General features: G+C 31.8%; 4 protein-coding genes and 1 long non-coding RNA gene across 6 annotated transcripts; 3 read left to right on the forward strand and 2 right to left on the reverse strand.

Moving 5' to 3' along the window:
- Positions 1 to 15,443: 15,443 nt before the first annotated feature.
- LOC102623232 (aspartyl protease family protein At5g10770) lies at positions 15,444 to 18,601 on the forward strand. The gene is made up of 2 exons (XM_006493395.4): positions 15,444 to 15,843; positions 17,088 to 18,601. Exons 1-2 carry the CDS (start codon positions 15,663 to 15,665, stop codon positions 18,359 to 18,361), a joined length of 1,455 nt encoding a protein of 484 aa, XP_006493458.2. The 5' UTR covers positions 15,444 to 15,662; the 3' UTR covers positions 18,362 to 18,601.
- An 8,697-nt stretch (positions 18,602 to 27,298) lies between these two features.
- On the forward strand, positions 27,299 to 30,845 carry LOC102622941 (AP2-like ethylene-responsive transcription factor At1g16060). 2 transcript variants are annotated; one of them, XM_006493394.3, is made up of 8 exons: positions 27,299 to 27,698; positions 27,842 to 27,924; positions 28,079 to 28,087; positions 28,331 to 28,419; positions 28,517 to 28,590; positions 28,725 to 28,775; positions 29,215 to 29,291; positions 29,981 to 30,845. In XM_006493394.3, the coding sequence occupies exons 1-8, from the start codon at positions 27,550 to 27,552 to the stop codon at positions 30,493 to 30,495; spliced, it is 1,047 nt and encodes a 348-aa protein (XP_006493457.2). In that variant the 5' UTR covers positions 27,299 to 27,549; the 3' UTR covers positions 30,496 to 30,845. The 2 variants fall into 2 exon arrangements, with proteins under 2 accessions (XP_006493457.2, XP_052287464.1); XM_052431504.1 differs by lacking the exon at positions 28,079 to 28,087.
- A 3,386-nt stretch (positions 30,846 to 34,231) lies between these two features.
- On the reverse strand, positions 34,232 to 35,617 carry LOC107174605 (uncharacterized). The gene has a single exon (XM_015525642.2). It carries the CDS (start codon positions 35,615 to 35,617, stop codon positions 34,232 to 34,234), a length of 1,386 nt encoding a protein of 461 aa, XP_015381128.2.
- Positions 35,618 to 39,331: 3,714 nt separating this feature from the next.
- Positions 39,332 to 42,345, forward strand: LOC107174600 (uncharacterized). Its single transcript, XR_003062754.2, has 3 exons — positions 39,332 to 39,688; positions 41,213 to 41,270; positions 41,866 to 42,345. It is a non-coding gene; the product is annotated as an uncharacterized LOC107174600 (long non-coding RNA).
- Positions 42,346 to 52,940: 10,595 nt separating this feature from the next.
- Positions 52,941 to 59,855, reverse strand: LOC102622646 (uncharacterized). Its single transcript, XM_052431327.1, has 7 exons — positions 59,783 to 59,855; positions 59,195 to 59,677; positions 58,253 to 58,402; positions 57,608 to 57,712; positions 57,256 to 57,309; positions 56,712 to 57,145; positions 52,941 to 53,188 (listed from the first exon to the last, which is right to left on the reverse strand). The coding sequence occupies exons 1-7, from the start codon at positions 59,853 to 59,855 to the stop codon at positions 53,144 to 53,146; spliced, it is 1,344 nt and encodes a 447-aa protein (XP_052287287.1). The 3' UTR covers positions 52,941 to 53,143.
- Positions 59,856 to 60,948: the final 1,093 nt, after the last annotated feature.

Consider the following 60,948-nt stretch of genomic DNA (forward strand, 5'->3'; position numbering starts at 1 on the left):
AAACAATTGGCCATTTTGTAACCAATCATTACTTTATTCAATTGACTCAATCATATGGTACTAAATCACAAGTATTGAAAATTAAAAACAACAAAAACTTGTGTCAAATCAAATTGCTGAATAAGAAAATCATAAAGTCAAGAAATTTATAATGCTTGCAGCAATCAAATGGCCTCACAATTCTACACAAACTCTCCATCCATCGCTAATCCCCTTGCTTCTTGAACAATTATTAATGAAAAAATAAATTTATCCACCCACTATTTCCACTTCTAAGTAAATATAATGTCAATAGTCCAAAATCAAATTATCTCGTACAAGTTTCCTAAATAACATCTTTCAGTCGTTGAAAATAAAAAAGGAGATATATGTAATGCAGGTTTTTTTAAAATTAAAATTGTAACCCATATCTCCACATAAGCACAACTCCAATACTTTAGCTTTTGTATCAAATTTCCAAGTCACTCAAGATAGATTCTAATGTTACTAACAAATCACACAAATTAGCAAAGCATATATTCGATAAAATCATACTCAACAAGGTGTAACAGTCAAGTTTTGCGGGGTAAATCACCTTTCATTCGCCCAATTTCAATTCAAGGCAGCAAATTTATGGGTTGGAACAAACGGCAACAGAGGCGTGAAGTAACAACAGCAAAGCGTCATTGGTGTTAGCCTCATTTAATAGCGCATCAGAGGGACTGCAATCGAGCCTGGCAAACAGCTCTTCACTCTTTTTTGCTTGCTTATTGGATTCAATCTTGAGGAAGGTTTGAATTAGGTAAAAATGGGTGTTGTGTACGCTAGTCGTGAGAGAGAATTGGGGGTTGTGTTTTACGACTGGTTGTGAGTAATTTGGATGATTTAGGTTTTTAATTAAGGCAATTTCGTAACTGCACATTAGAAAAAGCATATATAAGGAATTTTAGAGTATGAGGGTGTTTTTAGATAAATACCCTATTTTTGGGGTATGCCACGGACAAATCCCTATATCACATGTCTTCTTGAGAGCTTTTTGGTTTTCAATCTATTATGCATTAGCAACTAAATAAAGCAAAGGACACTTTAGGATCCTTTCCATTGCCAAATAAAACTCCAAAGGGAATTATTCTCACTTGGCATAGGTTTATAAAGGGATAGAGAAGCCGATTTCATAGTAAAAGATCAAGAGACCTTGACAGGACCTAATAACGGTAGTCATCATCACCACGAACACAAGGAGGTACGGTTCCTACAGCTTTGAGAATAATATAATGGGGTAACAAAGAAGCAAATGGTCTTATTTCCAAACACCATTGTTATCAACAAAACTAGCCACAAACTCATTTAACATGATGTCAGAGATCGGGCCAAAGGAATAATTTTGAAAGCAGCAGCCCTCCTCCATCCAACAATTTTTCTAGAATCCAACCATTCTCCCATTACTGAGAGCCCATTGAGTCACTTAGAAAACCTCATTCCATATGTTTCCACTCCGGTCTATAATAGAGAACCATACCGAGTTGGAAGTGTGAGAGGAAGATTATCTTTGTCAACACCTTATTTAGTCATCAACATTTTGATCTAAAAACTGTTTGGTGATTCAAGAAGACTCCAACCAATTTTAATAAGCAAAGTTTTATTCATGAGATAAAGATCTTTAAGACCAAGGCCCCACAGAATTTGGGGAGTTGCAGCGTATCCTACGTAATAGTTTATGTGATGATTCTCTTCATCCTACTCTAAATAAAGTGCTTGCAAATCTGATCATTTTTATTTTAAATACTCGTGGAGAGCATGATAGTTTGCATGGAATAGATTGAGAGCGCATGAATGACCGATTGCATTAGAGTGATCCGACCTGTAAGGGAAAGATGCTTTGCTGTCCAACCTGAGAGTCTCAGTTGAACATGACCAATAATGTTTTTGTAAGTTTGGTTGGTTATCCACTTATGAAGCAGAGGCATGCCTAAGTAAATACGAAAATTTTTTATAGCGGTGATTCGAGCTTGTCTCCAATCTTTTTTAACATCAACAGCATGCACATTTTGGGAAAAGAATGTCAGTGTCTTTGTTATTGCAACTTTTTCCAAAACTCATGCAAAAGGTATTAAGCACATTCTTGATCAATTGGACTTGAGTGATAGAAGCTTTTGTCAGCAACAAAAGATCGCTGGTAAAGAAAATATGAGAGATAGGGATACCTTAAGAAGAAAGCTTGATTGGTTTCCATCTTCCTTCCCGAATAGCTTGATTAATATCATGACTTAACCTCTTGATGCAAAGGACAAAGATATATGGTGAAATGGGATCTCCTTGCCAGATTCCTTTACAAGAGATGAAAGATTCTGTGTGTTTCCCATTCCAAAGAAACTACAAAGTAGCAGAAAAGATATGTTCCATGATGAACGAGTGAGATCCTGAGGCACCCCAATTAGACATAAGGTCTCATAGATAAAATCCCAGCTCAAATCTGTCATAGGCCTTTTCAAGATCTATCTTTATCATCATTTGACAATCTTACCCTTCTTTTTCCTCATAGAAAAAGTCACCTCCTGGGCAATAACAATAATTTTAGTTATATGCCTCCCTGAAATAAAGCTTGTCTGATTTGGACCGATAAGATTTTGCAACGCCTAGTTAAGTATTAGTCAGGATCTTGATGACTATCGTATAGAAAATATGATACAAACTAATAGACCAAAACATTTTAAGGCTTGTAAGGTTGTTTTTTTTTTTTTAATTTTGGGTATGAGCATAATTAAAGTCTTGTTGAGTTCAGCAAGAATATTTTTACCGCCAAAGACTTCCTTTCCAACTTTGCACACAGAGGGACCTACCACCTACCACTGAGATTGATAAAAAAATAGCATGTAAACCACGAGATTGATAAAAAATAGCATGTAAACCATCCACTCTAGGTGCCTTCATAGGGTGCATGATAAAAATAATTTGCCTAAATTCCTCGTCATTCATGAGTTACAATAGGCGACACATTGTATTGTTATTCATGCTTGGAAAATTATTTGGAGCAAGATACTCAAAATGTTCCCCCTTTTCCTAGAAAAAAGATTGGAGAAGAAGGAGATAACATTTGCCCAAATATCATTTCGATCGAAAAGCCAACCACTAGAATCATCCTAAATAATTACCAATTTGTTCGCTCTTCTTTGTTGGATAGTTTTTTGATGGAAAAAGCTAGTGTTTCGGTCCCACACTTTATCAATTCCTTTCTAGACTTATGATACCAGATGATTTCTTCCTGATCAAAACCTTTTCTAGATCCTTCTTCACAATAACTTCTAATTGGATAAGATTATTAGTCTGATGAAACTCCAAGGCCTTTTGAATACCACTAGCTCTCGCTGAAAGCCTCCTTTTTCATTTAAAAATGTTTCCAAAAATCTCGTTGTTCCACATATTAAGTTAAGAAGTAAACTATTCAGCCATCTCCATATAATTTTTATTAACATCCCAATTACTTGTCACAAAGCCGAAAAACCTAAGTGAAACTGTCTTTACCCTTTATGAAACTCAACAACATGACAGTCATGAGCCAAGAAGATCAGCAGATTGGATCTTAGGGAGATGATAAACAACTATCTCATGAGCCACCCGAAGCCAATCCTTATTGCACAACTAACCATCTAACTGTTTATGAAGCATCCCCCAAGACTAAGTAAAAATGGTTGGAATCGAAGGTCACACATCTGGTTCCTGTGAAAACCACTCTCTGAATAAATTATGCACGCCAGTCGTATTCCCAACACTCATTTAGGCACCATTTACTGTCTTAGCAAAATTATCTGGAATAGACCAAAGTTGCTTTCTCACTCAACAGGACTGGCATAGATCGCCGTTACCCAAGAAGAAAAGAGCCCAAGTCTAGAAATGCGGCAGTGAATAAATTGCATGTTATTCACAATCACATCCACTTGAATATCTTCATTCTACAAAAGCAAAATACCACCTGCGAAACCAACTGATTCAACTATATGGGATCTCATAAAGCCACATTTCCTAATGAAATTATCTGCCCTTTCGCCACCGATCCTAGGCTCAAAAAAAGGCTACCAAGTTCAGCATATAACAATTTACAAACATTTCAAATGTTTTAGGGAAGCCATTTGAAGCTGCCCCTTAAGAGTTCCAAAACATATGCGTGCACATCATTAAAATTAAAAAAGGCAAAGATATGGATCCTTACATATTAGGTGTATCCACTATCTGATCAAAGTCCGTGCCGTCTTCGATTGCAAGAAACCAACAAAATTTGATTCCTTTTCTTATTCTTCACTATCTCCCAAATCATCGCTATCATCAAAGTCATCTTCAGACTTTTCCATGTTTATTTCTCTCCGATCAGAGGGATCGCTGGAGTGTGTCCTAACTTGCAAGAGATCTTCGTCAATCCTGGTAATAGTGGAATTCTTCAATTGAGTGCTAGGATAATGAGAGTTCTCAACTTTCGAGGTCGTAAGGTAATAACGGTGTGTTTTTGTGGATTCAGACTCGTGGCTGTGGGAATAAGAAAGAGAGGGGACATGCCTGTGTGTTTAGGGTTAGCTAGTTTGTTTATGTGCTAAGGGTTTCTACATGGGCTCACGGTTATCTTTTACATGAGCATGCAAAGGAGAGTTTTGGGTCCTGATAGTAGGGCCATTTGGTGGTGGGATACTTTTATTATTAGAGTGATGCTATTAGCATCCTTTTAATATCCTAATGAAACCTCTTTTTTGAATTTATAATTTTATCCGTATATAGAAGTACATAAATCTCCCACACAATTTCATCTTATCTTGTGCAAACATTTTACACCTGCAACTGCAGATTTTATAATACGAACTCTTGGCAACCCACATGTAGAATATCTTTTTTTTTTTTTAATTTTTCAGTTCAATTCAAAATAGTGGAAGAAGTACAAAGAACTTATTATTGCATATGGATCCTGAATTTTATTTTTATTTATTTTAATATTCATAATTTTGTTGTTATTTTTGTGAAGAACTATTACCCATTATTGTCTTGCTCCTTCAAATACAATTCTCATGGTTCTCAAAATTCACTAGTTTATTGTTGATGCATCATTTGTGCCATTGTGATAAATGCAATAACGTGGTGTTTTTTTTTCTTTCAAGCATTCGTCTTCTTTTTAAACTCATCAACTTTCTCCATTATTTCTCTTCGATCTGCAAGTGAAATCGTCTTGCTTTGATGATAGCTTAGAGTTTTCTCTCCTTTCTCTATTATTAGCCTTCTTGCTTGTGAATCCAATCTCTGTTTTTTTTTTAAAAGCAAATTCAAGGAAATAATTACAAAACTCAGCTGCTTTTCTGCAATTAATCATCATCTTGTCAACTTCTAACCAAGGTTATTTACGGAATAAGGGAGGTGTCATTAGAAAAAATTATATTCATTTTAATATCTTGATGGGTACAAAAAGAAAAGGGGTGTTGACAGTACTTTTAAGGAGTGCCAATAGCTCCACTCTTATTATTATTTTGGGATAGATTCGTAAAGTTCCTTATATTTGGGGCCTTATTGTTCTTTCTTTTAGGTGAAAAATTACTGGGTTTTGGAAAAATCAGACGGTTGACTCCTTGAATCAAGCATAGTTGTTTCATTGGTGGAAATAAATCTCTCATCATTATCATCAGCATTCATAAGAGGGCTAAATCTTGACCTTATGCTAGTCACTCCTATCTCAGCATGGTCCTATCCAAAATTGTTGGCACTTTCCTTTCAAGTTCTATTATTGCTTTTTTTGGCCACCACCATCCAAGGTTCGAATCTAAGGTTTACTGGTTGCATCATTGCTTCAACTTCTACTGTTCGATCAAGAGAAGTGCCTGGGCTTGTTTCTGTCTCCCCATTCACTATTTTCTCTAGGCAAGATGAATTGAGATGTCCATAGGTACCATAATCAAAGCATATGGTTGGTAAGCTTTCATATTCTACTTTTTGAATCCTACCATCAAGAAGGAACTGAGAGCATAATGGCTTATCTAGAGCAAATTCAACAGCGATTTGAGCAATTTTATCCCTAGTAGCTAATTCTGTATTATAATCAATGCAAATATCATTCCCAATTACCTGTCCCAGTAATCTTAGCACTTTCATGTGGTAATAATGAAAGGGCATCCCAAGAAGTCAGATCCAGGCCATAATTAAAGATATCTTCTCGTTAGCGTTGTCAAAGTGAGTTGAACACGACTGAATCATTAAAGCAGTGTTTACTTTCTGGAGTGGGAGTGTGGAGTGTGGATTCCTCCCACTCCAGTGTTTACTTAGCTTAAAAAAGGAGGGAGTGGGAGTGGGAATCCATGGGTCCCACTCAATTTTGGAGTGGAGAGTGGGATTCCCACTCCCATGGGGGGAGGTGGGAGTGGGAATCCACTCCCCCTCTTCCCATTTTATCCTTATAAAAATAAATAAATAAATAATATCATATTTATTAAAAATAATAATTATATCATATTTATTTTATTAAATTTAATAAAATAAAAATAAATTAATATTATATTTAAATTAATAATATTAAACATTAATTTTAATAAATATTAATTAATTATTTAATTAATTATAATAAATATTTTATTCTAAAAAAATATTAATTTTGTACTATATTATCAATAATAATATTTCATTTGTGTTGCTATTATTAATAATTTTTATTCACATAATTTAAATTAAAATTAATAAAAAATTATGATTTACATAATTAAGAATATTAATAATTATTATTAATTTATAAATATAATAAAATATTTATTTTATTTTCCAAATATATTTTTTATTAATTTTTTAATTACAAATTATAATTCTGTACATAAGGATAAAATTATAATTTAAAACAATTTATTCTCAATCCAAGATAAAGTAAACAAATAATTAGGATTTTGATTAACAATCCATACTTTCATTTAGTCTAAGTAAACATCCTACTCACACTCCCACTCCACACTCCTAATCCAAAGATTCTCACTCCTCAGGATTCCCACTCCAATCCAAAAAGTAAACGCAGCATAAATAGTGGCCAAGCACAGTCCCTGGTCCTTGATAAGTGCATGTTGTGCATCTGAATCCCTTTTAAAACGGACTAGGAAGTAGTTATTCCCTTGATCTATCACAGAGAAACCGTGAGACATACACCGTAAGGCCTCCAAGCGACTAACAAAACCTTGTATCCAATAGTCCTTCCCAGTAACTTCACAGCCACCGTCAATTGCCATAGTTTCACTAGTTATGAATGAACTTTCCGGGAAAGAGATGGATGGTAAAATCCCTTCGCTTTCAACTACAATATCATCGAGATCAACCTCTAAATCTTCATCTTTACCCACTAGTTTTTCCTCCATAGCCATCTATTCCTCCATCAATTTGTTCCTTATATTAATTCCTCTAACAATATACTTTTCCCTATTGCTTTTATAATAACTAATAACTCCTCTAACAATATAATTTTATAATATTAATGTTATTTTCAAATACACTTTTATTCAAATTTATTATAAATTATAGAGTAATGATAGGCATCCCAAATAATGTACTATTTATTAGGTGGTTGATAGTTCTTTATAAAATCAAATTAAATTGATTGTATTATCTCACTATCTCACCAACCAATTGATGAATGCCACTTAATTTACAATAGTTTTTAGGATAAAAAATTTGTCATATATAGTATTATTCTAAATTAAATAATCATATAAATGAAAATTACAATAAAAATTTAAGTAACAAAAATAAGAAATATATATTTCAGTGTGAATTAAAAAATTAATAATACAATATTTTTCTGGTACATTTTATTATTTTTTAAACATTTTCTTATAATAAATATATATTTTATATTCCCAAGATAAATTAGCAATCAAATGACCCATTTATTCCTCATTTTCTTTGAATTTTTTGGCATTGGGTGATTTTTTACTATTACAAAAATAATAGAGAGATAAATGATATATATTAAATTTTAGTATAAAAGAAAAAGGGGGGTGGTTATTTGAAGTCACCAAAATCTTCGTTATGTCCTTAAAAAATAAAATAATAATTTAAAATTTTAAAATTACCCTTCACTAATCTCTTTCTCTCTCTATCTTGTAATTACATGCTCTCTATCTACTTTCATATTTTACAAACTAAATACTCAATTTCACTCTCTTTTGAACTCCTTTTTTAGCTTTTCTTAATATATTATGATTTATATTTCATTTTTTTGTATATAATTTTTTATATTCATTAACTTTTGTGTTTGGTAAAAATGAATTTATTGATATTCATTAATTTTCATGGCTAATAAGAATTTGTGAAATTGAAAAGAGAAAGAAAAGAAACCCTTAATTAAATATTTTTCAAAACTTATTTAGATCATAAAATTCTTAAATAAAAAGAGACTGTAAAGAAAAAATTGATGGGTTCAAATAGTTCCACAAATTAACTATCTCCTTTTTTTAAAAAATAAAAAATTCTCGATGAGTTTTAAAATTTTCTCAGTAATTAATCGACCGAGTTTGAGGAGTCACGGTCTAGACGGCAACTTTAATTGTTATTGTATTCAATTGATTAAATAAAGTCATGAATGCGAATAATAATAAAAAATATGGATCCACGTTGAAAGTCATCCATAGTCAATATAATTTTTTTGGAATCTAATATTTTATGTGGATAAAAAATATTATATAGCTAGTATTACTGACTGGTTCAACTTTGATTTCTGTCTTGGAATAATTTTCTCCCCAAAATTTCTATCCACACACCCACTCACGACAAATGGAAATGATGCCAAGAGTTCAATTTTTACTTTTAAAATGAAAAATTCTCAAAATTAAATGTGTACATCATAATACAATTAGTGCATATTTGAGATTGTGATGAATATTATTTGATAATCTGCTCTTTAATTATGTTCGAATTGATTTAATTTGTTCATTTAAACATATGAGTAATTATTAAAGTCAAACATAATTTGATGAGAGTTTACTTTAGACTGCATTTACAGTTAAATATAATTTTGTGCTTAATATTTACAAGAGGGTTTTGTTTATATTGAAAAATGAAAATGATGAATATTTTATGGCTAGCACTAAGTTAAACGTAACTTGCGCCTCTCACAGCAACAGTACCCAATCCCACCAGTGGTACTGTTGCTGTGAGAGGATCGTAAGTTACGTTCAACGTGAATAAAGTATAACTCAAAATACTGTAAGAAACAATAAAGTATAACTCAAAATACTGTAAGAAACAATAGAGGAAAGAATTCCTATAAACCAAATTAATGTGGACACTTTGTAAATATTGTCACCATCTCATGCAAGAAGTTTATGTGTTTCAATTTGACTTTTTTTTTTTTTTGAAGTTCTAGACCTTATGGTGAAATAACGCCATTTCATATGGTGAAACAACTCCGTTTCACATAAGTGAAATAACATAATTGTCTAGAAATGACATATTGTTTTTGCCGTTCTTTATAGGACGACATGTCATTTTTTCCGTTATTTATAGAATGACAAGTCGTTTTATATGGGATGACATGTCATTTTTTATGAGGACATGTCGTTTTTTTATGGGAGCTTCTCTATCTTAAAAGACCAAATTATCCTATGACGTCAGCACTTACAAACGGCAGCTAATAGATTAGTGGTCGGTACATAATTTTTGTCAACTTATGATGGATGATTGATACACCTTTAAAGTATTGTAATATTTTTGATAATAGAGCAAATTTAGGGTATACGAATGATAATTTTTCTTTTGTTTTGATGCACTCATTTTAAGCTTACTATTGTTTATGGAATTTAACTCATTTTAGACTTATTATTCTTTTGATATACTCATTTTCTGCATATTGTTGTTTTGATATTTTTTAATTGTCAAAATTTAAAAGCATTTGAAATTTACAAGGTTATGTTCTACTGCACCCACACTTGATATAGCTATTTTACTCTCATTTCTTTTTTCATGTAAACACGCTTTTAAGCCATAGGGTTTAATAGAGTCAAATATTAATAGTATTAAACGACACGTCTTTATAGTGCATTAGAAAGTAACTCTATTAAATTGTACGGCTTAACAATGTGTCCACAATTAAAAAAAATTAGGGCGCGCACACTTGAAAATGATTGTACACATACACACACTTATTCTGACATTTAAAAAAAAATCTATAAGTTTGTGAAAGTTTAGTATTGACATTAAATTATACTTAACCATTAATACTGATAGTTTAATATTTAAGGTAAAGAATAAATTTTTCCAAAAAAAACTACAATTTCTTTTCATTTAAATTTTATGTTAAACCAAATCATGAAATTTAATTTCACTATTCTCTTCCTCTCATTTCTTCTTCCTTCCCCACCATTTCACTCCTCTCCTCTCCTCTCTTCTCCTTTCTTCAAACTAAACATCACCTTAGAGTTTTCTATATAAGGTGAGAATATAGATCCACATTGAAAGTTATCTATAATCAAAAGAAAAATCTTTTTGGAATCTAATATTTTATGTGAATGCAAAATACTATATAGCCAGCTGGTTCAACTTTGATTTCTGTCTTGTACTAATTTTCTCCCAAGATTTGTGTCTATACACCCATTCAGGACAAATGGTGCCAAGAGTTACACTTAAAAAAAAAAAACTAAAAATCAAATGCGTATATCATGATAAAATTAGTGTGTGTCTGGGACATGATGAATATTACTTTGATAATCTGCTCCCCAATTATATTCGAGTTGATTTAATTTGTTCATTTAAAAATAACGAGTAATTATTGAAAACAAACATAATCCGACGAGATCTACTTTACACTTTATCTACATTTAAATAAAACGTTGTGTTTAATCTTTAGAAGAGGGTTTTGTTTGGATTGAAAATGATGCATATTTGAAATAACTTGCAAAATATTTTTGAAAGAGCATCCATCTAGCCCTCTTCGTACAATCAATGTCAATTTTTTAAAAATAATTTTTTTATATTTTTTTAAAAAAGGTAAAATTTAAGTTAAATTTTTAATTAAAATTTTTAAATATTTGAACTCAGGTATTCAGTTAAATAAAATTATTTAAAAATTCCTCGATCAAGCACTAAAAGAAAGTGAATGTCATGTTATATAGGCTGCGATAATTATTCACCCTTATCCTTCATTCATGAAATCAAATCCAATCTAATTCGGTAATTTAAAAAAAAAAGTATTTGTTGTTTTTATAAAGATAAATCTTTTTGAGATAAAATTATTTTTTTAAAATAAAATTATTCGCTCGAGCGGCTGAATACATTGGGGGAGCGTCGGGCTTCATTGATGTTTTCAAATGGACTCTAGGCCATTTATAGGCTTCTGTTGATTGTGGGCCTTTGTTTATCAAGCTATATGTCAGTCCATTTACTCCTCTGCTATCCAGTATTTTTAGTTTAATAAAAATAAATTCCAACTAACCATATCCTCACGAATTGCGGGGCTAATTTCCTTTCTTAATTATGAGCGAATGTATTTGATTCTATTTTGAAATATAAGTGGAGTAAACATCTTTTTAATTATAAGTGATGGCAATACTTTTTTCTTTCGAAATGTGAGTGGAGTAAACGTCTCCCCAATTACGAGTGAAGGCAATACTTATTCCTTTCGATATGTGAAATTCGAAATGTGAGTGAAGTAAACGTCTCTCGAATATTAGAGAAAGTAAAATTTGGGCAGTGTTATATAAGATTTAATAAAAAAATTATAATTTTAAATAAATGTTGGGATAACAAAATTTCTTTAATGCTGTACTTATAAAACACCATATAAGGAAGTAGAATTTATGATAATTTAAGAATGGCTTTTTAATCCATAAAATAGATTTCTAAATGATAGACTATATCAATCCTATTATATTATAATATTAAGAAAATAGCAAAATTTTCACTAATCCTAATCTTAAGAAAATTATTATTTTCAAATTGTTTAAATATTGTGTCTTTTATATTTAATCCTTCATGTGGTAAAAATCCACCCTTCATCAATAAAAAATTTTGAAGGTACATACAAATTTTAAGAATTAGAATTTTTCTAAAGGATATTGTCATTTTTTTTTTCTTATTGAAATCAATATATCACTTATCCTATGTATTACTTACTTCCCTAGTGCTTTTATAATAACCAATAACCCTCCGACAACATAATTTTATAATATTAATGTTATTTTCAAATATACTTTATTCATATTTATTATAAATTATAGAGTAATAATAGACATCCCAAATAATGTAGTATTCATTAGGTGGTTGATAGTTCTTTACAAAATCAAGGTAAATTAATTGTATTATCTCACCAACCAATTGATAAATGCCACATCATTTAGGAAAGTTTTTAGGATAAAAAAAGTTGTGATATGGGGCACTATTCTAAATTAAATAATCATATAAATGAAAATTACAATTAAAATTTAAGTAGCAAAAATAAGAAATATATATTTCAGTGTGAATTAAAAAATTAATAATAAGATTTTTTTGGTACATTTTATTATTTTTTAAACATTTTTCTTATAATAAATATATATTTTATACTTCCAAGATAAATTAGCAATCAAAAGACCCATTTATTCCTCATTTTCTTTGAATCTTTTGGTACTGGGTGGTTTTCGAATATTGCAAAAATAATAGAGAGATAAATTGTATATATTAAATTTTAGTGTAGAAGAAATGGTGGGGTTATTTGAAGTTACCAAATTCTTCCTTACGCCCTTAAAAAAAATTATTATTAAAAATTTTAATTTTAAGATTAGCCTTCGTGAATCTCTTTCTCTCTCTATCTTGTAATTGCATATTCTCTCTCTACTTTCACATTTTACAAACTAAATACTCAATTTAACTCTTTTTTTTAGCTTTTCTTGGTATATTATGATTTATATTTCATATTTTTTGTATATAGATTTTTTGTATAATCATTAGCTTTTGTGTTTGGTAAATGAATTTATTGATATTCGTTAATTTTCATAACTGATGAGAATTTGTGAAATTGAAAAGAAAAAGAAAGGAAACCGTATTAAATATTTTTAAAAAATTATTTAAATTATAAAATTCTTAAATAAAAAAATTATAAAAAAAAATTAATAGGTTCAAATAGTGCCACAAATTGACCATCTTCCTTTTTTTAACAATAGAAAATTCTCGATGAGTTGTAAAATTTTCTCAGTAATTAATCGACCGAGTTTGAGGAGTCACGGTCTAGACGGCAACTTTAATTGTTATTGTATTCAATTGATTAAATAAAATCATGAATGCGAACAAAAAAATATGGATCCATGTTGAAAGTTACCCATAGTCAAGAAAATCTTTTTGGAATCTAATATTTTATGTGAATAAAAAATATTATATAGCTACTATTGCTGACTGGTTCAACTTTGATTTCTGTCTTGGACTAATATTCTCCCCAAAATTTCTATCCACATACCGATTCAGGACAAATGGAAATGATGCCAAGAGTTCAAATTTTACTTTTAAAATGAAAAATTCTCAAAATTAAATGTGTACATCATAATACAATATTACAATTAGTGCATATTTTAGATTGTGATGAATATTATTCGATAATCTGTTCTCTAATTATGTTTGAATTGATTTGATTTGTTCTTTTAAACATATAAGTAATTGTTAAAGTCAAACATAATTTGACTAGAGTCTACTTTAGACTTTGTTTACATTTAAATATAATGTTGTGCTTAATATTTACAAGAGGGTTTTGTTTATATTGAAAGATGAAAATTATGAATATTTTATATCAATTTGCAAAAGATTTTTGAAAGAGCCATGTTGCCTTTTTCTTCATATAGTCAATGTCAAAATTCTTCATGGAAAAAGAATGTCTACACTCTTAAGGTTTGGATAAATGGTCATGAAAACCCCTAAGCTTTTAATAAGGGACACTAATACCTTTTTTTGACCATAATACTCTTTGACTCTATAAATCTAAAAAATTAACCCCAAAATTTTATAATAAATTGAAATAAATAAAATAAATTTAATAATATAATTTTAAGATAATTTTAATATTTAAAAATATATTTTAATATTTTACAATCTATTAGACCTATTTTCTGTTATTAAAGTAATTTTTAGTAATAAATAGAAACATGATATTAAAATAAATTAATTAAAATTAAAATTATTTTGATTATTATGTAAAAAGTAATTTTAATATTATTCATAGGGAGATATTTGTTAATTGTAAAATCTATTTAGCTCAAAGATTTATTCAAAATCTTTAAAATAAATATAATAATTTAAAATTTTATAAATAATTTAATACTATTGATCTACCAGATAGATTATATTATTTATATTAATTTTGTATTAATTACAAAACTTTAAAGTCAATTTCCTAATTACTAAATTAAAAATGTATTATGGTCTTAGTGTCCCTCTTTAAAAACATAGTGATTTTTGTGATAATTTCTCCAAATTTTGAGGGTGTAGGTGTCCTTTTTCCTTTTAATAGATTATTTATTTATTTAAATAGTTGGAAGGGTAGTACAGCTTAAATCAAATTTTTAATTCAATTTCTCCAAGATTTAAATTTGAGTATTTAGTTAGATAAAATTATTTGAAAACCTCTCGAGTAGGCCACTAAAGACACTCAATGTCATGTTATATAGGCTGTGATTAATAATATTCATCCTCAGCTTCCATTCATGTAATTAAACCCACTCTAATTGAGTAATTCATAAAAAAGAAAAAAAATTAACAAAAAAAGTGTTTATTGTTCTTAGAATTTTTTTTTTCAAATAAAATTATTCGCCAGGCAGCTGAAATAGGGGGAAGAGAGTAGTGGGCTAGCTAAATTTTATCGGGTTTCATTGATGTTTTCAAATGGATTCTAGGCCTTTTTACAGGCTTTTATTAATTGTGGGCCTTTGTATATCAAGCTATATGTCAGTCCATTTAGTTTAATAAAAATTAAACTCCCTTGCTAACCGGAGTTTAATGAAAAATAACAATTTTTACAAAATGTTGGGACAACAAATTTTCTTTAACACCGTACTTTTGAAACGCTATACAAGAAAGTAGAATTCCTGATAATTTAGGAGTGGTTTTTTTAACCATTACAATATATTTTTGCAATGAATGAACTCCTTATAATTCCTGATAAAAAATAACAATATTTTTTTTTTAACAATTACAATATATCAATCTTATTATATTTTAATATTTAAAAAAAAAATACAAGACCACTACATAAATATCTTTTTTTGTTTCTCTAGGTACTGAAAGTTGAATCCATGTAGGACATGGGAACGAATCCTTATCCGTGAAAGCTGAACAAAAACCAATGAAATTATTCAAAACAACAATCACAAGCTGAACATCACCGCTACCGCTTCCATCACCATCAAAATTTAATCAGCAAAACAAAAGACTTGCGTGTGTGTGTGTATATTTTTTTTTCTTTCTTTTTCTCAGCAGTATAATTGCACGTGAATCCCCAATAATTTCTCATGCAACAGTGGGGTCCTTGGCGCCAGCCCTGCATCTTTTGTTCTCTTGCCAGACTCCAAGTCTCTCAAGTCTGAAGAATCTCTTCTCCTCATCACCTCTTTCTCTTTCCATTTCTTTAATTCCTTTCGTCTTTCAAATATTTTTCATTTTCTTTGCTCCCCCATTTGTTCTCTTTCTTTCATTTTTTATTTCTTCATTATCCTCGAGAGCCATCAATAATGGTGACGAAAGTGAAACCGTTAACAATATTGTCTCTTTTATTGCCATTGATGGTCTCACTTTTTTTGCTTGCCAAAGGGGCTCATTGTTTTGAAGGGAAGAAGAAGCTACATCTGCATAAGCTTCAATGGCAGCAGAAGAGTGGTAGCTCATCAAGTTGTGTCTCTCATCAAAAATCAAGTGAGTTCTCAAGTTTTGGGTTTCGGGAAGCAAAAGGAAATGGTCATGGTTAAATTTATTCAAATGCTGGCCATGCTTTGATTTGATATCTTTTAACTTTAATTATTCTCCACTTTGAAAATTGCTTTTTGCTTTATATATGGAAACACCTATTATTAGCCTCTCTCTCTCTTCCACTCATCTTTAGAAATGAATTTGAAACTAAAGGTACGTATAAATTGATAAAGCCTATGTGATTATGTCGGCTTCGATTTTTGTTCATTGTTAAGTAGGATTAATTATGCATTCAGTTATTGGTTTATATGCTGTAAAGGTCACACTTGAATATTACTCAAAAAATTTGATTATTTTTGTCGGAAACTAACAGGCCATAATGTGACTTAGAAAATCATGTAGATATAATAATCTATATTTTTTTTCTATGTACTCTAAAAGGTCTCATTTCTATTTTAATTAATTAATATACTAGAAAACTTTCAAGTTCCTTGTACCGAAATTTACAAGACTTATTTTGCTTTCCCTTGCTTTCTCTTGAGTCATGCATGTATATCAAATCGATTACACACAAATATCAATATAGAAATTATTTCAATTATGTTATCAATATATAACTTCAAGTTATGTCCTTAATTTAACATTTTCTTTTTCAATATTATAATTATCAGAAAACAATATTATCATTTTACTCTCTAATTTTTTTCTAATGTATCACTTTGCTACATTGTTTTTTGATAATTATTTTTTCACACTTAAAGTTTTAGTCTTATCATTTTATCATTAAACAGTTATCTCTGTTAAGAAATAGTTGATATCATAGGCGTATTTCAAGAATTTCAATATATTAAGCTAAAACTATTGTAATATTTACAATTCTATCAATTGATTATTGTAGATCTTTAGGTCTAAAATAATGAAATGATAAGATCATTATCTCTTTGTATATAATTAATTTTGTATTTTTTTAATTTAAAGGACTAAATTGTACTTACAAAATTTAAGGGTAAAATAGGCTTTTATTATGAATTCTATAATTTTAACAATCTGGTAGTAAAATGATGAAAATTGAAATGGTAGTGGAAAAATAATTGTGAAAAAATTTTGGTGATACAATAATCTGTCAAAATAAGTTAGGTGGTAAAATAATAATATCCCAATTGTGGGTTTTTAATTAGCATAAGAACGCCCATCAAATAGCTTGGATTAAATATAATTTAGAGTTTAATAAATTTCCTCTGGATTTTCAGGAATTGAAATGGGAGCAATTACATTAGAATTGAAGCACAAAAATTACTGCTCTGGGAAAATCGTTGACTGGAACGAACAGCAACAAAACCGGTTAATTTTGGACAATTTACATGTCCAATATCTTCAATCCAGAATCAAAAACATGATTTCTGGCAACATCAAAGATGTTTCCAACACAGAAATCCCATTAACTTCCGGCATTAGACTTCAAACCCTAAACTACATTGCCACAATCGAGTTAGGCGGCCGAAATATGACAGTGATTGTTGACACAGGAAGTGACCTGACGTGGGTTCAATGTCAGCCTTGCAAATCCTGTTACAATCAACAGGATCCTGTATTCGATCCTTCAATATCCCCATCATACAAAAAAGTTTTATGCAACTCATCAACTTGCCACGCCCTGGAATTTGCCACAGGAAATTCCGGAGTCTGTAGCAGCAGCAGTCCACCAGACTGTAACTATTTTGTTAGCTATGGTGATGGGTCTTACACTCGCGGGGAGCTAGGCCGCGAGCATCTCGGCCTGGGAAAAGCTTCTGTGAATGATTTTATTTTCGGATGTGGCAGGAACAATAAGGGGCTTTTCGGAGGAGTTTCAGGACTCATGGGTCTCGGAAGAAGTGACTTGTCATTGGTTTCTCAAACTTCTGAGATTTTTGGAGGACTTTTTTCATATTGTTTGCCTTCAACACAAGATGCTGGAGCTTCAGGATCTTTAATTCTTGGTGGGAATTCTTCAGTTTTTAAAAATTCAACTCCTATCACATACACTAACATGATTCCAAATCCCCAGCTGGCCACTTTCTATATTCTGAATCTCACTGGAATCAGCATTGGTGGGAAGCAATTACAGGCCTCAGGTTTTGCTAAAGGAGGGATTTTAATTGATTCCGGGACAGTTATAACCCGGCTTCCACCATCGATTTACAGTGCATTGAAGGCAGAGTTTCTGAAGCAATTTTCAGGATTTCCTTCAGCTCCAGGTTTTTCAATCCTGGATACTTGCTTTAACCTCAGTGCTTATCAAGAAGTGAACATTCCTTTGGTAAAAATGGAATTTGAGGGAAATGCCGAGATGACTGTTGATGTAACTGGAATCGTTTATTTTGTTAAAAGTGATGCATCTCAGGTTTGCTTGGCTCTGGCAAGTCTCTCATATGAAGATGAAACTGGTATTATTGGGAATTATCAGCAGAAAAACCAGAGGGTGATATATGATACCAAGAATTCTCAGTTGGGATTTGCGGGAGAAGATTGCAGTTCAATGTGACGATCAAACAATGTTACAACATGAATTTTTTATGCTGCAAAGTAAATTAAAGCCAAGTGGTTTTGGCAAGAGTACGCGTTGATTATGTTAATATTATGTAAGTAATATCCCCCCCCCCCCCAAAAAAAAATGATTGGGGAAGGTAAAGAATATGTGAAAGGAAGTTATGATTTTCTAATTGTGTGTAATATTGCTACTTTCAAACTAAATGCATATAGAGTATAAAGATTTGATTCTATATGATGATTCTGTAAGATTTGTTTTAATATAAGAAAAAATTGTGAATTTGAGTGAAAAACAGTTCAATTTCTAGAAAATAATTCCTCAAAAATTTATGAGCAGGTACCTTCTTTTACTGAAGATTGTGGAACAATGAGCTCACTGGGATATATTGAACTAATTGGGTTGAGCTATAAATGAGTTTAAAAAAAAAATTATAATCTCTATGTCAATCTCCAAGAATTTTATAAATTCTCAGGATCCCATTCAAGTTAATTATGGAGTCCCCGGTATTGGTGCATATAATTGTGCTTTAGTGTGTATAATCTTCTGCATTTTGTATCTTCTTGTATTGCCTTATTCATTGCCTACACCGATTTGAACCTATCAACAAGTTTAATTAGATGAGGGGAAGTACGCACGCACCTTATTAAATATATTGGGAAGAAATATATTTAGTTTTTTTTTTAATTTTAAGCTTAAGTTGTTAGGCATAACGTGGCATTCATTGTATGTTCAATTTAGAGTGAAATATTTAATTTGTTTTATATTTAATTTCTTTTTTCTATTATCTTTTAAAAAGATTGTTGATTTAGTATTGAGTTGAGCATTTTCAAATATTTTTGATTTAGTAGTTATTGAATATAAAAATAATATGCAATTAGATTTTAACCGTACACTGTTATAAATTCATTCACCATAGTTCAGTTGAACACTGATGTAAATTCCTCCGAAACTGTATGGATTTCCTCAAATTCTTATCAACAGTCTCCATCGTCGGCGAGTGGGTCGAGATGGCGTGAATGAAAGAAAGAAAGTCCAACAAATTATAAAGCCCAGCCCATATTTGTTCTTCTGTGAATAAGTCGGGCACCTTTTGGGCCAGCTCCGTTACTTTGTCTTTTTATTCAGCCCCCACATACTAACTCATCGGAACCTCACATTATAAATTTTATTTATTTATCATTAATGTTTAAATTAAAGTGCCAACAACTACATGAAATGAACTCAAATTGTCCTTCAGATTTCAACATTATTTGTGACAAATTCTCTCTTCAAAGCACAGTTCTAAATCGGCACATAAAACCATAAAAAAGTGACAGATAAATAGAAAGAATTGATTGGGAGCTCTTGTCAAGGCTAATCATGATAAATTTGGATAATTTCGATGTTAATAGTGCTGAATATTTTAAAAAGACTAATGTTAGAATTTAAGGGCTCAAAAAGCATTACTCCTTAAAAACAAAATCAATACTTTAAAAACAAAATCTATTAATTAAATAATATTTTCAATATCTCACAATTGTTTTTAATTAAAATGTAAATCAATCATACATAAAATATTATTTTTCGGGCATATATGTACTATATTACCATAACATTGAGTCGTGTTACATATTTTAAATTTTTTATCCTAAATACCATCACAAATGATATGTCGTTCATCAATTAGTTGGTGAGAATAATATAATTAATTCACTTAAATCTTATAAAGAATTACCAACCAATCAATGAATAACATATTACTTGGGATGAAATTTGAGATATCTATTATTGCAAAAACTTATATGTTACAATCTCTTAATCAACTTTTAGAATCAATTACCTATCATTTTTTTAGTATACACTTTCCATGTAAAAGTGACCTTTAATGAACCAAATAATGTATTGCCATGTACGTGGAAATCGAATCCACAACATTTTTCATATATCTTCGATGTTAGCATATATAAAGTCATAATTTATAACATGTATGATTTTAATTAGGTTTTAATTGAAGTCATATCACAAGAGACATGACTTCAATTTTAAAACCACATCATAAGAATCTATTGCAACCGAAATTGACAAACATAAATTGGGAAAAAAAAAGGTTCATTTTTCATGTTAATTTTGGAGCATTTTATTAGTTATTTCCACTATATTGGGAGCCCCACTCTCACTTGCCAACACCCAACCTCGACCTAAAAAAAATTTGATTCATAATAGTACCACCGCTGCCCTACCAATTGTAAATTAATTTCATTAATTATCACATGAAAAGAAGTTAAATTGAGACTTTCAAAGACTATACACACGATGCTATTATGAATGAATGGGGGAGTTAGAAAAATATCGATGTCATTGAAATTCATGTGTCTGGTTGTCTTATTTTGAGGCTTTAAATGTGATTCGGTGGGAATTTAGAAGAAAATGGGCGTACCCAGCAAAGTGTGGCACACCATGACCAAAAGCACTTAAATTAAAGCGCTTTTAGCCTGGATGTGAAGAACACAGGCTGGACCAAGGACCACTTAGAATTAAACCCATGTTATTTTTATAAATTTAACAACGGATGTTTAATTTATTAGTAAAATTATTAATGTTAATTACCTATGTGACAATTATTTTTTTCTTATACCATTAAATATTACATGAGAAAAAAATTAATATGAACATTATAAATATCTTCCATATTGGGAAGAAAATGGAAATAGTGTTGGGGCATAAATAATTAGATAGAGGGGGGCATTTACTTTTTTAACTTTATTGATTTAATTTCAATTAGCTAAGTCATTAAGCCAAGTTCTTTTTTTAGTTTTTTTTTTAATTTTAAAAGTCTAAATGACATAATTAAAAGATATTTTTCAAAATATTCATATCTCAGTTAATTTATTTTCGTCATTATCTAAATAAAATTTACTAATTAGAATGATTATTTATCCCCATTACTTGTAATAATAGAGTAGTAGATTATTATTACTATCATCATTATCTTTTCATTTTCTTCAAATTAACATTATTTATTTTTATAATTTTTTATAAGTAGTTCTCATATAATACATCATAAACTAAAATAAAATACTATTTTTTATGCAATGTAAAGTACTTATTTTAGACTTTTTAAGTTAAAAAATAACTTAATATTTATTATTAGAGATTTAGACAAAAAAAAACATTCCATTCATATTTAAATGTTTAGCTCTATTTAAATTTAAACTAATTCAAATATCAGACCAATAAATAAATAAATAAATGTCACCTCCCTCTTCTGGATCATTTATTCTCTCTCCAATCTAATTTTCAGCTTTCAAGTTTGGCATTTTATGTATTCTTATTATCTTATTTGAATGATGGAAGGCTCAATTGGAATGAAGAAAAAGGGGGAAAAAGAAAAGGAGAAGTGGAAAAAAAAAAAAAAAAAGCTTCTTATATATAAAAAAATTGTGGTAAGTCGGCAACCATGTAACATCATTTTGAAAGATCAATTTCAAATTGGGAAGGCGAAAATTTGAAATTAATAAAGTGTAACTTCATTAATTCAAGAATGAACAACATTACATTACCATATAAGCGCAAATACAAGACCAAATCGGGTAAGTTCACTATATTGGATAATACCTAAAACTCAAGTCTAGTTAGGGAGACATCTAACCATAAAATAATTGTGCGTACTACACATTTTTACTAGCAAATGGAGATTAAAAGACTCTACACAACAAAATCTCATGAGATACTAAACAAATTTTATGGCATTAGTCTAATCTACCGACCTCAGCTGCTGTAGACGAAAACCATCACCCAATAATAATAATAATAATAAAGTATAGTGCCAGTGACAACATCACTAGTAGGAAAAGCATAAACACGAAAAAAAAAAACCCCAAAAAAATGCAGAAAAAAATGTTAAATCCACGAGTATAATAATTTTATTATTGCCTCCTATGGCATATTCTAGTAGATTTATGTATCTTTATTTGTTTAGCCACCTAAGTACGGCTCTTGAAATAGGTAACAGAATAAAATCTATATTTATACTCTACCACCGTTTACCTTTGTTTTTTCAAATTAAGAGTTCTTAAAATAACTAATCTTTTGTTTGTTATAATTAGGGACTGTATTTTTTTTTTTTTTGACGTAATGAGAATTTTCAATCAATAAGCTATAAGGCTAATTCTTTTTTTAAAAATTTTTTGCTTAATCTAAAAAGTCTGAATAATATCATTAAAAGATATTCTCTAAAACATTAATATCTCATTAATTAATCTTTATCATTACCTTAATAGAATTAATAATTAACATAATTACCCATCTCTATAACTTGTGGTAGACTATTATTACTTTTATCTTTTCATTTTCTTCAAATTATCATTATTTATCTTAATAATTTTTTATGATATAAAAACACCATAGACTATAATATAATTGATTAACATATACTAATTTAGAATATTAAAGGGCAATATTTAATTGAACATAATTTATGTTACAATAACATATTATCCTATTTTTGTTTTTTGAGATATTTATTATATGTTTAACATTTATAATTTTTAGGAGCACAAATGTAAAAATACTACTTTTTTATTTTTTTAAGTTAAAAAAAGCAATGGAATATTAATTTTTACCCATTCAAATTAAAAAATATATATAATTCAATTTCAGACATTCAGCTTTATTTAAAATTCCAATTAAGGGGTTATTTGATTTTTGTTTGTCTGAATCTTAATTATTTTCAGACATTTACAATTTTTGTTTTGTTTTTTTTCTCACTTTTGTCTAATTATAAGATTATTAGATTTGAATAGAAAAAAATTATATATTTTGACTTTTATCTGAATGATAAAATATCTCAATAGAACTTTAATATTCTCTCTCATTAATACCTTTATTAAATAAATTTATTTCCTATTATATAAATTATCTTTTTATTATTTTTTTATTTATCCCCCTTTTTCAGTTTTTTGGTTATATACATGTATTCAATTTTCTTTTTTTTGGCTAATGAAAATTTTAAACATAATAGAACTTTAGGCGAGTGCGTTTTATATCAGGTTCGTATAAAATTAATATCTAAATTTTGTACCTAATTGATTGTCTTGCCCACTTTCGTATGATGGGAAGATCTGTAATTACTATTAAAAGATTAATTGAGCACCTAAATTCGGATGGTCAATTAAAGAAGTATACTTCAAAATCATTCAGTTAAATTTTGAAAACACAACATGTGACACTTAAAACAAAAAAGATACATAATTATTCAGATAATCTGATCTACGTTTTAGGATGGGATAAAAAGAAGATTTGTGTTACAAATTTTAAATTTTTTTATTGTAAATAACTATCTTAAATAATGTGACATTTATTAATTGATTGGTGAGATAATATAGTTAATTCACCTAAATTTTATTAAAAAATATTATTTAATTAATAAATATCACATTATTTAAAATAATTATTTAGGATAAAAAAATTAAAATATTAATAATTACCCTAAAAAGAGTAACACAAAGTGACAGCACAAAATCTAATACAAGTAATGGGCCCAGCACTCGCCATCAATTAAATGCAATCCTTGTAGTGTGCCGTATTTGTAGAATTAGATTAATGGAAGTGCATGCAGGTTTTGATAAATTTATTAGGGAAATTATCAATGCACCACTTTTTTTTTATTTTATATTCATTTAACTATTAAAAAATTTTAACATGTTCTTTGTATTATATATTTTTTTTAAAATTTGTATCAACTAGCCACTTTTTAACTAACATTGTTAAATAATTTAAATGAAATGATAATTTTACCCCTAAATAAATTAAAAAATCATTTTATTTTACAAAAAATTTGAAAAATAAGAAAATTATAATTATAAAAATAATTGCAAAATTTTGGGATTTAATAAAAATCCCTAAATTATTAAAATTTTGGGATTTATTTTTTAATAAATAAATTCAGTCATTTTTATTAAAATTTTGTAAAATTGTAACTTTTAATAAAAATAATTATTAAAATTTTACAAAATCTAAATTAAATAAAAATTAGCTGAGCACCTTCGTTTGTGATTTATTTTTTATTAAATTTAGGGGTATTTTTATAATTATAATTTTCTTTTTTTAAGTTTTTGTAAAATAAAATGGTGTTTTAATTTATTTAGGGGTAAAATTATCATTTCATTTAAATTATTTAACGGTGTTAGTTAAAAAGTAGCTAGTTGATACAAATTAAAAAAAAAAAAAGTGGTGCAGAGAACATATTAAAATTATTTGATGGTTGGATGAAAATAAGACAAAAAAGAAGTGATGCAGTGATAGTTTCTCAATTTATTATCACCCAATTTTTCAACATTGAAACTTCCCCACCGCTACAAGTGTTGTATTAATAGATATTACTTCCACAATGCCCTCAAATTTACTATGTTGTACTACGTTGGACGATAAAATGTTGGAAGGATAATTGTACTATGTTGTGTCTTATGGTATTGTCCCTAAGGGGCCCGGGCCCCACCAAGACTCAAAGAATTATTTTAAATGCTAGTATAAAACATGATTATTATATATATTTTAGATCCTGAAATTATATTTATTTGTAATTGGCTATTGTTAGTTATGAACTTAGGTTACGTTTGGCACGTAAAATTGGACTGAACTAACTATTAAGATTAGACTGGATTAAGGGCTTGTTTGGGATTGCGGTTAAAATTTAATAAGCTACTTATTTCATAATTTTTGATAAAATAGTGTTTGGTAAATTTTGTAAAAACAGCTTATTTCATAATTTTCTCCATTTTGTCAACAGCTTTTAAAAGCAGGTAGGGGTTTGCTTTTCATAAGCAGCTTATTTAATAAGCTATCATACCTTTTTAAAATTCCTATTATAACCCTAGATTTTAATAAAAAGATAATTATGTCTTATTTATCCATAAACCTTAATATATAAATCATGCCTTTATCTTTATCATATTTTATGTAACAGATTATAAAGTTCTTTAGATTTTTTAAACTAAGTTTTTTAATGTAATTTTACATATTTAAGAAAAAAGATATCTCTAAACAATTTTATTAAACATACTCTAAAAATAAAAAGTAATAAAAACGTATGTCTACTTTGGTCATTATATAATAAAATAGCACTTTCGTAATAAAATTTACCAAACACATATACTCTACTTTTCAAACTCACATCAATTGCAACAACACAGTTTACCAAACGCCAAGCTATTTTTTTAATCAGCAGCTTATTTTATCCGTACAGCACAAGCAGCTTATTTCATCAGCTTCCGCAATCCCAAACTTGCCCTAAGTTGGATTGGATTAATCTTAATTATATTATATACTAGATTATGTTTGGAATAATATCTGATTGGACAATATTAAATCATATTTAAATACAAAAACAATTACGAATATTTAAGAGTAATAATTAAAATTAATTTAAAGGTAATTAAAAAGAGCATTGAATATGTAGTAAATTAGTTATTGGGTAGTCATAATTATAATAAACAAATATAAATTAATAAAATTATTTAATTAATTTTTGAAGATATTTTAGATATATTTTATTTTATAAAAAAGTTAGCAAATAATGTATATGTAAAATCAATTATTTACTTGTATTATTAATTTCCATGATTATTTTTAATATTACATTGGTGATTATTAAATTTAATACAATCAATTATTGTAACAAATTATTAAATAGTTAATTTTATAGGAGTAAAAGTACCAATTTAATTAGACTATAAAAATAAAATAAAAATAAATTCAAGTAAATCATGAATAAAATAATTAATTAATTAATTAAATTTTAGGTTACGAATAAAAAGTAGTGTTATATATGAAAGAAATATGAATAAATTTTTTTCTCTTATTCTAATCCCATCTAAACCCACTTATAAATTGGGATTGTTAATCCCATGATTTAAGGACTAAATTTAAATTTTGTCCTCCCTAATCCAATCCAAGTAAAGTAGCCAAATATGAGATAAAATGTTTAATCTCAAAATTAATCTAATCCCATACTTAATTTTAGCTCCCAAACATAACCTTAGGTTATAAACCCAAATAGCTTTTATGAACTTGGTTATAAAGTAAATTTCATTATATTTTAACCCAAAATAATTGTTATTCACAACAAAAAGGCACCCCAAACCGAAGATTCTAGTTTCCCCACTGTTTGACCCAGACTTACTAGTAGCTCCATCGTCATATAATTTCTTAAAAAGGACATTCTTATGTGAAACGCCAAAAAAAAAAAAAAAAAAAAAAAAAGAGGATTCTGCAACTTAATTTGATTTACAAAGTGATATTTATTTGCTAGCAAAATTAACATCTTATCTTTTTTTTTTTTTTTTTTGAAGAAAAACCAATTGTATCGCTCCTAGTCACATCTTAATTTTCATCTACGTATGGAGGATATACCAACCTGTCCGTCTTATTTTTGCGCTTAGCTCTATTGACGTTGATAAAATCTAACTCTATTGGCATTGCCAAGAGCTAGTCCAAAAGTTGCGATTCAAAAATATTAAATTGAGGTAACATAAGTTTTTTTATGCATGAAGAGTTAAACCAGAAGGAAAATGATTGAAGCGTGTTAAATGAAGAATTGATAAAAGTACTTTATTACTATCAATCAATATAATATTGATGGGCAAAGAGAGAAAAATAAGGATTTGGAGTTCAAAATCTTCAATAACTAACTACTCATTAATTCCACCTGGGATGGTATTAATTTCTTCCAAGAACTTCTTAGAAATAGACAGACGAGAAGGGGAAAAAAATAGAAAAATCAACATGGAGGGTAATTTATAAATTACAAACAAAAGAGCCTTCTAACATAATAAATTTTTTTTATTAATTTGTAAGGTTAAAAAGGAGAAAAATTCCAATAAATGCTACATAATAATAATTGGTACACATAGCACAAAGAAGCATATATAAGTTAAGTGGAATGGGACTTGACAAAGCCGTTGAAAGACGGCCATATATAACAAACAAATCAATTAAAACATTAAACTCTCTCTAGCCGGCTCTCTCCTCTTTTTCTCTCTATTCTTTTGCCAACCCATTAAAACAATTGAAACCCTCTTATATATTTTTTGTACTTCTTCCTTTTAAACCCATTTGGCTTGTGCCATTTCATTGGATGACCTCACATTAATTTTTTGTTCTCTCTTCTTTCTCTGGCTATAGCTATACTTCTTTTGATCATTTTAATGGCGAAAACCTCAAGGCAAAGCCAAAAGAACACTACTACAAACCCTAATAACAATAATACAGTCACGACCAAGACTAAGAGAACAAGAAAAAGCGTGCCCCGTGACTCGCCGCCGCAACGTAGCTCGATCTACCGAGGCGTTACCAGGTTTCTTTTGTTGATCAAAGTCGCATATCCATTTTCGTACAGTGAAATTTTATATTTTTCTTTTTGGTGTTTCAATATTTTCACGAGGTTTTATATTTTTGCCATACCCATATATTTGATAATTTAGTAATTGAATGGTTTAGGCATCGATGGACGGGACGATATGAAGCTCATTTGTGGGATAAAAATTGCTGGAATGAGTCTCAAAACAAGAAAGGGAGACAAGGTTTATTTCCTTTTAATATTTTTGTTTATTTTTATTCTTCTTTCTTTTTAAATTTTTGGAAATGGTGTTGTTGATAATTTTTCTTTTTTCAAATATTCTGATTCGGATATCAAAATTGATGATGGTGGTTGGATTGATTCAAATTGAAGCACAGTATATTTAGGTGAGTTTTGATTTCTCTTTAATATTTTTCTTTTATAACCTTTCGTTTTCCTGTCATTTAGAGAAGACAATAGTGCCATCACACAAAGCATTTTGTTTCACGTTACACTTTTTTCTCTCTTTCTTTCTTGCACTTTTGAAAAATTTGGTAACCAGAAAAACGTCATTAATTTAAATCATTTTCGAAATTACTTGATTTAAATTAATTGCTTAATTAATTTCGATATTGGGTTGGTTTCCTTAGGTGCTTATGATAATGAAGAAGCTGCAGCACGTGCCTATGATTTGGCAGCATTGAAATATTGGGGACATGATACTATTCTTAATTTCCCAGTAAGTTTAATTAATTAATTTTGCATTTTGATCACTTTTTATTTGTAGCAGGGTTTTGTTTTTCTTAATTTATTACTTCTTACCATGGTAATTATAGCTTTCGAATTATGAAGAAGAGCTCGTAGAAATGGAGGGTCAGTCAAAAGAGGAATATATTGGTTCTTTAAGGAGGTAATTAACTACTGCTAAATTTATATAATATTGAATAAATGATCATGTTTACACACACACACATATATATATTGTATTAATGATAATATATATTGATTAGACAATATTTTTGTTTTGTTCAATTAAAAATACAGAAAAAGTAGTGGATTTTCTCGAGGGGTCTCCAAATATAGAGGCGTAGCAAGGTAATAACTAACAATTCATTTGAATTTAGAACTTGCAGATAATTCTTTATTTGAAAAAAAAAAAAGCTATAGAGAATCCAATCCTGAAATTTAGCTGGTTTAAAAAAAAAAAAAGCTTTTATCTAGTCTTTTGCAAAATCAATGATATTTCAATCAAAATTTCCAAAATTTTATCCTAGTTTTAGGATGTTTTCCCAATTCATGCTACTTCTTTCCACTTTCCTCGAAAGGAAAGATACTTTAACGTACGTGCATGTCTTCTCACATCCACATGTTCTCATTGACAAACTTTAATGAATTGAGGAGCAGCTGTACCAATATTTGAAAGCCACATTTGTCTAAATAATGCGGCAATGGCCAGCAAAGTAATCATGTCTTGTATGCACTAATGTCAAAAAAAGTGTGGCAATAATTTGAAATTTGGCTTCTAAATTTGCAGACACCATCACAATGGCAGATGGGAAGCTCGAATTGGCAGAGTTTTTGGCAACAAATATCTCTATCTTGGAACTTATGGTATAAATTATTATTCTTTCTATATATAATAATACCGTCAATTTTCGACCTTTATTTATTTATTTATTTTGGTGCTCTCCGGCTCTGCATTAAAGAAAACAAAAATTCGCACTATGGCCATAGACTGCACTATATAATTTTCATAAAATATTCTATATGTACGGCTATAATTCAAATCTGCATGCGGGTCCGCACATGAGAAAACTGTCTTATTTATTATTGATAGTTATAACAAATTATCTAAATAAATGCTTGCTTCAAAATTGTATAATTGATAATTACTATATAACCTTAGTAGTATACAAAAGAGTCCCTCCAAAGTATTAAATCTAGTGCATGATCTTATGCTAGAATTAGCTTAGACAGTCCATTTTATGTGCCACGTGCCACTATAAATGGAATATAGATTTTTGTATAGCAATAGACTCCAAGTGAATAAAGCCTATATATGCTGATGGGAGTCATTTTCAAACAATTAATAAAACATTTAGTTGGTTGAGATATAGATCGCCAAACTTCACCTGCTTATCCAACTATTTAAGATTTTAAAATTCATTGGAATAAAATTTTCAACACTCAACCAAAATATGCATACGCAATTAAATTCTCCACTTTTTTAGATCTTCTTTTCTTTTCTTTTTTTTTTCCCCAAACTGTCCCTAACTCTTTTTTCAAAATTTTTTCTTAAGCTACTCAAGAAGAAGCAGCTCAAGCCTATGACAGGGCAGCAATAGAGTATCGTGGACTTAATGCTGTCACCAACTTTGATCTTAGCAAATACATTAAGTGGTTACGCCCAAATAATAATCAAAATAACCCTAAACCTAGCAACCCTCAACAAAACCCTAATAGTGATGACACAAGTCCAATTCCAAAACTAAATCAGGAAACCTCAAGCGGTAGTGACACGTCAGCACCTCCACCACGGTCTGGTGCTACCGCAGGAGGTAGCGGCTCGGCGTCATCGGCATTAGGGCTTTTGCTACAATCGTCAAAATATAAGGAAATGGTGGAGAAAACTTCAACAGATTGTTTATCTACGTCATCAGAACCTGGTTCTTCACACCGGATTTTTCCTGATGATATTCAGACGATGTTTTTCGATTGTCAGGACTCTAGCAGCTACACGGAGGGTGATGACGTTCTATTGGGTGACCTAAATCCATATATTTTCCCAACTTTTTATAGTGAACTTGATAATTAGAAGACGAAGCCTGAAGCTCACTGATGAAATAAGTCACATCTTTACAATTTACTAGAAAAATATCTTCTTCTTTTTTGGTTAATATTTTGAAGGCAAAGATGGTGAATCGGGAACAAAAGCGAAGACAGAGGTACAAGCAAAGGACTCAATTCAATTTTAATTTCTTTTAATTTTCTTTCTACTCACGATATTTTTTTTCCCCCTCTATCAAAACTAGGAAGAAGAGCATTTGCTGATTTGTATTAATTAGTTCATTTACATGTAGATACTGGTTGATGTCCACAATTGTTTATCCACTAATTATGTTTTAATAAGACTACTTGCGGCTTGTAAGGGCCTCACTTTATTTATTTGTTTCTAATATCCTCACTAATAATATTATTTGAGTCCCAGTTGATATGACATTCAACTATTGAATAATAGAATAAAGTAATAAAAAATTTTACATTAATCATTCAATAGACAAATGACATCTAATATTAAAACTCAAGTTGAGACTCAAATTTTGGATCCCTAACATTACTGATATTATTTTTTCTCTCTAATAGTGTTTTTACATTCATTCTTCAATGATTCCACACCATGTTTCCATATCTGATTATTCATGCGCAAGCAAGTCTATAGAGAAATTAATTAATGGATAGAAATTAATTAATTAATTTGACAGAATAAAGACTAATAGAATGAGGTTGAACAAGTAATCTTAAATAATCAACTAATTCAAATTCTTTGAAGTAATTAATTAATTGTTAAAAGGGTGATTCAATTTCTGGTATTTTTCGGTTTTGGACGCTATAGATAACTTACTGTTACAACTTACATGAGTGGTGATAATTAAGTTACTCTTATCAGAAATTCTGTTAAAGGCAGTTGAATGGCGCTTCTTTTCTATTGGTTCAAGGTATTGATAAATACATATTATATAATTGGTTGAGTTAACAAAATATAATGTATACTTTAATTATTGGTATTTTTTATTAACAAAACATATTATATCACATTAGGATAATTAATAGCTTGTGACTCTTACGATCAATTATTATATATAAAATGAGATCAGGATAGTTTGTCAAAGTACAAGGGTCCTAGTTGTTCTTTTATAAGGTGGAAGCTACCAAATTCTGTTCGTAACATCCAAGGACTTTCTTTCAAATAGTTTGTTTACATAAGATTATAACAATAAGTACAGATTTAATACTTTTCTTTATGATCGTACGGTTATCATAGTGGCTCCAATATGGAGCAACTCCAACATAACCGCCGCCCTTTCTTAAATATCAATTCTCATGGTGTTTTGTTTCTTATATATATGTATGTATGTATGTATATAATTATTTGTTGGGAGTACTGATATTTAAACCAAAAAAATAAAATAAAAAACACGACAAAAATTAATGAAATCTTAGGAAATTAGAGAATTTTTACTTTTCTTATTATAACTCTCTTTTTACGCATAGTTTCACGGGTGATGCAAAACAAAGGCAAAAGAAGAATGATTCTTTTCTGAGAGAATTTTATTATGAATCAACCAACCAAAATCAGTAGGGTTTAGCTTCCTTTTATGCTAAAACCATAAATAATGTGAATTTACCAAATTAGGTATTCAAATCATTGTAACATAATAAAATTCTAAAGAAAAAATGTTAGAAAAACTTAAAATTAAAAAAAAATAAAAACAAATAAAGAAAACTTTAAAACTGCCTAAGTAACCTGTCCTACATCAGAGGAGATTTATGGCTTTTGAGCTAGGGTTTTAGTGGAAACAGATTTGTCAGTTCCCTTTGCTCAATTTGTTTAATTGGAGGGAGATGGTTACGAGCTTCAAGAGGAGTTTTAGATGAACCTGCAAAGAATAGGGGCTGATAAGAAATACAGTCAATGTCGTGAATCAGAGGATTAATTCCTTCTTGCACTCAACAATAGACATTTCTTTAAGACAAGAGAATTACAATATCTAATGAACCCACAACAAATCTCAATCCAAAAGCCGGCATCGCTGAAGCTTTCAATTTAAATGGCCCGAGCTCCTCCTCAATCGCTAAAGTGCTTTGACATATATATTTTCTTATTATGACCCAAAAATTGGGGCTTAGATTGATGAGAGCATTAGGAAAAATTTATGTTTACCTTAATTAACTTATCCGGTCTCATTAGAATTCTTTTAAATTAAAAAAAATATGGCACCACTGACGGAAACAAAAATGAAAAGATGCATTAATTCACCACATTCGTATGGTCTTGTTTCTCATGCTATAATAATCCTTATGATGAGAAGTACCATGCATGTAATAAACAATGAATCGGTTAGAATAAAATTTGAGATGTATAATAAAAATCCCTTTATTATGGTGATAATGTGATAAGAAATAATTTCTATATAGTAATAAAATACTCTTTTGTAATTTCAGCCAATTATAGATAAAAATAAATTTTACATTGTAATAAGTTATAACTTTTCTGGATTCTCTCTTAAGAAACTTGCCCCCACATATTAGTAATTATCTGTATATTGCAAAATATATTTGTTTTGTTATATTAAAAGTTTAGGATGAAGTAAAATATTTTTCTAAGTTGTTTGGGATAATTTCTTTCTTTAAAAAAAAAAAACACCAAGATGGTGAAGGGTTAGACCGGACCCCTATCTCTAGCATAGATTAGAAAATGGGATACAAAAGAAGGGGATAATACCAAAACCTTCAACAGAAATGAAAAACCATAATATGACATAAAAAGGCCCAGAAAAAAGTCGAAAAAAAATCATCGCCTAATATGCATAATCTGGGAAGCATCCAAATGATGAACACCAGTTAAACCAATTGAAAGGTCATAATAAAAACACTGATGAGAACATGCCTAGTAGGCCATAATATTAGCAGCAAATGTAGCCTCTCAAAAAATACATGCCTAATAAGGAGTGAGAGGCTAGAAGACAAAGGACAAACACGACCAAGTAGATAAGCAAAATTCCACTGCATAGAGCCATAAGAAGTGATCCAAGAAAGAATTGCAGTCGAGTCAAACTCTACCTCTATATCGGAATAGCCAAGCTGAATAGATAAATCTATACCCTCACAAACTGCCACAAGCTTAGTTAAAACAATTGGCTGATGGTCATGCAAAACATTGCCAGCAGTAGACATACCAAGATTACCCTTAGATTACCTAAGGTCAGTGATTTATTCTTTATAGCTTTACCAAATCATTGTATAGTAATTATAGAATTTACGTTGAGAGAAGAATATTAAAGATAAATGCATATGTTCAAACATATAAGATGACTTGTATAATCTAAACTTTACATTCTTATATATGCTAGTGAAACTGCGCTTATCTTTTTTTTATCAATGTCTATTCATTAATTTGACATTAATTATTAATGCAGTGCATACTTTACATATATATTACTTGTACTAAAGATAATTAATTCAAAACAATAATTTTGTAATTATAGCTCTATTGCATTATAACCCCTTCATGGTAATAAAATTAGTTGGTTTTAACATTATCACTAAGGAGAGATTTTACTACTTAAATAAAATTACCGCACACGTGAAACATAACTACCTCTAGTTGTCGAACACATAATGCAAGAGAAAAGGAAACATAAATATCTATGAATTGATAAGTGATTCTTTAATTTCAAAGTTAAGAAAATATATTTATTTCAGCAATTTAAAAACGTCCTAAATATCGTTGCCCATGATGCTCTAAGAAAGCTAATTAGTACAATAATATCCTAATATTTGATTTCTTTTCTTATGCCAAGCTTCCTTCCGAACAGTAATGTTTTATGAATTGCATTGCTTGATCTTGGAGGACTTCCATGGCCGTCTCTAGGGCTTGGCACAGATTGATCAACGGTGTCTCCCTCGTCACGAATTGCATTGCTTGTTTCAAGAGGGCTTCCATGGCCTTCTCCTGGGCTTGGCGCAGATTGATCAACGGTGTATCCCTCGTCACGAATTGCATTGCTTGTTCCAGGAGGGCTTCGATGGCCTTCTCCTGGGCTTGGCGCAGATAGATCCACAGTGTATCCCTCGTCACGAATTGCATTGCTTGTTCCAGGAGGGCTTCCATGGCCTTCTCCAGGGCTTGGCGCAGATTGATCAACGGTGTATCCCTCGTCACGAATTGCATTGCTTGTTCCAGGAGGGCTTCCATGGCCTTCTCCAGGGCTTGGCGCAGATCGATCAACAGTGTATCCCTCGTCACGAATTGCATTGCTTGTTCCAGGAGGGCTTCCATGGCCTTCTCCAGGGCTTGGTGCAGATCGATCAACGGTGTATCCCTCGTCACGAATTGCATTGCTTGTTCCAGGAGGGCTTCCATGGCCTTCTCCAGGGCTTGGCGCAGATCGATCAACGGTGTATCCCTCGTCACGAATTGCATTGCTTGTTCCAGGAGGGCTTCCATGGCCTTCTCCAGGGCTTGGCGCAGATCGATCAACGGTGTATCCCTCGTCACGAATTGCATTGCTTGTTCCAGGAGGGCTTTCATGGCCTTCTCCTGGGCTTGGTACAGATTGATCAACGGTGTATCCCTCATCACGAATTGCATTGCTTGTTCCAGGAGGGCTTCCATGGCCTTCTCCTGGGTTTGGCACAGATTGATCAACGGTGTATCCCTCGTCACGAATTGCATTGCTTGTTCCAGGAGGGCTTCCATGGCCTTCTCCTGGGCTTGGCACAGATTGATCAACGGTGTATCCCTCGTCACGAATTGCATTGCTTGTTCCAGGAGGGCTTCCATGGCCTTCTCCTGGGCTTGGCACAGATTGATCAACGGTGTATCCCTCGTCACGAATTGCATTGCTTGTTCCAGGAGGGCTTCCATGGCCCTCTCTAGGGCTTGGCGTAGATCGATCAATAGTGTATCTCTCGTCACGAATTGCATTGCTTACTCCAGGAGTGTTTCCATGACCTTCTCCAGGGCTTGGCCCAGATTCGGCGTTAATGTCTTCAACTTTATGAATTATATTACTTGGTTTAGAAGTGTCTAGAAGGGTTGGTCTATATCGATTAATATTTTCATTTTTGTTGGGAATTGAACAGCTGGCAACAGTGAATGCAACAAATATTGCGAGAACGAAGAAGAAAGATGAGTTGAACGTGATTAAGGCCATAATGAAAAATGATAGTTGATGACTTGGGTGCATGCATACTTGGAGACTTTATAGCTTTTAGGGTATGTCGGGATTGAATTGGTTTCTCAAAATGTCATTGTTAGGTGGATTTCATAACAGCCAACTTTCCAAACAATTTTGTAATCTTAGATTATGAAAAATCTAGGTAAGATTTGACAATACACAAATTTCCAAATAATCTCATAACATACAGATGATGAAATAATCACTTCTCAGATAATTTATTTAAATTAATCCAAAAATTATGGTGCTTCTGTACAATGATTAGCATGTAGAAAATTTGTTTTTTATTTAATAAAATGAAATATAATCTGTAATTTTAATTAACATTTTTAATTAATTAATTAATTATTAAAAAATATAAATTAGTTTATCTTTGAATAAATAAAGTAATTCAACAATTAAATGTTTCTTTAAAATAATAAAAAATCATCAAATAATGTTTCATAGATTAGGAAATTTGTAATCCCTTGGTAAATGATAGTTGATGACTTGATGAGGACATGGAATGCATGCATAATTGGAGATTTCATGTACGTTTGATTGAATTGAATTCTAAAAGGACACTTTCAGGTTAGATTTCATGCCATGTTTAGTAAATTTAGATTATGAAGCAATCACTTTATAGAAAAATCTGTTAAATGTGTTTGGTAAAATTAATCCTAAATTATAGGAGTACCGATATTTGAACCAAAGGATTGAATACAATAGCGACAAAATAATTGCGAAATCATATGGTGTTACAGTATTAAGTAAAAATTTGCATTATTTTTTAATGGGTAATTTTTAAAAATCTCCCCTGAGGTTTGGACTTGTTGCAAGTAGATGGCGAGAATTTACTTATTTGTAAAACATCCCCTACCGTCAGTTAACTTTAACATTGACCGTTAGTTGACTACGCAAAGACAATATTACCCTTAACAACAGTTTGTAAACGGAAATAACTAAAAAAAAATTAAAATTATTGGCTATTTTATCCTTTTTAAATTATTGATATTTTCTTAAAGTTCCTACAAGAAAGATAAAATTGAAAAAATTGAAAAATCATCTTTAAATTATTGACATTTTCTTAAAGTTCCTACAAAAAAGATAAAATTAAGAACTTGAAAATGAAATAGTTATAATCTTTACCTATGATATTGTAAATCTTTAGAATTGACAAGGATAAAATTGTCAAAAAATAGGATTTGTGCTTTTCGCGCCAACAATTTTAATTTTTTTTTAGTTATTTCCGTCTATAAACTGTTGTTAAGGGTAATATTGTCTTTGCACAGTCAACTAACGGTCAATGTTAAAGTTAACTGACGGTAGGGGGTTTTTTACAAATAAATAAATTCTCGCCATCTACTTGCAACAAACCCAAACTTCAGGAGAGGTTTTTAAAAATTACCCATTTTTTAATTAATGATACAACACCGTACGGTTTGACCTTTGGCTTTTTTTTTAATCGTTGTTTTGTCATTATTAGGATTCTTTATCATTTTCTAAATTATAATTGGAATGTTTATAGGCAATGATTAAAATGTACAGATTTTTATTTTATACAAGGAATAAAATATGTAGTTTCAATTACAAATTTATAAAAGGAATAAAATCCGTAGTTTCAACTTTCAATTACAAATTCAAATATACTTATCGAAATTTGAATAAAACCAAAAAGCCCACAAGAAAATAAGCCCAAAAAAGAATGATCTAAGTAGCATTTATAATAAAATATACAACGGGCGTGTTTTCGAAAGAATGTCAAAGGCGTTATGATATAGAGAATGATATAAGTCTATTCTCAAACATTTTTAGGTAAAATGTCTAAAAAGTGAGTTTTTGATAAAGTATAAAAGGCATAATTTTACAAAGATTTAGGTTCATTCTCCAATATCTCTAAGTAAAAATTTAAGGGTGTGATTTTACAAAACAATGTGCCTAAAGCAATATTATGATTTCTTACGAGTAAGATTCCACGAAAATTGCCTTGCGAGCAAAATACATTACAAGAAAAATGACCTATAATAACATTTACTCGTATGACAATTTTTTATCAAAAGTCTTTATATCATATAAGTATGACATACATGTGATAGAAATTTTTTCTATCAAGAATTTATGAGAAAAATGTGATAGAATTTACTGTTGTCAAGTATTTATGACCTACTAGTGATATATATATATATATATTATCAAGAACTTATGATTAATTTCATTTTGACTTTAGGTCTGACTGAAATTATAAAAATTTTAAATGATAAAGATAAAAAATAAAATGGTTATTATCATTTCACTACTTTAAAAATTGAAAAATATCAAATGATTAAAAGAAGTATTGTTCCCTATCATTTTCTTACTATATCTTTACAAAAATATTATTTTACTACTTTTCCATTGGTTGATCAATTAGTTGACTAACAAAATACCAATTTTACCCTTCATAATTAAAAAAAACTTGAAACTTATTTACAAAATCAATTCTTCCACATTTATTTGATCATCCAAGTTTTATTTCCAACATTTAGGATATAAAAATGGAATCATTAATAAGATGAATTTGTAAGCCATATATCATAATTCCAACAAAAAGAATTATGTTAGTATTTTGTATCCATTTTTATAAATGAATTATAAATTTGTCTTATTAATGATTCCATTTTTATATCATAATGTTAGAAATGAAACTTGGATGATCGAGTAAATGTGGAAGAGTTGATTTTGTAAATAAGCTTCAAGTATTTTTTTTTTTAATCATGAAGGGTAAAATTGGTATTTTATTAGTCAACTAACTAGTCAACTAACGGTTGTAACGGAAAAGTAGTAAAATGATATTTTTGTAAAGATATAGTAGAAAAATAATAGGGGACAATATTTCTTATAATCATTTAATATTTTTTAATTTTTGAAGTAGTGAAATGATAATAACCCTAAATAAAACAACATTAAAACCCAAAAAAAAGGAAAATTATCAGTCATATACTTTTAAATGACACATGTATGAAACGTGCTACAACACTTTTCAAGTGTATCACTCGTATACCCTAAGTTGACAAAACACTTTTGTCGTTCACCAATCCGTTAACTTCGGTTAGAAAGTTAACAGAATTGTGGCAAATTCACTATTTCGTCCTTAAAACTCAAAATGAAGTAAAAAGATAAATTTACCTAAAAAATTAACGTAAATTTTCAATACTAAAAAAATATGAATTATTAATGGTACTTATTATTAACAATTATCCATAAAAAATATTCATATTATACCATAAAAAATTATTAACAATATTTTAATTTATAATTATGCATATTATACCATAAAAAATTTCAATTGGAGCTTGGAGGAGTAAATTTTTAAAAATTTAGGTTAAATTTTAGAGTAGATTCAGTTGTAAAGTAGTTTTTTTTAGCAATTATTAATAATTATCCAATAAATGGGATGACATATCATTTTTATCAATATATCATATGACATGTCATGTTTTACTAAGTAAATGGAATGATATGTCGTGTGTTTAAAAAGATTAGATTTTCCTTATGATGTCATCGCTTGCAAACGGTGGTTAACGGATTAGTGGATGGTAGAAATATTTTATTAATTTAAGATATACAAGTGATATATTTAAAAAATATTTACTGCATATTTAAAATATATGGCTGATAATTAAAAAAAAAAAAAAAAGGGAAACGACGTTGTTTGACACCCCTATTTGTCTTTCAACCTCTTTTTATCTCCGAGTGTTGGATACACTTCCACGCTACTCTAGACTTCTCTCTCGAACGTAGCTCGCTCCTCACCGGCAATGACAACCCTCACTGTCATTGGCTCGGCGCTGGCCCGTCGTCGTCTCTCTTTGCCACGGAGGAATCGAATTCAGTCCTAAATCGAAACCAAAACCTTACCAGTCGACGATAACCCAAACCCTAGCCGCCGAGAATCCCAAAAACCCACACTCATTCACAGGCAAGCTTTACCTATTTCTCACTGATTTCTAGCGAGTGATGGTTAACTTCGTTGTTATGTCAACTATTTTCGGCACGAGCTTCACGGTTCTCATCTCTTTGAAACCCTAAGTATGATTTTTTTGGGTTTCAAGTCTTTTTGCAGCATTATTGTTTTGTTTCATTGTTTGGTTTCAGGTCTTTTTGCAGTATTATTATTTTGTTTCATTGTTTCTCTTATTTGATTTGTGATTATAAATCTACATACAGTATAGGATGCTGTTCCAACTCTTGCATAATGATTTTTTTTTTTGGCCATTTGTTAGATCTGTGTTATGCATTCAATGTGTTTGTTAAAAGTTTTGTTACATTTATGGGTAATCTTGTGTTTTAGTATTACAGTAATTCATTAGTATTTTCTCATTTATCAAATTTTAGAAACATTTTTTGTGTTCTAAAACCTGCCCTATTATTAATCGGCTAAATTGAGCGAGAAGAGGATGAGTAGAACAGTATGGTCAGGACTGATAACTCTGTACAGATGAACTTTTCAGTTTTAGCATTGAAGAAAATTACAGATCTTGTTAATAGTGTTCCTAGGCTTCTAATGATAGGTTTAATTTTAGTCTATAATTCAGCCCTCTTCTGGATTGAAAAGTCTTGTAGAACTTGTGACAAATGGTTAAGTTGCCACTCAGTTAATAGCCTGCATTTGCATTGTAGCTGGTAATGCTTGATCCTTCAGTAGGAATGAAAAGAATATTGAAAAATTACCGCAAATTCTAATTAATATTATCTGCAAAAGTTTCTTGAATAATTTGTGGAGAGAATCTCTAAATTGTCATGAGTAATTTAGTTATCTGTAGACTTTGAAGTTACCAATTATTTAGTCATTGAATATAATTTTATCATAATCATTATAATTTGTTCTGTTTATTTTTATTCTGAAATGCGAGGGATTTTATTAACATGCTTTATTGCTTTCAATTCTGTCATGGTTTAGAAGTGTATTCTGTTTAATGAGAAAGAGAACTCAAGTTGTTGTGGTGAGCCCCTCCTTGTAATTGTAGCTCAAGCCTCAATGGTATTAGATTTAGAGCCCTACGGGGCTCTTTATAATTCAAATGTTTAGTATATCATGTTATTAAGTAATATAATTGATAAATAAAATATAAAATAGGTGTATAGGAATCATGTCGCATGATAAAAAGAAGTTAGTTTAGAAAATTAATGCGGGATAAGCATCTCCTACTCTTACTGGTATTTCAATATTACAAATTAATTTGTAATGAGTACGATAGTAGCAAATTATGTAAAACAATACAAGAGAGAGTTCAACAATTTGTGGTCATTTTTTAAAAACCTCAAAAGATACTTGCAAATTTCTCAATGATGATGGCAGCCAGTTGTGTGGTTTTTGTGTGCTTAGCTTTCTTTTAAAACTTGGAAAGCATGCTTATGGTACAAAAAGTAGTAGATGTAAGGGTAATTTGGTAATGACAGGGGTTTGTTTTTATAGTGATTTCTTTAAAATATTTTTGTCAGGTGGTTTGTTTTATCAATTCATCACCCTATGGAAAATAGAATGCAGCATTTCAATGAACAGTTCTCATTGAGTTTGCCTTTCACAACTAATTTTTTTTTTTTTAACCATAGCGTCATTCAATACACAAATGTAGATGCCAATCGGAGCTTTGAAGACTTAAAAGTGCAGGTTCTCAATTTAAACTTCTAGATTTAATTTTTTTTTTTTTTAAATTTGTATATGGTATAATTCACTATCTCTACAGATTTTATGGGTCATTAAATTTGAATCAAAGTGGGGCATTTTTATTAGATCCCAACTGTCTATATATACACACACAATGAGAGAATAGAGATTAAACTCTCTAATTCTAGATACCTTGGAAGGAGAAAGTGAAAATATTAAAGCAGGATCTGAAACTCTGATTCAGTTTGGATAGTTTGTTCAGCAGCCTTTTTATCTTCAAGCAAGGGATTGCTTATTTAGTTTTTCTTTAATCCCTGTTATTCTTTATAATCTCTTTTTTGGGTGTGCAAACATTAATTGATAAGTTTGCTTAGGCTGAGCAGGCAAGAGTTAGAATTTCAGCATTCATTCAAATTCTTGGAATATTCTAATCCAAAATAGTATTAAACTTTAATAATGCATGCGATGGTTACCAGTAAGAAGACATGCTAAAGAGAACAAAACTTAAAGAATAATGAACTTGAGTACATATACATCAGATTTGGCCTAAGCCTTACAGCTATAGTTATTGATTTTAATTTTATTTATTTATCATTAGCTTTGTTGGCTATAAAAGCACGGCTTGAAGACTTGGTACTACAGAATATTGGTATTCACGACGGGAAAATACAGAATGCAGAGATTGCTGTGGATGCTTTGTTTATATGGTAGGTGTTGTACACAACTGATGGTACTGTATAATTTTCATTTTTATTTGTTTTGTTCGTGTAAATTTCTTTAATCCTTTTTAATGTCACTTGAGAGAACAGAAAAAAAGGGTCTCGCCTTATTCTTCACCGAATATTTTCATATTCTACTATTTTCATGTGTAAATACTTATTTTTCACTGAATGCTTTCCATTGATGAAATGGGAATCATGTTACTTGATTCTGGGGCCTGGATTTTGCTGCTGGAAAATCTGCATCGATATTGGCTTGACTTTGGAATATTAATTAACTAGTGTAAAGTTTGAATTGTATGCTTTTGTACTTTTGGTTATTTTTATGGATAATAAAGTTCACTAATTTAGATTGGTTTTGGATTTGATTGCATTTAGTAATTTTTTTTCTTTCATACAAATTTAATAATTTAAATTTTAAATTGAGGAAGCTAAAATTGCGTAAATTTTTATTTTTTAAATTAATAAATTATCACTTCTCTTAAGCTGTGATAAAAAATACCGTTAATAACATATGACACAATTTTTATCCCAAAAAAATTACAATTTTAATTTCATAAAATTTAAAATTTTCTGCCAAAGTATAATAAAACCGTCATTAAAAGGACAACACTGATATGCTCACACCAATTAGGACCACAGTTTAAAAGAACTTACTGTAGCTTTAAAACACACACACACGCGTCTTGCTCAAACGCAAGTGCATACCACATACACACTTGTCTTTAGGGATGGCAATGGGCATCGCTCTCAGTGGATTTGTCATTACCAAACTCAAATCTGCACAAAATTTAAATTACCAAATCCACCCGCAGTGAATTTTAATTTTTTTAAAAAAATTCACCGGCAGTGGGTTTTAACAATTACCAAACCCGCAATGGTACCCGACGGATTTTTGGTGGGTTTCCGTATTTAAAATCACAAATGTTTACTATATAAATTTATAATAATAACCACAAATTTCATATAACATACTCAATTCTGTAGGTTACTCTCTCTCATATCCCCTCTCTAATTCTGCAATTTTTTTGTTCCATATACATGTTCAATTTGGTTGGCTTGAATTTTTTAATTCTCAACTGGGCAAATTTTGTTGGCATGATTTCTTGATTCTTGATTATTGTTTTAACTAGGCAAATTTGGTTTGTTTTAACTAGGGAAATTTGTTGGCGATTTGTTGCAAATTTAGTTGGCTTGAATTTTTCATTCGTGATGAAGCAAATTATTGGGCAAATTTGGTTGGCTTGATTTTTTGATTCTCAACTGGGTAAATTTTGTTGGCATGATTTCTTGATTGCTAATTATTTTTTTAACTAGGCAAATTTGGTTTGTTTTAACTGGGCAAATTTGGTTGGCGAATTGTTGAGTTTTGATGAGAGAAAGTAACCTACAGCTGCTGTGAATTTGGGGGGATGAGAGAGAGTAACCCATGGCTGCTGTGGATTTGAGGGGTGAAAGAGCGACCGACGGCCGTTGGATTTGGAGGGGAGATTGAGAGAAAATAACCCACGGTTGCTCGATCTGGAGGGGAGAGAAAAGGGAGTTTGTGTCGTTGGAGGGAGAGAACGAGAGAGCGCATGTGTGTTGCACGTGTCAAAATTATCAATTCACAGTGACTATTTATATTTATTTCAAAACGCACCGTTCGGTGCTATATGTGGTGCAAAGCGGGGGTTTTTAATTAAATAACCTTTAATAGTTTCAAAATTATTTAAATACCCCCTCCCTTTTTTGTTTTCATGGATACCCTAACAAATGTGAGTAAAGTTGGAAATACCCTTAATGAATGCATCAAATTCACTCAATGAATTGTCTTCATATTTCTTTCCTCATTTCTTTCACCCAACTCTATTTTTACTGCCGATTCTTTCAAAATCACTTAGAATCTCTCAAAATCTCTCATAACTTCTTACACAAATACAATTATGTATTTATTTCTTTAACATCCACTCTTTCTTTAAAGGTGCATTGCTTATTAAACAACCCAATAAAGTATGTTAATGTTGTTGGGTTTTGAATTTTTTAATTTTTAGGAAAATTTAGAAATTTTCCTCACATTACAATGTTTTATTTTCACCATTTTTTCTCATATGTAGAAATATATGCAATGTAGGTTGTTTAATTATTTTTTTCAGCAATATAACTTATTTATGGCGAAAATGTTTCGCGTCGTGCATTCTTTTGATATCGCGTACGTCATATAGTTAGTCATGTAGGTCGTGTAAGTAATATAGTCGTGTAAGTCGTGTAGGCCATGTAAGAAATATAGTCGTGTAAGTCGTGTAAGTATTATAGTCGTGTAGGTCGTGTACTTACTTGTATATGAAATTTGATATTATTGTTTTTATTGTGTCGTCATATGTGGTTTTGGTACGTGTGCCTATTTTCTTCAATGGTGAATGGATTGAGCAAAATGACGAGTATAAGTTCAAAGATTCCAAGACTAAAGGGATAATGATACCACAATCGACAACATATGCCGAATTGGTGGAGAAGATAACTGAAGTTATTGATATAGATACTTCGGAATTCGAAATCACAATGAAGTTCAAACTTAAGACATCTGATCCTGTGCCACCAGTTACAATTCAAACCAATGATGATGTGGAATTTTTCTTAGAGGAAGTAGCTAGTGGAATGGAGTTTAGAAACCTACTCTGCATTACTTTTGAACGTAGATCAAATCGCGTGTTCATAAATTACAGCAAAAAAATAAATTTGCATATTCAACAGTTTGAGAAATGATGAGATTAATTATTATAAATAAACAAAGTTATCAGTTTACAATGTCAATATTTGGATATGATACACTAATGGATATCGCAATTAAACATATTACAACCATTTAAAAAGTTTTTTTTTAATCTTCAAACTGCTTTCTTCCTCTGCCGAAGCATACATGCATACATGAGGAATGCTTACATATAATAAATCCATGAAATCAATTAGAAACAACTCTTAATCAAAGGCTGGTTGAAAACACAGTCGCAAGTGTGGCAATACTCGGGTTATCATCAAATGTTGTCAGAATCTGCACATCAGCAAATATTAATAACTTTACACAATTTGTACGTAGTTAAAAATAATAACAAAATGAACCTTCACATTATTCTTATTGGTTCTAACGATGACAAATTAGTAATTTTCACTTTCGGTTTGCCACGTTTCATTTTTTCTTGAATACTTTTTGTTGACATTTTTTGCATAGCAACAAATATAAATTCTTAGCAAAAATTAAGTCTTTAAACAACTAAGTTATTATAATGAATTAACAATAGTGAAAAAAGTTGTGTAATTTTGAGGTCGTGTAATACACAACCTTGAATCTTACATAACCTTACACGACCAAATCGTGTGTTACATAACAAAATTATAATCGGCACAATCCATCAATTTTTCACAATTTGCATGCAGCAAAACAACTAGAAATTTATTTTTGAACATGTAATGAGAGACCCGCAACTAATTAATCTATTTTTTCTATATAAACCCTAACTTTTTGTTTTTTTTTTCCCCTAAATATCAACAAGAAAACTATTTATAGAGAATTACTTACCTCAACTAGTTAAATTATGACAATTTTGCAGTAAAGGATCAACTCTTGCCGGCGATTATGTAGCGACGAATTAGGCTTCTCTTTCTCAGTTGTGGCAGCTTCCCCTTCTCAGGCTCAGTTTGCTCGCGTTGAAGTTCGATTTACCATGTATGGAGAATGAATGTTTGTTTCGGTAGAGGTGATGCCGGTGAGGGAATTGCAGTGTTTGTTTGTTTGAGTTTGATAATGGAAGGAATTGCAGCAGATGAGTGTTTGTTTGCTTCAGTAGAAGGTGGAGAGGTGCCGTTCGTTGAGTTGAAATGTTTTAAAATGAGGATAAATTAGTAATTTCCTATCAGTTTTTAAAGGGTATCGATGAAAATTTTGGCAAAAACAAATTTTAGGGTATTGAGATAATTTTTGAAGTATGGAGGTGTGCCGGGCGCAATTAACTCGTGCAAAGTGTGGTGTGAATCTCATGAATCTCATTTTCTTTAAAAGTAAGGTCATATTTTAATGACCGTTATATAATAAAACCGTCATTATAAATACTACACTTTTAATGATTGTTTTTATATAGAACTATCATAAAAAATAAAGCTACATTTTAACTTTACATTTAATAACTGTTATTTAATAAAATCGTCATTATAAATGTTAAATATTATGATCGTTCATGTAATAACCGTTATTAAATATTTTTAATGATGGTTGTTAAGAAAATCATCATAACATATAGGTCATTGTTTTACATTTTTCTAGTAGTGAATATTAGATTAAGTATGACCTTCTTCAAATTAAGATTGACTCAACTTAGGAAATCCAATCTAAAATCATGTATTATCTATATCTGTTCCACCAAGTCAGACTTTTTTTAAGTTCTTTCTTAGCTAGTATCTACTAAATGGGTGATCAACTAAAATAGAAATTTGTAATAAATAAAATCAAAATAAAATGCTACATCAGATTCTAAGCAGCACACATATATGAGTCCAATGATCATTAAGCTTGTTTAACACCTAACTATATCAAAGTTTAGTTCATGCTAGGCAATAAAACAGTAGCGATGCAGATTTAGCAATGCATGCATTTACAACCTATTGCCCATCATTGTCAAGAGTATCTCTGATGCCATAAGCTTTCACTACAAGCAGCCCCAGCGTGCATGCACCACCAGCGACAATAACTTTCTCCAGTGCTGCCTAGGAAAGGCTATATATTATTATTCTAAATGAGGACACAAGTCACACAACTTCAAATATGATGACAAATGGTAGAATACCTCTGTTGCATTTATAGCATTTCCCACCCTCGATTTCTTTCCCTTCAACTATGCTTCTCTTTGTGCTTCAATCTAGATATGAAAGTGCAACTCAATAGATATCCATTGAAAGTGTCAAATAAGGTGGCCATCTAGATGAAGCAGCCATCTAGATGGTCAGTATAATGTTGTTCAAAGAAGAAGAAAGTTGGTAGCAGCAGCAGCATTTCTTGAAGAAGGAAAGAGAAGAAACTTTGACATTCAATGGCGGTGAAAAAAAAAATTATTTTAATAGCCAATTTTGGCTATAAAAGGGGAGAGCTCCCATTTCGATTTGCGCATCCAAAAATTTGTGAAAGGCATTTTGAGAGAGAGTTTAGAGACCTTAAAATTATAAGCTCTTGTTATAGTGATTTGAGAGTTTGGGTGTATTGGGATTTTGGGTAATGAGTTAAAATACTACAATACTTGTAACTCCTTTTCACTAGTAAAATATTCCCTTCTGTCTTCGCCCGTGGACGTAGGCTAAAAGCCGAACCACGTAATTTCTGGTGTCCTCTTTTGTGCTTGTTCTTTATTTTCTTCCAATTTTACTTTAGCTGCGGTCCTGCTTCACCCACCAATTTCCTAACAGTGGTATCAGAGCTATTGGTTGTATTTTTTGGAGTCAGGAACTGTTCACGTAAGGGGTACCATTCACGTATACGACACTATACACGTATACGATACTATTCACGTATACGGTACTGTTCACGTATACGATTTTGCTCACATATACGGTATTGTTCACGTATACGGTACTGTTCACATATACGGTACTATTCACATGAAACGGTGGAAGCGATCCAAGAATTTGGCGGTGCAAAGCAGGGAATAGTGGTGTGAGTAAAGCAACTGTGGTTTTGTACATGTCTAGGAAAGTTCTGTGACAAAGGCGATAAAAGCTTAAGGAGTCTGGGTTTTAAGTGGGACCATTGTGACCCCTCCAGTTTTTCCTGGGATCTTTTCTGGTGTGCATTCTCACACATACTCACAACTATTGAAGGTGGTATACTAGCTTGTGTGCAGTATTTATCAACAAAATGGCGGCAAAGTATGAAATTGAGAAGTTTAACGAAAATAATTTTTCGTTATGGAAAATGAAGATGAAAGCTGTATTGAGGAAAAATAATTGTTTGGCAGCAATTAGAGAAAGGCCCATGGAGATAACTGATGATAAGTGGAACGAGGTAGACGGCAACGCCATTTCTGATCTACACTTGGCACTTGCGGATGGAGTATTATCCAGTGTGGCAGAGAAAAATACGGCGAAGAAAATATGGGATACTCTCACAAAATTGTATGAGGCCAAGTCACTACACAACAAAATCTTCTTGAAGAGGAAACTCTATACTCTTCGAATGGCGGAATCTACAATGGTGACCGACCACATCAACACCTTGAAGACTCTATTTTCACAACTTACAACGTTGGGTCATAATATAGAGGAGAATGAACGTGCAGAGCTTCTACTTCAAAGTCTACCAGATTCGTATGATCAACTCATCATCAACCTAACGAACAACAATCCAGTGGAGAGTCTAGTTTTCGACGATGTTGCAGCCTCCGTATTAAATGAGGAGAGCAGGCGGAAAAATAAGGAAAACAGACAAGCAAGTTCGCAGCAAGCAGAAGCACTATCGGTGACGAGAGGGAGATCAACGGAACGTGGCCCCAGTGGGAGTCAAAATCATGGTAGATCAAAATCCAGAAGTAAAAAGAATGTTAAATGCTACAACTGTGGCAAGAAAGGGCACGTCAAGAAAGAGTGTTGGAGTAACCAGAAGAGAAGAGAGGACAAAGAACCTGAGTCATCAAATGCTCAGGGGTGTGTAGCAAGTACCTCGGATGATGGCGAAATTCTCTACAGTGAGGCAACAACTGTTTCAGAAGGCAGAAAATGACTTTCTGATGTCTGGCTTATATACTCAGGAGCTACCTGGCACATGACCTCTAGGAGAGAATGGTTCCACACATATGAACCTATCTCAGGAGGATCTGTATATATGGGTAACGATCATGCCTTGGAGATCGCTGGTATTGGTACTATCAAAATAAAAATGTTTGATGGTACAATTCGCACAATTGGAGAGGTACGACATGTCAACGGTCTGAAGAAAAATCTATTGTCTTTGGGACAAATAGACAATCATGGGTGCAAAACTTATGTGGAGAATGGAATTATGAAGATCGTTAAAGGCGCGCTTGTATTGATGAAGGCAGAGAAGATCGGTGCTAATCTATTCATGCTTAAAGGAGAAACACTACAGGAGGCTGATGCGTGTGTCGCGTCAAATGGAGAAGAATCAACGATGATGTGGCATCTCAAACTCAGCCACATGTCAGAACAAGGCTTGAAGATTCTCTCTGAGCGAAAATTGCTTCCGGGGCTCAAATCGATAAGTTTACCATTTTGCGAGCATTGTGTTATAAGTAAGCAGCATAGATTAAAATTCAGTAGATCTATTGTTAGAAGTAAATGCATTCTAGACTTGATTCATTCTGATGTTTGGGAATCACCGGATATATCCATGGGAGGTGCAAAGTACATGGTGACTTTCATTGATGATTATTCCAGAAGATGTTGGGTGTATCCAATTAAGAAAAAGTCAGATGTATTTCCTGTGTTTAAAGAATACAAAGCGCGGGTGGAACTTGAATCTGGTAAAAAGATCAAGTGCTTGAGGACAGATAATGGTGGAGAATATACAGACGGCGAGTTTCTTGCTTTCTGTAAGCAAGAAGGTATTCAGAGGCAGTTCACGGTGGCATACACTCCTCAACAAAATGGAGTGGCAGAGCGGACGAACAGAACTCTTACAGAAAGAATAAGAGCTGTGTTGAGGACTGCTGGTCTACCCAATTCATTCTGGGCAGAAGCAGCCAAAACTGCCTGTTATATAGTAAATCGGTCGCCATCTATAGCTATTGGGTTGAAGACGGCGATGGAGATGTGGACTGGAAAGCCAGTTGATTATTCTTACCTACATGCATTTGGATGTCCTATGTACGTGATGTACAATGCCTAAGAAAGAACAAAGCTAGATGCAAAATCTAGAAGATGTATCTTCTTGGGGTATGCTGATGGAGTAAAGGGGTATCTTCTGTGGGACCCCACTGCCCACAAGATTGTCATCAGCAGAGATGTTATCTTTGTAGAAGATCAACTGCAAAGGAGAGATGAGGATGGTGGCACTACAAAAGAAAAGTCAGAGACTGTACCGGTATATGTCGAAAATAATCCAGAAGATTCAGATTCTTCGGAAGCAGCACCAGAGCACGAAGAACAAGAACTAGTCGAGTCTGAGGCTCCAAAAGTTCGTCGGTCAACTCGTGAGAGACGACCGCCGGCGTGGCACTCGGAGTATGTCACAGAGATCAACGTTGCATACTGTCTTCTAACAGAGGATAGAGAGCCTTCAACTTTCCATGTAGCTTTAGAAAGCTCAGATATTGCTTTGTGGATGACAGCAATGTAGGAAGAAATTGAAGCTCTACACAAGAACAAGACATGGAAACTTGTACCACTACCACGTAGAAGAAAAGCCATTGGAAACAAATGGGTCTACAAGGTCAAGCGTGATGGAAATGACCAAGTAGAGCGGTATCGTGCAAGATTGGTGGTGAAAGGATATGCTCAGAAAGAATGTATTGACTTCAACGAAATATTTTCTCTAATGGTTCGACTCACAACAGTCAGAATAGTCTTGGCGATGTGTGCTACATTTGACCTACATCTTGAGCAATTAGATGTGAAAACTGCATTTCTTCATGGAGAACTTGAAGAAGAAATATATATGCTCCAACCAGAAGGTTTTGCAGAAACAGGAAAGGAGAACTTGGTTTGCAGGTTGAACAAATCTCTTTACGGTCTCAAACAGGTGCCGATGTGTTGGTATAAGAGATTTGATTCATTCATAATGAGCCTTGGATACAACAGACTTAGTTCAGACCATTGTGCATATTACAAGAGGTTTGAAGATAATGATTTCATTATTTTGCTGTTGTATGTGGATGACATGTTGGTAGCAGGTCCCAACAAAGATCGAATCCAAGAATTGAAGGCACAGTTGGCTAGGGAGTTTGAAATGAAGGGCTTGAGACCAGCAAACAAGATTCTAGGGATGCAAATACACCGAGACAGAAATAACAGGAAGATTTGGCTTTCGCAGAAAAATTACTTGAAGAAAATCTTGCGACGCTTCAACATACAAGATTGTAAGTCAATTTCTACCCCACTTCCTGTTAATTTCTAATTATCCTCAAGTATGTGTCCTAGCAATGAAGTGGAGAGGAAGGAGATGTCTCGAGTACCGTATGCATCAGCAGTGGGAAGTTTAATGTTCGCTATGATATGTACAAGACCGGACATTGCACAAGCAGTGAGAGCAGTCAGTCGATACATGGCAAATCCTGGTGGAGAGCATTGGATAGTTGTGAAGAGGATTCTAAAATACATTAGAAGAACCTCAGATGTTGCATTATGTTATGGAGGATCAGAGTTTACTGTCAGGGGATATGTTTACACTTGCAGGAGCAGCTGTAAGCTGGGTTTCGAAACTGCAGACCGTTGTGGCTTTATCTACAACAGAAGCAGAGTACATGGTAGCTACACAAGCTTGCAAGGAAGCTATTTGGATACAAAGGTTATTGGAGGAGCTCGGGCACGGACAAGAGAAAATTCCTGTGTTTTGTGACAGTCAGAGTGCCTTGCACATTGCAAGGAATCCAGCCTTTCATTCCAGGACAAAGCACATAGGAGTCCAGTATCACTTCGTTCGAGAAGTAGTGGAAGATGGAAGTGTGGATTTACAGAAAATCCATACCAAAGAGAACCTAGCAGATGTTTTGACCAAGCCGATAAATACTGATAAGTTTATCTGGAGTAGATCCTCTTGTGGCCTAGCAGAAACGTAGGCAACATGATTATGGCGAAGCAGAAAGGATGGTGTGGAGATTGATTGATTCTCAATCTAATCTCCAAGTGGGAGAAATGTCAAATAAGGTGGCCATCTAGATGAAACAGCCATCTAGATGGTCAGTATAATGTTGTTCAAAGAAGAAGAAAGTTGGTAGCAGCAGCAGCATTTCTTGAAGAAGGAAAGAGAAGAAACTTTGACATTCAATGGCGGTGAAAAAAAAAAATTATTTTAATAGCCAATTTTGGCTATAAAAGGGGAGAGCTCCCATTTCGATTTGCGCATCCAAAAATTTGTGAAAGGCATTTTGAGAGAGAGTTTAGAGAGCTTAAAATTACAAGCTCTTGTTATAGTGATTTGAGAGTTTGGGTGTATTGGAGTTTTGGGTAATGAGTTAAAATATTACAATACTTGTAACTTCTTTTCACTAGTAAAATATTTCCCTCTGTCTTCGCCCGTGGACGTAGGCTAAAAGCCGAACCACGTAATTTCTGGTGTCCTCTTTTGTGCTTGTTCTTTATTTTCTTCCAATTTTACTTTAGCTGTGATCCTGCTTCACCCACCAATTTCCTAACAGAAAGCAATGGAAAAATGTAATTCTCTAGATTAGAACCTGTACTGCGCGAAACCACGCAAACAAGGAATTACTTCGATCACAGCAAAACTACCCACCATCTGAAAGTTGTGCAATTTTTTTAATTAGCTTCTATTTTCTCATAGTCCTGCTCTGCTGCCTCAGTTAATCGTATACATTGACTAAAGAAAGTTTTTAACTAAAATCTCATTAATTTACTGCATCGCCATCGCCCACACTGCTTGTTGTTTCCTTGGTGAGCACTACCTTGGCAGCCTGTCCCGGGACCTTTCCCTCAGCTTTCTCCAGGTGTATTTGAAATATAACATTTCCCAGCCACTGATGACCAATGATTCAACCTGTCACCCATATTTGAGACCACTTCGAACATTAAACTTGATTTTGGAGGCATAACTTACAATTATCATTCAATTGTCAGTTTCACACTGTCGGTTGTCTGAACTCTTTCCATGCCGAAGAATCATCAGTCACCACTCATATACTCACCATACCATATACCCTAATCAAATCTGTTTCCTGCACTCACTTAGCTCAAACACAATCAAATGTTTTGTTTTATTTTTTTTTTTGACTTATTAAAATCCTCCATGTACATTTCTGGAAATTGCAGCAAAACCCACTTATGTACAAGCTCTATATAAACCTACCCAAATTGGTGGAGCAGACCAATTTCCTTGACGATGCTACAGTGAAGAAGCTCAAGAGTGTCCTTGGTGGCACCGGCTAGGCTTATTAGTTACCACATTCTTCATTTATAGCTTTGAGTTCTCAATTTCATTTAGTTGCTAATGTTTTTGACTGTTGGAATTCATGAGTTTGTATTTTCTGTTCTCACGTCCCTTATCTTTTTCTCCTGAAAAAATAAAATTTCTCTCATTATCCATGTGTCACTCAGAAGGACTCAACAATAATTACCATCTTAACCAAGCGCAACCAAACAAAGAAATCGAACACAATTATAAACCTTAAGCATAAATAGGCTTATATATTGCTCAAGAAAGAAATTTGAAAAATAAATCCAGTACTGAGATTTCGTTGGCTTAATTATTTATTTATTGTTCCACAAATATTGATGCTAATATTGAATCTTATAATCAGGAAGACATACATCTTTGGTAGCTAGCGTTAATGGTATTGTAGAAACTAGAAAACAGATAAACCAATGCAGCAAGAGATAAGCAAGCTCGCTAGAATGCGTGGATGATGAAAGTCTTGTCCTTTGTGTGTGGTTAAGACCACTAAGCCACTCTCTTGCCTTCGTCCCCACATATTTTTATGGTATGGACAAAAACAGATTTCTGTTTCTCAATATCAATTTGATGAGATGGGATCAATTACATCTATGAAACTGAACTAATTGTTTCTTGTTGGAAACAAACATTAATAGCGCAGGAGGGTTCGAATTATGAACGATCAACAAGATTGAAATATCCACCCAGAGAACTAGAGGTTATGAATTATGACGACATGAAAAGGTCAGCAGCAAAGGAAAAATTAGAAAAATAAAAAGCTAACAGATAGGAATTTATTATTCCATAAATAAATAAAAAAAGGGTGCTATTAGTCATTAGAGTTTTATTTGAATTTCTTATTAGACGAGACCTCGCACTAGGTAGCGAGCTTCTTCTTAACATTAAAATAATTATAATAACAACACCAATTGTCTCGAATTGAAAGTTACATTCTTAAATAGTTTAGTGGCTTAAAAATACCGGGGCCGTAAGTGGAAAAAAGCACTTCAACCAATAGTCGAAACTGTAGGGTTGCAAATAAGTAGACAGGTAGACAACCAAGCAGACCCATTGGAATAATGACCCATTTCCATTGATGAAACTGAACTATGTAGACTGTCGCAGCAAATGCAACCATCAAGCTTGCAATTGAAAAGAACAAGGTGATGAGGCCAATGATTAATTTTTTGGGCAGGGACACGAGAAAATCTTCTTCTGAGAAACGTGAAGTGAGGATGCCCAGGAACATCAACACCGAAACACACAGATGAAAAGAGTGCAAGGGCGTTTGAAATTCCAAAAATTGTGAAAGATGGTTCATGCAAGTAATTGGGCATTCCTCTACTGTCGCTGTCACCTGGTACGGTGATAGCTGCAGCAAAGGCTATTGTGATTACGAGTGTAGCTACAAGTGATAAGAGCATACGCAAGTCCCAACGAGAAGCAAAACCCAACAGCAAATATGAAGAATATGCATGGGCACATGCAAGCAACCATGCAAGCCATGCATGAGGTGGGCATCACGTGGACGTATGTCTTGACTCCTTCAAGGACTCTTCAAGGATCCAGCGGGAAGGCTTTACGACATCAAGCCGTATTGATGGAGAATTTATATTTAAACATAGTTCCTTTAAGATTGTTATTTACTTCGAATTCTTAGCTCAGTTGTTTTATTCGTTTATTTAGCCGTAGTTGTAGGATGGAAACCAAAGTCTTGTTATTATAAATAAGCTCCAGAATATGAATAAAAGCATGGAGAATTCTAAAACAACAATTATTTGGTCCTTTCTCGCCATAAGCAGAAAAATATCACTTGTACTACGCGTGATCATTGGCTGTCTCTGACTGGGACCTATCAATTGGTATCAGAGCTAGGCAAGGATGACAACCAACAAGGAACGCATCGAACGGGTAGAAACGGAGCTCGGGGAGATGCAAGATAAAATGCAGCGCATGGAGTTAGGAGTTAACGACAAGTTGGCTCACATTGAAGAAACCTTGAGCAAACTTGCAGAGTCTTTCCATACATCCAAAGACGCACCTAGCATCAACAACAACATAGAAACATCGCGACCAAACCGAGAAGACAAGGATGGCAGACGGCAGCAGTTTCAATCAAGAGTGGCAAAATTGGAGTTCCCACGTTATGCCGGCAACGACCCCACCGAGTGGTTCAACCGCGTCGATCAATTCTTCGAATACCAAGGGTCAACAGAAGACCAAAAAGTTGTCTTGGCTTCATTCCACTTGGAGGGAGAAGCTAACCAATGGTGGCAGTGGCTTAGGAAATCTTATCAAGAGGAAGGACGAGACGTTACTTGGGAAATCTTCATGGAGGAGCTATGGGCGAGGTTTGGGCCAACCGATTGCGAGGACTTCGACGAGGCGCTATCTAGGGTCAAGCAAACCGGCACTCTTCGAGATTACCAGAAAGAATTTGAGAGGCTTGGCAACCGGGTTCAAGGGTGGACTCAAAAGGCTCTTGTCGGCACATTCATGGGAGGATTGAAACCTGAGATATCTGAGGAAATCCAGCTGTTCAGACCGAGAACTCTTAAGGAAGCGATCAGTTTGGCAAGAATGAGAGATGAACAATTGCAACGACAGAAGAGGCTGGTGAGATCACCGGATTTCAGCCGCTCACCGCCACCACAAATCTTCAACAACTGCGCTTCACCAACAGTACCAATTAAAAAGCTTTCTTGGGAGGAGATGCAAAGGCGAAGAGCTCAAGGCTTGTGCTTTAATTGTAATGATAAATTCACTGCAGGTCATAAGTGCACAAAACCACAGTTGTTAATCCTTGAAGCCGAAGACGAAGACAACATACATGAAGAATCTGCAGCAACGACAAAACTTGAGAGTGAAACAGGGGAAGACACAACAATGATCCATCAGCGGTTTCCTTCAGTAAACCTTGGGGACAAGGGTTCTTTTCGAGGAGGGGGTGATGATAAGAGCATACGCAAGTCCCAACGAGAAGCAAAACCCAACAGCAAATATGAAGAATATGCATGGGCACATGCAAGCAACCATGCAAGCCATGCATGAGGTGGGCATCACGTGGACGTATCTCTTGACTCCTTCAAGGACTCTTCAAGGATCCAGCGGGAAGGCTTTACGACATCAAGCCGTATTGATGGAGAATTTATATTTAAACATAGTTCCTTTAAGATTGTTATTTACTTCAAATTCTTAGCTAAGTTGTTTTATTCGTTTATTTAGCCGTAGTTGTAGGATGGAAACCAAAGTCTTGTTATTATAAATAAGCTCCAGAATATGAATAAAAGCATGGAGAATTCTAAAACAACAATTATTTGGTCCTTTCTCGCCATAATTAGAAAAATATCACTTGTGCTACGCGTGATCATTGGCTGTCTCTGACTGGGACCTATCAACAAGTGAGCACGATTGAGCGGTGTCCTTCATCCATTTTTCACCTTCTTTGACTAACCCCTTGTGTTCTTCAGTGAACAACTCTCTTGGTGTTTTATCTTCATCATTTAACTGATCTTGTAAGGTTGGATGAACATAATTTTCCACAGCCTGAGTTAGCATATATAATCAAGTTAACATATAATTGCATGATTAATTATATAAAATGGTATGTATATACTAGAATTATATATTAACTAATTAATATACCTTGAACCATTGCAACTCCCTCTGCATCTGCAATGCTGCACCAGAGACTTCACTTGAAGGTACCGACCTTGCAGCTGAGTGCAAGATGTTGACCCCTTTTACATCGATGTCGGCCACAAAAAATGTCTGAGCTTTTGGCATATTAAATATGATATTAAAAACATTTTCTTGGCGATGTTTAACTGCAGCATGGAATATGTCATCTCCATCTTCATTACTGAATGATAATGACCAAGGGAAATAAGAGATAATAATTTCCATGACAATCTCGTAAATTCCAAATTTTGCAGCAGTGAACATGGGCTTCTTCAATACATTTTCAGTTTCTTTTGCTGCAGTCGCAATATCTACCGCTCCCACACATATGATCCTTAATATCTCAAGTGTTTGCTTATGTGCTAACTTTGTATTACGTATCGATTTTATGCTCGGGGCTGCCATCCATATATTCAACTCTAATTAAATTATTAACAATTAAACAATATTAATGTTCATAAAAAAATTTCTCAATTTATTTAAGAGCACGTCTTCAATACTTAATTACCTATCCGCGTGAGGCTGTTCCAGAGCACAGTCTTTAATTTTTTATGCAAAGAACCTGTAAAAATAAACAATAAGTTATTAGCTGAATGAAAAATTTATCCATCAGCATATATGATATACCTCACGATAATAAATTTTTCCTTCAGCATACACATACACAGACTTAATGAAAAACTAGATATCTCAAATGTTATTCTGCTTTTTTTATCCCGAGTGACTTTATCCTAATTTTTTTTTTCTAAAAATGATGTGTTATTCATAAAGTGGATGGTAAGATGGTGTGAATCAAAATAAAATTTGGTATGTCATAAAATGCTCATAAGGATTTAGATAGAAGTACGAGATATACAAACCAAATGCAAAAGGGGATGTTTCACTGAGCTGCTTCTCCAGGTCTCCATCTGCATTCTCAGAGTGAAGGTGAGGGTGAGGACCATACTCTTCTTGTGCAGGAATCCCTTCAAATACACAAAAGTAAAGAGAAAGGAAGGTCAGTTGGAAAACTTAGATAAGCTAGATTTATTTTAAATTAACCTGTATTATTGTAAGCTTTGAGCCTAAATGATTTTACTGGTGAAATTATCCAAAAGACCTCAATATATGTTTTAATTTTTGTATCGGTTCACATGTGTTAAACTATAGGACATAGAAAATTCCAATCTAAGTAATATGAGATTTTCTAATTAAGTAATGTTAAAGGTACAAACTCTTTATTTTAATTATTTTAATAAATTGATATAGCATTTAAATTATTACAATTTAAAGACATATTATAATTTATGGAGAGATATGTCACATGACCCACAAGTTAATTTTTTTTATCATCACACTTTCATATTTTTATTCCATCAATCTAATTATGTTATATAGTTTGCACAAAAAGGTTGTGGTTTATCATTGTTCTGTTTTTTAGTTTTTAATATGTCTACTTAGATGTAATTGAACCAAATAAAAAAGTAGAGCAACTTTAATTAGAAAAGGTTTTGAACAAGGCGAACATCGATACAGTAAGCCTTTCCAGAATCCAAGTCGGCTCCCGCTTGCAAACGCCTTAGGCCTTTTACTCAATAACTCTAAAATTTTTCCAGTGTCAGCAATTTCTCCACGAGCTATCTCTGGATATTCCTTCAATAAATTAAGAGCTATATCTGTAAAAGAATACAATGAATTAAATTGCTTAATATGTACATACCTATATGTTTGCACAAAATTACCTGTGGACTCGGTATTTACAAAGTTATAAAAGCGGATGTCTGTACAAATTTATATGTACACGAAAATTTTCCAATACGAAAATTCCGTATTTTAGTACAGGAAAGACTTTTACAATGTTGTAAATGATTTTAAAATATTGTAAAAGTCATTCCCCCACTTAACACACACACACACATATATATATGAAAATTTTTCAATAGATGAATTTTGTACTTCATTAAAATGCATGATGAGTTTATATTATTGAAACGAATTCTACAGTATTGTAAAATGATAACAAAAAAAAAGGTCCAAACTTTAATTTATACATACATAATGAGAATATTCTCATTTTAATAAAGTGAGTAAGCCACTAAAATATAAGAAAATATAGATCTCAATACCCTAACATAAAAAAAAACTCCAACGTATTGAAATTTATTCTTTTTTTATATTTTAGTAGTATCATTATTTTGTTAAAATGAGCAAATATATATATATAGAGAGAGAGAGAGACACACACACACACACACATATATATATATAGTGAGCTTCCAATCAATAATTGCCGATCATATTAAAGCCATGATTATGCTAAAAGATTAAAAAAATTCAACACACTATAAGACAAAATATTGCATTAGAATTTGTATTTTTTTTTTCTTTTAACTTATCATTTACTTTAAAAAAATAAAGAATCCCTTATTGTAAAATTACTATATAGGGTTCTACACTGTAATACTTACCAAAGAGATTACAATTAATCAGATCTTTAAGCAGGGTACTCCAATCATGGCCATCCAAGTGTTCTGTAGTCTTTGAGAGTAGATAACGAACAGTGTCCCTTTGGCCAAGTTGCGCTGCTTTATGAATAGGAAGTAATTTTGATTTGTCCCTTACGTTTGGCAAATTTGCGTTGTAACGCATAAGGATTTCGATCAACTTTGACTTTCCACCAGTAGCAGCATGCACCATACATGCATTGCCTTCATTACTTACCCATTCTTGTAAGAAATTTTGATGGACTTTTGATACAAGCTTGTCTAAAAACATAGGGGGCGCATCTGAGTTAACAATAAGATCAAAAATGGACAATCCACCGGTAATTTTGTCGGTCAAGGTATTTGAAGTCTTGCTCATTATGTATTCTTCTAAATCTTTCCAATCATTCTTCAGTATATACCTCGTAACTTGCATGACGCTATCAATATCAGTTTTTATCTTCTGATCTGTCCATCAATTATCGAACGTACGGCAATTAACAATTCATTCAACCCAAAAAAAAAAATAAAAAATTCTTAATATCAGCCAGCGAATTTCCTTAATTAACTTACCTTTTGCATTCGAAGTTTTATCACCCTCATTGCCCTGCCCTTGCGCTTTTGTGGTTTCGTTGCTACCCGTCATTTTTATTTGATTATATAACTAGTCCTTTAGGGAATGAATCAACTACAGATATGATATATATATAGATAAGCAGGATGCTCAAAAAGCTAAGCCAACACACACACACACACACTATAGAAAGAGCTGTAATCATTATGTTGAGTTGGAAGGCAATACCCTTTCTGGCCCCTGTTGCGTTAAGTACATGTTGGATTTGAAATTTTATTTTATTCTTTAAGTCAAGCAGAAGAATTTTAAAGTTCTTATCACTTTTACCTTTACTTATGAAATCCCTTTAATTAATTATCATGTGTTCCAGTTTTGTTATTAAGTCGATCTATATGTTGGGTTTCTTAATTTGCTTTTCGTTTCTTCTTATTCTTTGTATCTTTCAAGCCACAAGATTGACTAGATCTAGAACACAACAAACAGTACTGTAATACTGCAAGTTTTTAGTCACATATTAATAATTGAATTTTAAAGATCATTATTATGCACGCAAATTCTCGTCCCAAGTAAATAAATATGTACAATGAAGATCGATATATTGAATGGAAATTTGAGAATAAAATCATAAAGGATTGGAATTTTCAAGCCTGCTCTTCAATTTATAATTATCTAGTTAGGTATGTAGATATCGCTTCACTGCTATAAGATTGACTTGATCTTAGGCTAGCGAAGACAGAACTTATTAATCTTGTTGAGTAATTCTAACTTCATTTTTGCGTCATTTCATTTCTTCTGCAACAATCAAAGTTGATGAGTTCTCTTTATCTAAAGATTAGTGGGACAATTGGAATTTATCCCTAAAATCATGGATTATATAATTGTTACTTTTGCTTTTTGGCAAGTTAATTCTCAAGTAATGCTACTATGATGAAGTGTGTAAAATACAAATTGAGTAGCTAACTAACATCATATGTATTTTTGGCTTTTCACACAAGCAAGAAAGACGTGAAAGATCAATCCATTTTATTATCCTTCACTATTGTAAATAAACTAAAAGACAGTTGTGTTCGAAAATTAGGATAGTCCAGTTGAGGTCAAGGGACCAATTGCCCCTCGTGGCCTCTTACCAATCTTGTAGGGAAAAATTATTTAAATTTTTGTTTGT

The sequence above is a fragment of the Citrus sinensis genome, chromosome 7 (assembly GCF_022201045.2).
Source record: "Citrus sinensis cultivar Valencia sweet orange chromosome 7, DVS_A1.0, whole genome shotgun sequence".
NCBI classification, from domain to species: Eukaryota; Viridiplantae; Streptophyta; class Magnoliopsida; order Sapindales; family Rutaceae; genus Citrus; species Citrus sinensis.

What these genes read in the sequence shown, in the direction of transcription:
- LOC102622646 (XM_052431327.1), bottom strand. Translation starts at nt 59,855, where the DNA reads ATGACGGGTAGCAACGAAACCACAAAAGCGCAAGGGCAGGGCAATGAG. An exon ending in AACATCCCCTTTTGCATTTG is followed by an intron (nt 57,310 to 57,607) that starts GTTTGTATATCT and finishes TTATTTTTACAG; the next exon opens with GTTCTTTGCATAAAAAATTA. An exon ending in GGGAGTTGCAATGGTTCAAG is followed by an intron (nt 53,189 to 56,711) that starts GTATATTAATTA and finishes TTATTTTTTCAG; the next exon opens with GAGAAAAAGATAAGGGACGT.
- LOC102623232 (XM_006493395.4), top strand. Translation starts at nt 15,663, where the DNA reads ATGGTGACGAAAGTGAAACCGTTAACAATATTGTCTCTTTTATTGCCA. An exon ending in TGTCTCTCATCAAAAATCAA is followed by an intron (nt 15,844 to 17,087) that starts GTGAGTTCTCAA and finishes CTGGATTTTCAG; the next exon opens with GAATTGAAATGGGAGCAATT.
- LOC102622941 (XM_006493394.3), top strand. Translation starts at nt 27,550, where the DNA reads ATGGCGAAAACCTCAAGGCAAAGCCAAAAGAACACTACTACAAACCCT. An exon ending in ATACTATTCTTAATTTCCCA is followed by an intron (nt 28,420 to 28,516) that starts GTAAGTTTAATT and finishes TGGTAATTATAG; the next exon opens with CTTTCGAATTATGAAGAAGA. An exon ending in TCTCTATCTTGGAACTTATG is followed by an intron (nt 29,292 to 29,980) that starts GTATAAATTATT and finishes TTTTTTCTTAAG; the next exon opens with CTACTCAAGAAGAAGCAGCT.
- LOC107174605 (XM_015525642.2), bottom strand. Translation starts at nt 35,617, where the DNA reads ATGGCCTTAATCACGTTCAACTCATCTTTCTTCTTCGTTCTCGCAATA.